The sequence below is a fragment of the Leuciscus leuciscus genome (assembly GCF_965113295.1).
Source record: "Leuciscus leuciscus genome assembly, chromosome: 24".
In the NCBI taxonomy this organism is placed as follows: domain Eukaryota; kingdom Metazoa; phylum Chordata; class Actinopteri; order Cypriniformes; family Leuciscidae; genus Leuciscus; species Leuciscus leuciscus.
In genome coordinates, this window is record NC_138723.1 from 26055904 (window position 1) to 26106413 (window position 50510).

Consider the following 50510-nt stretch of genomic DNA (forward strand, 5'->3'; position numbering starts at 1 on the left):
GACATGCACTGAAAATTTAAAAAACTTTTAGCCTTTTATGTTCAAACCGGAGTCAGATAATGATGGAGACTCAAGAAGTGACATGTAAAAGCAACAGGACATTTCTGAATGGTTAGTTGATGAATTTATGAAGCTTATGAGTAGTTATCTTCTTGTCATTGATTAGCATATTCTGTCTTGATAATCATTAAATCGTGTTCCGGGGGCGGGGTTTATGTAAATTCTGGGGTTGGTGATGTCACTAACCCGGGAGGAATGTCCTGTAGTCCCTACCAGCCGTTTGTTGTAGTCCTTAAAAAGCAATTTCTTAAAAGCAAATATCTCCCTTTGCTTTGAACTTCAAGTGTTGTAACTTTGCAGATCAAACAGCAACGTTACACACAGCCCATTCTCATACCCAAATCGTCACTTTTTCGTCACTTTCAACCATACTTCAATATCCGACGCACAAAGCACCCTTTAGCGTCCATATGAGACGCATAACCCTACCACATACCTAAACCTACCCATAACCGAGGCGTCACATATGGACGCTAAAGGGTGCTTTGTGCGTCGGATATTGAAGCACGAAAAAGTGACGATTTGTGGGTGAGAATGTGTTGTTACACACTAACTAAAGTTAGAAAAGTGAAATCATAATCAACCACCCCTTTAAAAGTTTTTCTGTATAGATCTGCGTTACAGCCAGTTCACACAGAATGTATTTTGCTGATAAAAACATGAGACAAAGGTCAGTGGAATGAAAAAAGTACGAGGTCTAGAAACCCTTTGACCCGCCATTCTAACTTAAATGATTTTCCTTTTCATTACACTGCCCTACACATTATGGATATATCCCAACAAAGATAGTTAGTGTTCTGTTTTGAAAATTCTTAAGAGATTGTTGACGAAAATCAGGCCCTATATGGTCTTGATTTAAATTAGAAACTTGACCTGCTTGAAACAAAAACAAAACATTGTCCTTTCAGAATGGTTAGACATTAACCTTTCAATAGCGTTTGAATGAATACTGTTTGACTGTATAAATTAAAAAGTAAACGAAGACAATGTAAAAAAAAAAAAACTACTGTATTAAAAAAAGAACAAACAGCACACTAGAGAGGCTGCCATAAGGAGATGATCTGAGCAGCTAAACACTTAACAGACATTGTTCTTCATGGTTCTACCAACATTACAGTTCTACGCACATCATCCCTTCACTTTTTTTACACAATCTTAAATAAATCACTTCAAACTCTTCCACTCTTTCTTCTCCTGGGACATCATGCATTACATTAACAGAGCACAAAAATTCAAAACTGAAACAGACTGTGAAGGAAAAAATAAATAAATATAAAAAAAATAATTCACTCAAGTATGCCATGTGTAACTCTCACTCCAAACGGAAATCATTATCAGCCCAGGAATTGAAAGCAACAGAGACAATCGTGCAACAATGCAAAAGCTCCTGAGGCGCAGCAGTGAGCCGAGGGTCTGGCGACACAGCTTTCCCACCGGCTCACGAATGACTTCATCGGCTCAGTTCTACAGTTGTGTCCGAGCAGGTTCAGGAGGGGGCCAGTCTAGGGCCGAGCAGCACGTGTGAAGTCAAGCAGAGCTGCATCTCTTCAAGAGCGACTGCGGTCTTCGCTGCTGCCCACTAAAACCTTGCTGTAAAGTTTCTGCTGCTCCTCTTTGAAAACTTCTTTGACTTTCCCTCGTTTCAGTCCACCATCCCTGTGAACATGCAGAGCACAAAAGGTTTAAGCTTTATTCCATTTTAAAATGTCCATGTGTGTTCTTCAAGTCCCAACTCATATTACATTTGTGTTTGACACTTTTTAAAGAGGAACCAACCATAACAAGTCTGCCAGTCCTCCCTTTCTAGCGATGGCTGCTTTAACCCTGTTGGCAAACTGCACAGCGTCCTCTCCTTCCTGGAAAAATAAAACTCACCTAAATATAATGAAGGGGTGGCAAAAAGGTTTGGGGAAAATAAAAATACAATACCATTCAAAAGTTTGGGGTCTGAAAGACTTCTTAATGTTTTTGAGTATTATTCTCCTCAAGGCTGCATTTATTTGATCATAAATAAAGTACAAATATTAATATTGTGAAATATTATTACAATCCAAAACAACTATTTTCTATTTTAGTCTATAATAATATATTATTTATTAATATAAATGTCTTTACTGTCACTTTTGATCAATTTAATTCATCCTTGCTAAATAAAAGTATTAAAAACAAACTTTTGAATGGTAGTTTTTCCATCTCTTTTGAAGCTTCACCCCTCACCATTCGGCTCATTGGTGGAAGGTACCAGACGCTACACACAATGGCCCAACTGCTCATCATGTGCAGCAGATAGTTCACCATCCCAAATTTGCTGCTATTCCAGAACGCATCACCAAAGCGAGGATCATACTGCCAAAACAACAGCCAGAGCAATTTAAAGCCGCTTTATAACGATGAAGTCAACGTATAACATAAAAGAGGAGGTTGTTCTTACCTTTATGGCCACAGGATAAACTGTGCAGCCGATCTCAAAGCTTCCCTTCTTGAACATCATGACTGAAGTGTTGTTTATACAAGTTCCTTCAAAAAAAAAAAAAAAAAGTTGATTTATTCCACATACTTCAGTCTATGAAATGGTTATTTATAAACAGAAGTTTTAACACTCACCCTCTGGGAATATAAGGATTGGTAGTTTGCTTTTATCTGCAACGTGGTCACTTAAACTATATATATATAAAAAAAATATTTGTTTGAATTTGTGTCAAACAGAAATGCTCAAATTGTAAATGTAAGAAAATGGATGCATGTCAGTAAATGCACTGTTACCGTTTGGCCACTAGGTGTCGGTCCTTCACTTCAGACCTCTCAAACCAGATGTGAGGACAGGCCTTCACCATCGCCCTCTGAATGACCCCCATCAGACCACCATGGACCTGACCCACCTGATGCACACACAATTATTAACTGCTAGTGTAATGGAGGCCAGCTCAGAGCGGTGCGAGTAGAACCGGAGGACTCATATTACATTAAACATCAATACTGAACCAAAGTCATAAACACAAACATCACACTACCATAGCATAGCATCCGTCACTGGCCAGAATGATGACGTCGATAGGCGAGGTGTGATTGGCCACACAGATTCCTCCGTTTTTGGGTTTATTCTCACTTGAAGGAAAAAAAAAAGTAAGTGGATAGTAAGAAATATGGAAAATAAAACAATGCAACAGGCATACAGATGTGTAGCTGTAGTCACCAAGCAACATGACAACTTTAATAATAATGTTTAATACTGGAATATGGAAGTGTTTGTGTGTCAATACCTGTCATGATAGGTAATGATGGCCGTGAGGGCTCTTACACAGATCCGGTAACACATTAAATGAACCTTGTCGCTGAGATAATTCTTCATTCTGCACATTAGAGCACAGAAAACATTGTAAACAAACCACTTTTACATTGGAACAAGAGATTTAATGGGTTTTTGAGAATGTTTAGATCAACTAGCCAATATATGCATGTGTTTATATCTTATTACTTAAGACAAACACTTTCTAATATGTTAAATTATTATTATACAGCTCTTGATTGAATTTTGATTGATTTTACACTACCATTCAAATGTTTGGGGTCGGAAAGATTTTCATATGTTTTAGAAAAAAGATTTGATTCAAAATACAGTAAATGATATACATTTCATAATATATTACAATAGAAAATGCTCATTTATTCCAATGATGGAAAAAATACAGTAAAACCAGTAATACTTTGAAATATTTTTACAACCCAAAATAACTGTTTGCTGTTTGAATATATTTTAAAATTAAATTTATTCCTGTGATCAAAGCTGAATTTTCAGCATCATTAGGCCTACTCCAGTCTTCAGTGTCACATGATCCTTCAGAAATCATTCTAATATGCTGATTTGCTGCTCAAGAAACATTTGTTTTTATTATGACAGTTGAAAACACTTGTGCTGCTAACACTGGTAGAAACAGAGATAAAGTTTTCAGGATTCTTTCAATAGAAAAGCATTTATTATTATTTGCATCACAATGAATGTCACTTAAGGACGTAAGGACTTTTGCGGTCTTTTCCCAAATCACGGAAGTGACCTCGACGTCCGGGTTAGCGGTAGCATAAGCCACCAGTACAGAACCTATTTGTACTACTGTAGAAGTTTGGTACCATTCTGGGGATTATTAGTGTGGTAATTTATGAGATACAATCTTAGATCCATTAGCGCCTGCACTAAGCCTTTCGGCTGATATCTCTAAATAAGCTCTAACTTTAATAATGTTCAACCAAGGGAAAAAAGGCAAAGGTTGTTTGGCTCGAGGTCATGGTGCAAAGGACCCTATGTTGATTTTCCCCCGAACCATCCCTTTAAACCCAACTCAACAGCCCTCAGACCTTCAGAAGTGTACCGGACATACCTTCCATTCGGAAACAGGCCAACGATTGACGACTGAACCACAAGAAGACCGACACCAGTAAAAGCAAGCGTGACCCTGTAAGAGCAACACGGCAAATGTTAAAAGCAAGATCTAAGAAGGACACAGCTTAACAATCACTACACAAACATTATGTCTGCATTAGAGTAATCGGGCTAGTGGAGATTAGAACAGCATTTTTCTGCATAGTTCTTTTGAATAAAAATACAAGGTGTCCGTTTCTCCTTGAGCACTTAGCATTGGGCACCGTAAGGCCTTAAAACTGCTGATGCCTTAAAAGTGCTGACAGTTTAAAACCGGTGAATCCTTAAAGTCCAATCTGTTTTTAAGGTTTGGAATCGGGCCACACAGAACTTCGACTATTTCTCACTTAGGCTCCATCAGTTTGCTAATATTTCTGCAAGCTGGAACCGAAACAAAATCTTTTCAGAGCCAGTTCATCACGTCTAATTGATTTAATAGTCCCATTTGAAAACCACTACTCTGGCGATTACCAACCATATCCGTCCACAAAGCATTCATGCAGTATCCATCGATCTCCCTCTCACCTGAGTGGCAGAAGAAACCCATATCGGATGAGCACGCCCACCCCCCAGAGCGCCGTGAGCCTGGTGCTGATGTGGTGGAAGTTGTAGTTGCTGCGGGTCAGCAGGTTCCAGGACTCCAGCTCCTCCGCTGTGAAGCGCTTGGTCACCTCGTCATCGACGATGCTCTCCACGCCTCGCCGGCAGAAATTGAAGATGTCAGACATGTCAAACTCAGGCTCTGCACCGCCACGCCTCATTTCCTGGATCTCCTGTTCGAGGGACGCTGGTTCTTTAGCAATGATCCCTGTGGGGGGAAAAAAGAGCAGGGTTACGACAATGTCGAAAATATGACGTTGGTGGGAACTCATGTGAATGATCTTTTTAGTGTTTCACCATTGCTGTAGGGTTTGTAGAGATGCTGATTCTTCTCTCTGGCTCCTCGCTCCATTCTTAAGGTCGCCCACTGAAAGAACAAATGAAATAAACTGCACACTGTAATGGTTCAGAACAGTATCCTGCAGTGTCCATTGTAGTATCGCAGTAACAAAGCCGCAAAATAGTGATTTTTTCAAACTGTGGTATTTGTCCAAATTAAAGGTGAAAATTTTATTTTATTTGACCATTTCATCTCGTTATGGACGTGTTTCATTATGGAATTACATGACATGAGACTTAATTGGATCACTTAATCTTCCTTTTGTTACATTTGTTTTGTATCCCCAATGGCGGGCTGGTCTGCGACCCCAAAAGAACTCACCCAGCTGTCATGAGGATGGGGAAACAAACAACATTCAAGCGATAAACAGCCTTTGGGGCGCCAATTCCACAGAGATACAGCCACCGGGGAGGAGAACACAACGGCTGATCCATGTGTCCTTGTGGAGACCTGGAGTTCAGCCAAAGCCCCTGAAAACCTCATATGAGCCCATGAACACCATCCACTGACAGTTCAACTTTAAAAATGAATGAATCGTTTTGTGGAACCAGTTCTTTATGATGATTCAGTAAAAATAGCTGCGTTTACATGGACACTTATAATCGGATTGACGGCTCAATCGGACTAAAAAACCTTCATGTAAACACCTTAATCGATCCGATTGAGCTCGATCTGAATGAAATTTCGATCGGATTGAAAGGGGTGGTTTATCCCTTTTGTAATCCGATCGAGAGAACATGTAAACACTTGATCGGATTGAAAACCGAAACTGAAAGGACTGCGCCTGTGCAATGACGTATGACGCGCGGAACGAGCTGTTCTTCCTGTTTAATAAAGTGTCATATTAATACGTTTCCCGTCATTCTAAAATTCTCATTTCACTCGCGCGTCTGTGAAGTAAAGCAGGACAACATCCCACCAGTGCTTGTTTTGGATTCTCATCCACAGACGACTGGTTTTGGCCGCGGGGAGGGGCATTTTTACTGCGTGATCAATAAGCAGCACGGCAAAACGGTTAATATGCTCTAAATTATGACCAGAGACGAATTAATATCACGTCTGCTTTTTAAAACAAATAAAGAACCAATAGAGGAGAATATTTATGCGCGAAAAGCGGGAAACTCTGTATATTCGTGCAGTGTGCACATGTCAAAACATCAGATCCGATTTGAAACTTGTGACATATAATAGCGCACATCAACCCGATTACTTTATTTATCATTCATGTAAACACCTTGTTCGGATTCATCAATCGGATTGATTTCATACCAACCTCACATTGGAATCTATAAAACCTATTTGAAACCAGAGCACTTGATTTAAAAGAATCAGTTCAGATTGAGATGAACAGGCTAAAAGAACCGCTTTGTCTTAAACCTGCCACATCACACTGAACTAAATACAGAGTATCTGTGTAGTGCATAGTTTTTAAAATCAAATTTCACATATTTTATAAGACCTACACAAATAAAAATTAATATTGTATGTCCATGCAAAAACTCATACAATCTCAAAAATAAATCATGTCTCTTAGATTATTTTACTTAGTTAAACAAACTTGTATTGAAATTGGTTTATGTACTTGTATCGAAATATGTACGAATTTGAAGTTGATCGATATTGGATTTTGCTGATACAAAAATAATCTGTAAAATACAGATAACTCTGCCAATACTAATACAATCTATATACTGAATGTGTAAAATGAAGTTCTTTGCAGCCGTTCACACAGAACGTGTTTTTCCATTGTTTTATTCATTCCACTGACCTGGGTCTCACATTTTTAACAGCAAAAACATGTTCTGTGTGAATCGGCCCTTAGACTTTACTTCCTGTAACCAATTTAAGACACTTGCGTAATCCCTGTACAAATCTGCCATATTTTGCCTTGTTTATGTATACCTGCACATGCATGTACATGTGTGCGGTGTGCACTCAACATTTGATGTCGCTGCATCTGAATTTTCCCTAAGGGATCATTAAAAGTGGATTAGTCAAGCAAGGACGGCAGCTGAGCACCGAGTGTGGAAAGATGTCCTTTCTCTGTGTGAAAGTAAACAGTGACTCTCTCGTGGTTGCTGATGATGCTGTGACTCAGGGAGTTGTGGATGTCACGGTCGGGATGGGGAAAGAGTGAACAGTCAAGCTGCTTGTCAGACTAAATTTTGCTCCCCTGTTCAGGGTCACCGGACAAAAGAGTAAGTGGAAGTTAGTCACTGAAAAACAGCCATCTGGAGGTTCTTAGGGAGTCTGGAGACGGTCTGAACGAGTGACTACATCACATCAGTCATTTAGGCACATCATGATTTGAATTTAATTGATAGAATCAAGAAAGTGATTATAATGCATCTCAATTTTTCAAATTACATTGTAGGCGAGCAAAATCTTTTTGCATTAAATTGTGCATTAGACCTAATGATTTGCTTCATGTTATCCAAAGTGTGTGATATCTTTGATACCATCGTTTCTCCATTTCTGAATGGAAACACGCAATAGGAATAGGTTATTTCTATAACAGTATACTAACACACTAACTGTTTCTACAGGATACGGTATGCATACTATGAACAGTATGTCAATTCAATCTGTGTGCACATAACACACAGGTGACCTACTAAATTGCCAAAATGTGCACTGCAGTATTACAATTAAGAATTACAGTTACACTTTATTTTAAGGTGACATAGTAACATTGTAATAACTTAAATAAGTACTGAGTAATATTAATTAACTACATGTACTTACGGTTAGGTTTAGGGTTACATGTAATTATGCATAATTTACTAGAGTAAGTAAGTACATGTAGTATCGTGTAACTACGTCACCTTAAAATAAAGTGTTACCAGAATTATTTAAATTAATTCATAAATGAATTCACCTACCTGTGAATCAAATGTTTTTTCAACAAGCTACTATTTTCAAGTTGTTTTAATATTTGTGAAAATCTCTTATACTCACCAAGGCTTCATTTATTTGATAAAAAAACAGTGTAATATTGTGAAATATTATTACAATAACCCTTCTATTTTAATATTTTATTCCTATGATGAAGAAGCTGAAATTTCAGAAGCCATTAGTCCAGTATTCAGGGTCACATGATCCTTCAGAAATTATTCTAATAATCCTAATTATTTAACATTTCTTATTATGCTCAATTGATGAATAAATATAAATGTCTTTATTGTCACCTAAATGGCCAATTTAATGCATTCTTGCTTCAAAAAAGTATTTATTTCTTTCAAAAGATAAAAAAAATCATCCTGACCCCAAACTTTTGAATGGTAATGTACCTGACCCATCAATGTGGGATTCACAATTACTGATTTTTTTTTTTTAGGCTTATATTTTCATATAAATTCAAGCAAAGAGCTACATGCTGATGATCTGAAGCAAAACTAATTATTTCTCTCATGTGGTTAAAAAAAAAAAAACACTTTCTAAAACGAGTAGTCGAATACTTTCGTTTCCGGAGTAAAGTTCACACATTTAAACCAACATTTAAACCAACGCAAACTGCCAGATTCCTGCATCAACAATGCATGTAAGAATATGTGACAGCACAGGTTAAAGTCTGAGGCAAAGTCAAATGACAGCCAGACCCTCCAGACTTACTAATTCAGTCAAACGTGAATGTGTTTTTCTATTTTTAGCCTCTGGCATCTTTAGTGAAGGGAGAGAGTGCTGACTACTGAACTAAGTAGTAAAACACAGAGCAAAAGACTCCCCGGATGACCTTCCAACTTATATTATGAGACGTTTACACCACAAACAGACCATCTCACCTGGTTTAACTTTCCACAGCTCCACTGATATTCTTGTTCAGTCATTTAATCATGAGATAATCACTGTAAATGGTCTCACTCACCTCAAAAAGCTTGATCAGGGAATTCATATACAGTCTGCGGATCCCGAAAGACACGCCGAGGATTGCGGGTACGATGATGAACACCAGCAGAAGGGTGAACCACACCGTGAAGGAAATGCCCAGAAGCATACAGATCAGGCTGTCGAAGGGGAAGAGGTAGGACTCCATCTTGACCAAGACGCAGGGAAGGAACGATTTAAAAGTGACGAGATTACCTAAACTCAGACTGATGGATTCCTCTATAGTGCCTCAATTTCTGAAGCCTCCGCTGAAACACAGCCTTCATGGGCATTTAGGGGAAAATTATCATTTTATATCCATATCCATCAAATGAACACCCTACGATGCTACAGACATGTCTGCGGGACACATCAGGGTTAAGAAAACCCTGAATGAGAGTGTTGGAAATATAAATAAATGTGCATAAATGCTCAATCTTTGCTCCTTTCACAGTCTCTTGGAATGAATATTTCTTCATCAATGACCTACTTGAAATTGTCTCACATCATCGTCCACTCCCATTTCTGATATATCTAGGAAAAAAGGAGGGGAAAATGTTTTTGAAGAGTTCTACATCATGGATGCATATGGGTAGCAATATTCAATTTGAAATGTAATATGCAAAATGACAATGCAATATGTAAAATAGCAATGCATTTCTGTATTAAAATTTACATTTTCCATTACATTTGTGCAACGTTTGGTGCAAAATGAAAATGATAATTCAATTATATAATTTACATTTGCCATTTCATACACTAGTTTTAATATGTAAATTGAATACATTTTAACGCTTTAAAAGTTGCTAAATTAAAATGTATTACAGAAATGATTAGGATGTTTAACATGTTCAAGCAAAAACTGTAGCAAAATGATCAATTAAATCATTAAAAAAAAATCTTAATTGTATTTACACTCACAGTTAAGACACTTGCGATTGCATTTTCATTATATGTCCCGCAATGAATGTAGCAAAATTCACTGTGCAAATTGAAAATACATTCCGAGACGAGTTGAGCCCCACCCCGTCAATCACTGCGTGGTGTTGGCCCCGCCTCCACCCCGTCAATCACTGCGTGAAGTTGGTCCCGGCCCCGCCCCCACCTACCCTGTCAATCACTGCGTGAAATTGGCCCTGCCCCCAAACTGTCAATCACTGCATGAAGTTGGCCACGCCCCCACCCAATGCAAAAGTCGGCAAAATAGGCTCAATCGTTTTTACTTCGTTTGTGCTGTAAAAAAATTTGTTTGTAATATTTATAGGTCATTCTGAGGTCACCCAACCCCCCACATGCTCCAAATTCACGCAAAATAGTCTTGTTTGTCTGTGCTGTTTTGTGCTGGTAAAAAATTTGTTTGTGCTGCTTGTTTTTTTTTATTTTTATATTAAACACTGAATTATAGACTATGACGTCACCAGCCAACCAGGCAAACTTCACGCAGTGATTGACAGGGTGGGGTGGGGGCGGGGCCAACTTAACGCAGTGATTGACGGTGGGGGCGGGGCCAATTTCACGCAATGCTTGACGGTGGGGGCGGGGCCAACTTCACGCAATGATTGATCGGCTCAGAATGTATTTTCAATTTGCACACTGAATTTTGCTACATTCATTGCGGTACATTTAATGAAAATGCAATCGCAAGTGTCTCAATTGTGAGTGTAAATGCAATAAATAAATAAAAACATTTAAATGATAATTGTGCTGCAGTTTTTGCTTGTTTGACATGTTAAACATCTAATAATTTCTGTAATACATTTTAATTTTAATTTAGCAACTTATAAAGCATTAAAATATGTATTCAATGTACATATTAAAACTAGTGTATGAAGTGGCAAATGTAAATTTAAATACAGAAATGCATTGCCATTTTACATATTGCATTGTCATTTTGCATATTACATTTCAAATGTAATATTGCTACCCACATGCTTCCATTCACAACTGTCCACATCAAATATTTTGGCATTATTCAATAAATAAAATGGCTTTTCCCCCTTTATGATTAATCATCTAAAGCAGAAATAGATTCAGAGTAATGAAATGTATTGATGAACACTATTAAACGACTACAATGAGTATTTAACGGATTGTAACGGACAATTCAACAGCACTCTAAAAGCTAAATATCACTATTATAACACCTCAAGCATAATCTTCATCTTAACGTCTGAAATAAATGTTTATTAGATCTTAAATGAACCATAAATGGGTTAAAACTGCAGTTGTATTAAACATTGTTTGTATAAAGAGGTGTAAATGACTGGATGCTAAAGCGCTTATCAACAGCTTTAATCACGTAATTAAACTCCCAAACGTCTAAATGTATGAAACCCGCTGTTTATACTGACCTGTTCCCTGAAGATGGCGTTTAAATGCTGATTTGTCCTCTCAATTAAATACTAATTTGACATTTTAGCAACGCGACACGCTGCTGTTGTTGTTGTTATGCAACAAGTTTAAGCATCAGTAGCGGCGCGTTGCTCGATCAGCAGCATCCACAACTTCCGCTTCCGGTGGACTGAGGATGTTTGCCCCTCCTACCACTGATCTCAGAGCAGTTGTTCTTTTACAGTCTATGGTGCGCTCGTGTTTCGGGAATAAATAGTTGCGGGGATAGCCGATTCTAGACCTGTGGCGTCTGCATTATTAATAATATTTTGTTACAAATATTTAGGCCCTATATTTTTAAACTAATAGTCCACTTTCCATGTTGTTAGGCTATACAAAAATCACACTAAAATTGTCTTGTAAACTTACCATACTTTTAATTTGAAACTTTTAAAATGCATTTTATGTAGATTTGATTAATTGACTCTTGCCCAGACCGTTCAAGACCGTTCAAACTCGTCAATCCATCAAAAACTCTTGAAAAACGATCATATTTATTTATTTATTTAGATTTGTATGTATGTATTTAGATTTTTTAAAATGAAATAAAACGGTTCTATTAGTGGTGTAATTTCCACCAAATCTAACAATTCTGTCCCAATAAACATTAGCGTACTTGGTCACTGCCTAGGAGACAACAGTGTCTGTAAAGAGCATTCCTGAGATGAAATGAGACATCTGTGATAAAGACAAGAAAGAAAAACCAAAAAGGTAAATATATCTTTGTGTCACTAGCTTTAATTTGTCAAATGGAGCAATGTGTGAAAATCTTATTTAATCGGATGTATTTAGAATGCATAAAAAAGGCAAATTTGAATAGCCTTAAACAAATAAGTTGGCCATTTTGTTATAGAAATGTTTAAAATGTAAGTTTCACCAGAGAATGTTATCAGAGTGCATGTGATGTTATGGAAATAATGCGGTGGAAATGTTCATGAATTCCCCACTGTTGGTAGATAAATTAATCTAGTAAAAGTGTGAAAATTTTGTTCAAGAGTTTCTTTTTTTTGGAAAGTTAACCAGTTCCGATTCATTTCAAATGTTTATACGGTAAAATTTGAGTGCTTCTTATGTTCCAGTCTGACCTTCTAAAAATGGTTTGTGTCATTCCTATTACAGAGAGCATTGTGATTGTGAAATTGACATTCATAAATTAAATGTTGGATACCATCATGCAGAACCATCTCTGGCCAGATGCTGGAGCTGGAACTCTATGCGTCATGCAGGTAACAGTAGGTGATTGCATTTGAAATGAAATATATTATAACAACAAAAATGTATTGCACTGAGTACATATGACTTATCCTTTGATATAAAATGTGTCTGTTTGCGACATTAAATGTGGGTCAGTAATTCAATTGCTTTATTATTTTCATTGTTTGGTCTTGGTGTTTGAAGAATACAAGGTAAAACAGACTCTTTGATTGCACAACTCTTTAATGAAATCTACACTCTACAAAAAGTTGTTTTGGCATGCATAGAATAACTCAATTAAGACAAACTTGAAATCACACAAATAAGATACAAGAAATCCAATCCACTCTCTCTCTCTCTCTCTCTCTCACACACACACACACACACACACACACACACACACACACACACACACACACACACACACACACACACACACACATTCTCAAAGAGTGAATTAAGATCAAAGACGCTCATCTGACTGTTAACTAAACTCACAACATTTAAATACAGGACAAAACTACACAAAGTATGCTTACAGTAGGCTACTCTGCTGTGTTGACTCATAATTGCATCAGCACTAGCATTCATGCAAGGACAATGTGCAAAAAAGGGCAGTTTAATGTTTTCTTTATGGCAAATCTTTCTCAACTTTTTCAAAAATATGTCCACGCATACAGTAGTGCATAGGTCCGATGTATTGTACAATAAATAGCAAATGATTGATAGCAAAGATTTCCAGCATTTCCCAGTACATTGATATATAAAATAAAATCTTTGTGATAATCTAATATATCATAGGCTACTGTAAAACAGCCAGAGTCTTTTAAAGGGAAACTATACACACTCATCTCTATATACTTTACAAATATTAATAAATAGCTTAAATATGAAACAGCAATGTTATTGCACCCTACTGTCACAAAGTAGGTGTGAGATGCCAGTAAAAGTATACTGGATATTTTGATGCTTATTAACTCAGCAATTTGATCACTCGCTTTTTTTTGTAAGGTTGCTCTCGGGGCGTTTTTTGCATCAGACACATTGCAGGCTTTTTATGGGGTTAAAAACCCGTTTCACAAATATATATATATATCAGAGATCACAGTATTAGTGAGGCATCCTCTCATTGCCACTGTTATTCTAACCTTTATTTTTACCAGGAAAAGAAGCACATTGAGATTAAGAATCTCTTTTACAAGAGCGTCCTGTTGGCTTCTGGGCTTCATAAAAGCTTTCATGGAGGGTTACAGTGCAGTTCTTTCATTTGTGCTTTGAGGTCAGAGGTCATATTCCGGAAGTTCCTCTTGTGAGGCTGCTCCCTTTTCCTCCTAATCTTTCCTCTCCTCCATCCTCATCTTCCTATGTCAGAGCACAGGAGATCCCTTTTTTGATGTGGTTTGTCCACCTTTCCTCTAGCGAGACATCATTCGCACAAATTCTGGAAGAAGAAAGACCAGAAAGTGGTTTAATTTAGCACACACACACACACACACACACACACACACACACACACACACACACACACACACACACACACACACACACACACACACACACACACACACACACACACACACACACACACACAATCATTTTGTGTTTTCATGTTTTATGGGGACTAAAAATGTCCCCACAAGGCCAAGGATTTCGAATATTGCCATCTTTGTGGGACATTTTATCCTCATAACATAGGGTTTACCAGGCCACACACACAAATATCCATAAATTTATATTAAAATGAAAAAACAGTTTTATAGTTCATTCTTCTTCATGTTATAGTTCAAGTTTAATTTGTAACCCTCACAAAGGTTTTGTTGTTAACAATAATATTTCTCCCCCTTTGAACTTGACATGTCTATTTATTTTGTACAAACTGTGGATTATTATTATTATTATGTTGCCTTGTGTTATTTTTACATTTGGCATTGTTTCCCCTTGCTGTCTGTGACCCAGTTTTGAGTCGTAACCCATCATTTGGGAACCACTGCTCTATAAATTCTTGCTTTACAAATTTCCTCTGCAAAAATCTAATAAAATGTACCACTGACCCCGGATGAGTCAAATTTAGCCCGAGCTCAAAATACAGCAAGAGGACGTTGAACTGTCACACCTCCAGTCATCAACAGGAGTAACAGCGCTAGCTATTTTTGTCCTTCCCGTTTTCATGCTCTTTTTGCGCGTGGTTAATCTGAGAGGTGAAATAATCCCGTGGTTAAGAGATAATCTGGTTGACAGCTCTACTACTGTCACTTTACCGCCTTCACCATGATGAGATTCACTAGCAGCTAAACTGTGTGACACAGCGGCTCACAGCAACAGGCGCCAAAAGAAATAATAATAGATCCAAAAATAGGGATCATTTGTCTCAGTCCTATCTTTTGCATTGCATTTTTCCCTGAAGTCCACTTAAGTTAGTAAAGGTTTCTTCAATCTTCCCTCTGAATGATCCATGGTCTGGTTAGTTTGGGCTGTGAACGTAAGAGTATCGATGTATTTTTTATTCTTAAAGCACAAGGACAATCTGTTGATTGCTACTTTAATAACTTTGAAAACAAAAAGAGAACAAACATATCATTAAATTTGGGATTTACCCTGGAATTATGATTTATTATAATTACATTTCACTGCAGAAACACTGAGGGAAAGTGAATCTAATATTTTTTGGGTTATAGCGGACGGATCATTTTTCTCCCCGGCCGCATCAAGCTGTTGCGCAGTATAGACACTGCAGCAGTGAAATTAGCATTACTGATTAGCAGCGCAAAATCAACACAAGGTGGCTCACCTTCAAAGTCGACGTGCCCGTCTCCGTTTAAATCGATGTCCCGCAGAATGTCCTCCAGATCTCTGTGACCCACCTGAAGGAAAGAGGATCAATAAAGCGATGAAAAGAGAATTGGAGGAGAGTTAAAAGCTTTCAGATGGTTCAGCATAGTAAATAACAGCACCTGCTGGCCCAGCAGTTTCTTCATGGCCTCTCTGAGTTCTGCTGTACTGATCTGACCGTCTCCGTTAGTGTCAAACTGAGAGAAGGAGAACAAAACAAGAGTGTTCTCTAACATGTCTGGATCCAAATCATCCTGCTTTGAATGGCAATTTTAAGCAGTTTTATAGTGTTTTACAAAGAAAGCAGGAAGTCTACACAGAAACGGTACATGTTATTTGCTCATGTTATTTCTTCATTTTCCACTTGTTTTTAATTTTCTGTCATTTCACTTGTGAGCTATTCATCACAAAGGCTGAGATTTAATGAAATACAGTACTGTGCAAAAGTCTTTGGCATGCTAATGTCTCAGTTTTTTCTGTTTCTTCATGTAATCACAGACGGACTCGATGATGGTGAGATCAGATCATACCGGCTATTGTCAGACTCCTTGTGCATACACAAATCTCACTGGATTATTACAATGAATGGCAAAAAGAATGTTTGGAAATGTAAACTGATATTTCCTACTGACACACTACAGCAAAATATATAAAATAACTGACTTAAAACCTTTGTTTTAGGGGAGGGGGGGGATGTTTTTGGTGTTTTTTTAAAAACCTGGGATGTTTTTAAAATTGCATTTTAAATCACAATAGCAATTTTTATCAGAAAAAACGCAATTAGATTTTTACAGTTGTAATGTAAAATAAATAATTATATTATCATATTATTTATCATATTATCAAATATAGTAATAGTATATAATAATAATATAATAATAATCATAATTTATTATTATTGTTTCATAATTGCTATAAAATAATAACAACAACTACAACAACAATAATAATACTTATTATTTTATAGACATACTGATATAAAATCACAAAATGTTGGTTAGTTGTGCAGCCCTACAAACAAGCACAGCAAAACTGGAATTTTATCAGAAAAAAAGCAATTAGATTTTTAAAATAAAAGAGTAAAATAAAATATTTATTATCATATTTTTCTTAAATACTCCATTTTATGTGCAGTGAAATATTATATTAGTTATATTTCTTATTTAATTTTTATTTAGTATGTTTTATATTTCTATATAATTAATAATAAGAAGAATTATTATTTTAAAGCCATACCGATATATAATTTCAAAATTCTGGCCAAATTGTGCAGCCCTAAAAACAAGCACAGCAAAGCTGTAATGTTTTTTTAAATCACCGTCACGATTTTTATAAGAAAAATTACAATTTGATTATTTCTGCAAATCCTGTAGCTCTACCTCACTCACCTCTTTGAAAGCGTCTCTCAATTCCTTTACTCCGATCATATCCGCCGTCTCAGCCAGAAGTTTGGGGCCCATCAACTCCACAAAGTCCTCAAAATCCACATGCCCCCCCACTATAAGACAGAGGACACAGAACTTAGTGAGCTTCCTAGGCAGCATCAAACAGAGCCATGTATGTTAAAGAAAACCTACGGTTCATGTTGATCTGCTGGCTCAGTTCGATGAGCTCCATCTCAGTGGGCATGTATCCCATGGTTCTCATGCAGTTCCCCAGGTCTTTGCAGCCAATGAAGCCATCTTTGTCTTTATCAAACTCTTTGAAGGCTTCTCGTAGCTCTGTGAAGATGGAAAGCAGGTCAGGAAAAAAAAAGAAGACAGTTGAGAGGGAGTCGGAGATGATGAAAAGAGAATATTTTATTGTACATTCTTCCCTCATGCAAATCAATTTTGAAGACAATTGCAAAGCACTTACAAAGCACAACAATGTATCTATGAATGACCAAAACACTTGTAACTAAATACTTCTCTGCAAACCCTCTCTACTCGAAAAGAAATAAAAGCTCTTCAAATTTAAATCGAACGATTGACACATTGTATCCAGTGAAATTTCATTGTGAGAATTTTCATGTGAGAATGCCAGAAATTCATGATCAAAACACTCTAGTTCAGTTTAGTTTAATATCAAACAATCAATCTAATAACTGCATGTTTACTATGAATGGCTTATTTATAATGCATTTGCAGGGAACGGAGGGTGAGATAATCTCTGTCTTATTAAAATGCTTTATGAAAGATGCTTATGGAATTAAAGGTTGGAATGTTGAATACTCAAAAACTAGATTTGCATGTCCAGAGTTTTCAAGGCAGCAAAATAACAGTGTTTTAAGTAATCTCAGGTTTTATAGATGCAAGAAAGACAACTGTCCTTTTTACTAGTGTAAAAAGAAAGTACACACACACAATTTATTCCTGTGATGTCAAAGCTGGATTTTCAGCATCATTACTCCAGTCTTCAGTGTCACATGATCCTGCAGAAATCATTCTAATATGCTGTGTTCAAGAAACATTTCTGATTATTAGCAATGAGCTAGAACTTACCATCCATTTCCTCTGGTCTCAGCTCTCTGTTCTGCAACAAAATAAACAAAGTAATCAACAACAATCCACACAAATGTGCGCAGTTTTGTTCCATTGATGACATCAGCTGCATCCTTCTCCCACTGTGAAGAATCCAGTCATTTAATTCAATGCACCATTCCCTGCTAGTGAGAAGCAGAAACTCATTACAGCATTAGGATCACAATGGCACATGTAAACTAATACACCCAACCTTTTCATGGTTTCCCTTATAGTCTCTAAGGGAATTTATGTCTGAATTTTTAATTCGATCTTCCCATTTGGATTAAGTAATCTGGAACAGCACATATAAACTCAGGATTGATCTCTCATAATCAGCTTAAGCAGTTAGTTTTTATTTGATCCCAGCATTCCCTGTTCCACACATCTCCTCGAACACAAGCACACACACAGGGCTCACCTCCAAACACTCTCTGACACCCTCCTGCAGAGGAACTCAATCACGTGACCAATAAACGCAGATCCCTGCGATTCATACATAAACACGCACGCAGCACTGCTTCTTTATGGCGGTCTGCAAAATGTCTTCATTTGAAAAAAGAAACAGCCTTGTGTACCTCAAAATTGTATCAGTGCTTACCATATTTTGCACATGTATATATTCAAAAACTATATGAATATTGTTCATAACTCTCTCTGTGTGTGTGTGTGTGTGTGTGTGTGTGTGTGTGTGTGTGTGTGTGTGTGTGTGTGTGTGTGTGTGTGTGTGTGTGTGTGTGTGTGTGTGTGTGTGTGTGTGTGTGAATTTAAATGGGTTTAGTTCAGTGAAGGAATTGTCCGATTGATTCAAACCAGTAACTCATTGAACTAGGCTATTCATTAAAAGAACCGGCTCATAAGAATCATTTGTTCAGAAATCAGACACTGTTTTAGTCAATTCAGAACCAGCTCCTATTCACTCTTTCAGGAATCAGACTAATTTGGTTGTGCTATATGTTTTTGATTCACTGAAAAGAACCGGCTCATGAGAGTCACTAGTTTGAGAATCAGATTGGTCGCTCTATATATGTTTGATTCATTAAAAGAACCGTCTCATCAGAGTCATTCATTCGGCAATTACACTACATTGGTCACGCTGTATGTTTCTGACTCAAAGAACTGAGTCATAAGAGTCATTCATTTGTGAATCAGACTGCAATGTTCATAGAGTCAGTAGATACAATTCTTGCCATTATTCGGTGGTACACAGTCATAACATTCAATACAGTCTATGTGATATTGTATCATATTCAATACATACTTTGAACTCACATTCACAACTCGGGTAAAATAGGATTTATTTTGCTGTATCGCTTAAGATTCAACAGAGCGGAAGCACTGCTGCATTTATAATGTGCTTTCCCCCCATCCTTTTGCCTTCATTAGTCCACTTTAACTACAAATAATCTCTCAGTGAGCTCATAAAAGCTGTTTACATAAATAATAACACATTAACTGGCAAAATGCTGTTTAAACTAGATAATATAGCATGTCACATCACAGAAAAAGGGATGTCAAATACCCATTTACAGATGATCTCTGTATTTTTTGACCATTTTTATGGATACTATTTCCGAGTACAGATTAAATTTCTGAAATATTTTTTACATTTATTGCATGATCTCTGGAATAGTTGATTCTGGTAGTTCCTACTAAACTGTATATACAAACTTTGTCAATTTGTATATTTAAACTATTAACGTGTATTATTTGTATTTATTTTATAGCGTAAAGTCAGCCAGTCGATATTGCAAATTAAACTCTTTCAGGATAATACAACTTTATTTAGTGATGATGACTGCACTTACTCCCTAATATTCAATGCATATAGTGTGTTTTCTGAATTCTGAAATGTAAGAAGATAAGTGAGAACATGTTTTGCATTATCATGTGTGTAGATGTGCATGTCCAGACTTACGTACAGCCTTCCGGCTCTCAGCGAAGCCCTTGCGGAGGAAGATGCAGGCAGGCCCGAGCACATTGTGCATGTATGTTGAGTTCTGAGCCAAGGCCGCGAGGGCCTCTCCAGATGTCACCCCTTCCTCACATGACTTCACTGCTTTGTAGCTGCGCTTCCGGTCCTGAGGGCAGACATCATGTCCCAACGGCCCCGGACAAGTAAGTAAAGAGGGAACGTGGTGTAAAGACACAATTAGAAACTACAAGGTTGTCTGTCTGACACAATGGATGGACGGGTCAGTCACTCAATTCAGTCAGCCGTCAGGTCAAGAGACTGATTGAAAATTAATTGAAACTTTTTTAGTATCTTTCCATGAGCAGAGCTCTATCTTCAGACTGTGCGCTTAATGTGATTTACCCAACTGGATCAGCATATTGCTTTCAGGGTCTCCTGGGAAGTTCCTATTTATGAGATCATGGTCCTTGTTTACGAGATTAGAGTTGGAATAAAATTGATTCTCTTGACAGTTTCATAATTCACTTTCTCTCTAATCGGTGTATTACTCCTGTGCTGCAACAGAGCATGATGGAAAATGTATTTTAAGAAAAAAAGAAAAAATAATATACGCACTCTGAAGTTACAGCACCATACTATATTTATTTTATGAACAGTGTAACGTTTAGATCGACCAGGTCTTCATCAGGCACGTGCACCTGGTGCCTCATCTCGGTGTGGGCCGAACATGCAGTCCAAAGAAAACTTGTCGACTCTTAACATTATGTTTTTTTTTAACAACACAAGCAGCAGAACTCTGACGCAATGTTAGCGCACATAAACATTTAACCCTCCCGCTGGTGTTTTGACGAAAACAGAGGGACCCGCCTATAGACCCTCCCCTCGAAGTAATCAGGACAGAAGCAGTCGACAGTGGACAAAAGAGACGAGTTAAAACACCGGGTGTAAACAGGAATGTGTCTCCCTTGTCTACCTGTGATCCGCTCGACCAAAATGCATCGTCTCTGGCCCTGTTTACCCCTGGTATTAAAGGCAGGGTAGGTGATTTTACCAAAATTTTTTTTTGTTATGCTGGTTGAAAGTCTCTTCGCATCCTGAAAGCAATCACTAAGTTAAGTGGTCTAAATGTATTTATGTGTATATATATATACAGTATATATCATCTGCGGAAGGTGTAGGGCAATAAAATGTTCGTCCAATCATTGCATTAGGTCCGAATGCAATGATTTGATGTCCTACCTGCCTGTCAACGCATGTATTTTCTTCCTTCTGCGCACCTGCTCGCGCAGACATCACACGTCATCAAAGCGTTTCATGCTATGCAGCGTTAGACAGACGTCAGTCACCGAGCGCCACAACCGAAACAGCAGTATATATCAGTTCCTACATATACAGTTCCTTTTACAGTTCCTCCTCAACCAAAACAATGAGCTTATGCTGCGCTCACGCCATAACTACTGTAATATGGAAGAGATGAAAATCTGTGATGTTATACTCGGAGTGGTTTGTGACTCGAATTTATACATTTCAATGTCAACACTATCAACGGCTAAATGAATCTGCGGCAGTCAGGTGGAACAGGTCAGTGCTCTTTAAGTTATGTTCATTATTATTGTAATGTTATGTGCTTTGAGACATGAGTTAGTTTAACGCCGTCTCTAATGACGCTTTTATTTGCTCCCTGCTGTATGTGTTCATGTGTTTTGAAGGAGGCGTAACTTTGAAAATGCTCTGAAGAGAGGGTGGGATCTTATGCTTTAAAGCTAGCTCGCTATTGCTAGCCTCTATAAAAATTGCCCACCCTACCTTTAAGATATGGTTAAGATACGATTGGATCACAAGTAGACGTTTTCACGGCTTGATATAAGCAGCACAGCACAAAGCTTTATGTGCTTGTCGTCTCCTAGTTAGGACCCGAAATAGATAAATATTAAATCTGCTTTTTAAAATAAAGAAAAGAAGCGATGGAAGGATGATGCTTAGTATGTGCCAACAGCAGGAAACTCTATATTTGTGCAGTGTGCGCATGTCAAACATGTATAAACACGCACATCAACACGATCATTTGATTTAGCATTCATGTAAACACTATGTTAAGATTTCATTAAAAAACAAATACGGTAAACCAACTTTTTTATTCTAATCGCAAGCATCAAACAGAACAGACAACTGAATCTATATATTCAGAGGCCAGAGATATCGGGTAGCAACATCCCACATCCGAGTTTGCATGAAATGTGCCATTAGGGATATGGTTGTTTGACGGGAACATTGTTCCATGCAAGACCGAGAAAGGCTGTTTATCCAGGAACATGTCCTATTTGGGTAAATCACATTGTGCCAGACTTTGCCCTCTATTCTCTCTTCCCTTTCAGCAACTGACAGAACCTTTAAGATCAGATATCAGTCAAACTGAATAATTCATCAACTTTCATACTCGCGGCACACAGCTGGAATGCCATGCCATTTGATTGCTGCCATAAAAACAAATGATCACACTAAGCTTAAGGTATTTTAAAAACAAATCCAAGTGGTTCTCGCCAAATGAAACTCACTGATCACGAGTGTTTCGATCATTGATGGGTGAAGATGTGGACTAACCGACATCATTATATGAGAGTAGATTCTCAAAAAACCAAGTATGTTTTGAGAACGTATAATTGCTCATGTTTAGTGGAGGGCTAATCAGGATAAGAATGAAACCAGTCAGCCAGCACATTATAATGACCAATTAGCCGACAGGCAAGAGAGGTGAAGAGCACACGGAATATAACTCACAAACACACAAAGAGCATCTCCCCAATTACTGACAGACCCACGGGTTAATTAAAGAGAAGACCGACGTCATCTAAGAGCTAATCATTAGCTAATCAACAGCTCTAAAATTGCCCACAACCCATTGTGCTTTTTTTTTTAAGAGGATTTGGTTCAGAATTACAAACGTGGTGGATGTTGGAGGCTGAGTAGAGAGGTTTAGGTACAGGGGTTTGAGTGATCAATAATAAATACTACCTGACGAAAAATATTTAATTAATCCACAACAACATTGTGAACTTTTATAAAGATACGTTTGGTCATTAACTATTAAATGCATCATTATGCAAAAAACATGAGGAGAGTATTCAGAGTATTCAGACCCACGACTGGCAGATCAACGTGCTACTACTTTTCTGTCCAGTACGGTAAGAAGAAAGAAGTGTTCAGTAGTGTAAATCAAATTAACTGAAATGTGTTAACTTAAGTGTTAACTTAAGTGAAAGTGTTAACTTAAAACTATTAAAAACATTTTTGTTATTTGAAATAAAATAAACTATAAGCTAAAGCTAAAATAAAATATAAATATTAGATGAAAAACTTAAACTAAAAAAACTTTTAAGTATTACCTTGACAACTAACTGAAATAAGTTTATAAAGCATTAAAATGTAAATGAAAAACTAAAACTGAAATAAAAACATTAAATTAACCTAAATAGTAATATTTAAATTTAAAAAACAATAAAATTACTCAAATGTACAATATACAAATAAAAGCTAATTCAAAATATTAATAAAAACTATAGTATATAAATAATACTAAAATAACACTGGTTTATGGTGACAAGATGCAAAGTATGACGTGGCACAGTAGCATGTCCCAAACTTGCCTACTCTTCTGGTACACACTCAAAAGTATGTACTTTTTCTTCACAAGGTAAGAGTACATACTTTTAGGACATAGTATAGGTATAGGCGAATTGGGGCGCAGCAATTATAGGGCCCTATTTGAACGATCTGAAGCGCAAGTATCAAACGCGAAACGCAAGTAACTTTGTGGGCGGATCTCGGGATAAATGACTCTTGCGCCCGACGCAAATCTAAAATGGGTTGGTCTGAAGTAGCTACATTACTCATAGGTGTGGTTTGGGCATAACGTGAAATAAACCAATCAGAGCGTCATCTTTCCCTTTAAAAGCAGGCGCGCTTGTTCCATGGCGGCTTGCTATTATAACAGCGGAGAGAGGTGATATTGGGGATGGAGAAACCCTCCCAAATTAGCTTTGGTTAAACAGGCGTATAATAATTTGGGTAAATGTGTAAGCTAGATTTATGCCTATTTTTTCACATCTTCATGGACACCACAATGATTTCCCTTGTGTGGTAATATTTTTCCTTGTAATTATGTATGGTCTGCAAAAATGTGAACTGCTGCCTGCGTCTGTGCAGATGAGAGAAGCAAAGTGTATGCACGTTGTGCACACGCTACATTATGGCCAAGCATGCGCCCTTAAATTAGTATCTGAATAATGCGCCACTGACTTTAGATTAGGTTTTTCCTGGTCTGTGGCGGAATTGTTTTCTGGAATTGCAAAATAGCACCAGGGAACGTTTGCGCCGGAACACGCCTCCTCTTTTCGCTGAACCTTTTTCTCACTTAATATCCTGTTTTACTTGCAAATACAGATTACAGTAAAGTGGGTTTTTACGTTGACATCAAACAGATTTTTTAACAAAGTTTTTTTCTCCTTTAGATCTAATTTCTATTCATTAGATCTCTTCCTGCTATCCTGTCCTACCACATGCGGCTAAAGTAATCTGCATGCGACTGCTGGGCAAGATTGAGGTATACACGCACATTTGGCTTCATATACTAAAGATCTTGCCATGAAGCTTCTCAAGCTTTTTTAAATGTTCCCACTCTAATGTGGTTGCATGTTGCATGCACATATATATAGTTGCATCTCCCCTCTATTTGCACATGACCTTCACACTCCATCTGTTGCCAAGGCTGTAAGGTGCCAGCTTGTATATTCTTCCGAAGAAACCTGTGCCATTGGGCTCTTAGCAGGTGCCAGCACCTGATATCTCATGCTAATCCTTGATTGCGCACATTCCAAGTTATCTAGAGATGATTGAGAAGAACTTCTGAAACCTTTCAGAACAGAAACTTCAGACATCATTATCAAGAACTTTAGGGTATAATATCATTAAACGCAGTTATACTGCTGGTACATTAAAGGGATAGTTTCCCCCAAAATTTGTATTCTGTCATTAATTATTCACCCTCATGTTATTCCAAACCCTTAAGTCTTTCTTTCATCTTCCGAACACAAATGAAAATCTTTTTGATGAAATCTGAGAGCTTTCTGTCCCTCCATTGACAGCTTCACAACTGACACTTTGACGCTTCAAAAAGTTCAGAAACGAATCCATGTGAATCGAGCGGTTTAGTCCAAATATTTCTGAAGAGACTCGATCGCTTTATATGATGAACGGATTGAATTTAAGCTTTTATTCACATATAAACTTTCATCAACTTACAACTCGCAATCTTACGCAGCACATTTGAGCTTATGCAAGAACCAATGAGGTTCATTCTCGTGTTACGCAGCACGTTTGAGTTTCAGCAAGAACCAATGAGGTTCATTCCCCTGTTACGCAGCACGTTTGAGTTTCAGCAAGAGCCAATGAGGTTCACTCTCGTGTTATGCAGCACGTTTGAGCTTCTGCAAGAACCAATGAGGTTCACTCTCGTGTTACGCAGCACGTTTGAGCTTCTGCAAGAACCAATGAGGTTCATTCTCGTGTAACGCAGCACGTTTGAGCTTCAGCAAGAACCAATGAGGTTCATTCTCGTGTAACGCAGCACGTTTGAGCTTCAGCAAGAACCAATGAGGTTCATTCTCGTGTAACGCATCACGTTTGAGCTTCAGCAAGAACCAATGAGGTTCATTCTCATGTTACGCAGCACGTTTGAGCTTCTGCAAGAACCAATGAGGTTAATTCTCGTGTTACGCAGCATGTTTGAGCTTCAGCAAGAACCAATGAGGTTAATTCTCGTGTTACGCAGCACGTTTGAGCTTCAGCAAGAACCAATGACGGGTTTGGAACATGAGGGTGAGTAATTAATGACAGAATTTTCATTTTGGGTGAACTATCCCTTTAAGGCAGCGTGATCTAGCATATCATTAAACATATTAGTTCATGAACATGTCCAGCAACTTCCAAGGTCAAAAGCGGCAACCAAACATCCAACATCCTGATGCAGGACAAGTTTCTTTCATAGTAATGTTTTTGCTACTCCAGATTGGTTTCTTAGGTTTTCTAGTTCTCTTTAGCATGCATAAACTCAATAAATTCATCAATTTCAAGTTCAGTCAGTCCAGATTCTGTTTCATTGAGAATTACCATAATATTACTGTATACAGATACACTCAGTGGAATTCAGAGTATGACTATTAAACTCATCTTTGACAGTCCATGCAACACAGTCCAGGTCTGGGTCGAGTCCGTAGCCCACACACACACACACACACACACTCTCAGCTATCAGAAAGAGCATCTTACCTTCTTTGAGAAATTCTTAAGCGGCGATTTAACACAGTTTCCCATAGTAAAGTCCCTTCTGCTAATTTTGCGCGCTTGAGAGTCAAAGCGGCAACATGCGCGCGTGTGCATGCATCCACATGTCTCCATGCATGGATTACAGATGGTGAGATGAGGTCTGTAGGCTTATCTTCTAGGAAAGATGGATTTTAGGGGAAGGATGTAGATGATCCAGGGGTGGCGATGCTGGACGTCAAGGTGACAGGAATGAAGGAGAGAAGAAGTGGATGGAGGGATCAGGAAAAGGAGACATGTGTCTCAGTGTGAAGGGATGCTCAGAAGAGAAAAGCCAAGATTGCTTGTTCACTTGCTTGCACTCTCTCTCTCTCTCTCTCTCTCCCTTTCACCCTCCCTTCTTTTTCCCCACTCTCTCTTCCCCTCATTTCCCTCCCTCTTTCTCTCTCTCCCTCTCCCTCTCCTCTCAGCTGCTCAGTTTTAAAACCGTCCATCCAACCAAGGCGAAAAGAGACAAAGAGGCTCGCATGGACGAGCGTATCACCTTCCCCCAAGCAAGATGCTGAAGACACTAATACAAAAACACACACGCGAGCGAGCGAACACAGTCGATTACACACATACGGATGTTGGGCTACAGAGCTAAAAATACACACACTTGTAGTCGTGCCGCCCAGCTAAGAGTGGCAGTGTTCAGATCAAAGACCGGACGTCAAAACACAAAAGCCGCATGTGAAAAGTTGAGGTTGGCAGCAGATACGGATGCGCTAAGGCTGCCAAAATGCAGAGCACCGGCCGAAGGCCACTGCAGGTTATTAGGGGACAACAGGAAGCCCTTCCCAGAATTCACCTGCTGAGCTGGCACTCGCGTACTTAACCCAATGGTTTCCTGTTTAGGCCACTCTCGCCTCACAATCTCTCTGTGTTAATAGGAAACAGGAAAAATTTACCAAAAAAATTATTTAACCTTAAATGATGCTCTTAGACAGCAGTGAGATTAATATTAATCTCCATTATCCATCTAATATTATTCAATATTTTAGGTGGATTATTTATGCATTTACAAAATTATATATTTGTGTTATTCAACCACTAAGTAAATTGATATCTAATATTGGCCAATATATTGATTATTGGCTTCAAATGGTGAGTATTTATCAGTTATCTGTATCACACAAAATGTGCATAGCCAATCAAAAAAGATACCGATGCTTATCTTGCATGCATTGTTTTAGCATTTGCATTGTTTTATGCAAATTAAGTGACAGCATAAACAAGCCCACCATTGCAACACAAACATCTAATTTGTTTTTTTTAAATCTGTATAAATGCCTTCTAATAATTCTCTTCTCAGCAGTGTCTTTTGGTCAGGCATGTGATTGGCTTTAAATTCAATTAATCTGGTATCTGAGTTTATTATAAATGACACTCATAATAGTTGAGGATGTACACATTCAGTTTTTATAGAATCATATTTTTATTTAAGGGAAATTTATAAATGCAAGAGCGTTAAAACAAAGCCGTTTATTTCAGTTTTTCAAAAAGAATTTGAGTTAATTTTGGAATTGACTTTTTTTTTTAAAGACCCCGATAAATAATATAATGTTTTCCTTAATTTTTTTGTTAATTTTCATTTTATTTTTGTGTAGTGCCTTGTACAGTAGCCAAAAAGTACCCGGATGACCTACTGTTTCCGGCGAGATTCTGAAGTGTGCATACGATGGACACTTTACAATCCCATGAGGCCACGGGAGAGGATTTATGAATGGCGGAGAAGCATCTGATGCTGGTAGGTCACATAATGACAACATGGCAGATGTAGTACGTCCAAATTAAATTCATACTACACACATTCATACTATATAGAACATACTTTTTAGCAGTCGTGAAGAAATTACTTATTCAAAATAAGTACCTACTCAAGAGAGTATGCGATTTTGGATGCAACCATCATGTTTTCAGCAATAAAAACGGTAGTCTTCATCATGTGATGATTATTTGATTAACCACTGCTGTTGTGATCACTACTGCCCCCTTTCTGTAGGCTGTAATAGCGCAACATTAATTGTGTCATGTGACACTGATTTTTGTAATAAGGTGCAATCTATAATGAGCCTAATGTTTGATCTCGAAATAATGATATTATTTTACTATGCAGTGATATTTTTTAAATGGTTAAACTGTATGGAAGCTTAGTGAATAAAGACGCAAGTGAAATTAGTAAATGTGTAAAAATACATTTACAGAGAAACCTCCGTTCAATAAGAACTCCTGAGCTATGAACAAGACATACATTTTCCCCTGGATCTATCAATATCTTTGTTGTAAGCCCATTTAACCTTCCTGATTAATTCTCAGCTGATCTATTTGGTTTACTCATGTATGGCTTATCTCTCGCTCTCTTTCTCTCTCTGTCGGTGAGGATGATTCATCTAGTTGAAGCCAGCCTCTTCACCGGAGGCTCATTGTGAACTTCAGAACACATCAGAAATCAGAGCCAGGCGCCGTCCACTCTCATAACGTCAACTCCGCAAGAGAGAACGCACCAGCAGCGCAGAAACACACTCGCACACATGCACACACACTCACACATATCCATACATGCTCAGACCGGCTCTTGAACTGTCGTAATCGCATAACTGTGCATGAATGTATGCATAAATCATCCGCACATGGTCATTTAAGTCGTCTTTCCACTACTGTAATGCTTACAGGAGTATGTCGAGGTTCAATAAACAGATATGATTTAGTGCACTGGGTTCGTCACAACCTGTTTAGCCGGTGTTACTGTACGCTATGTGTACAATATTTCAGTGACATCAATCACACTTTTTTTTTTATGGAGAGCTTGCATTCATTAAACAACAATCACAGTTACAGTGTGGCAATCTTACTGATAAAATCAGCTTGGGCTTTTCAGAAAATGTTCAGTCTTCTATAACCCCTAAATTTTGTGATAAAACAACACTCTTGTGGTGTTTAATATGATTTGGTTCATTTAAAATATGTCTTGACTCACAATGCCTTGGCTGTCATAATTACATTTTAATGGTGGTTTAAACTGAATAAAAACACCTCAAGGAGTATTAAGGTGGGAATGATGTTCCAGTGCAGTGTTTTTAGTTTTTAGTATATATACTGTATATAACAACAACAAAACCACTGCACTGGAACATCATTCCCACCTTAATACTCCTTGAGATGTTTTTATGTTAGATTTATGATAATTGGCTAATGAACTTCAGTTTTGTTTCAGAAACGGGTGTGGTGTCTCAGATGCACACATTTCAGTGATATACACTGCTAGTGCTAATAAATTATGTTTTAAAACATCCTGTTTTCCAGTACAAATTTAATAAAGCAAAAAAAAAATTTATAAAAAATGCCCCATTGGCAGATATTTTTTCTTGTTTTAATTCTTTTTCTTGTTTCTTGTATGTATCTTGATTTGATAATGTTTAGATATTTGTATTGGAAAACAAGACAAAATACCAAGTTAATTAATCATTGTTTTGCAGTGTTAGGAAAATGTTCTGCATGGTTTAGAATATATTGCAATGCTGTCAACTTCTTATGATTAATAACTTGCATTTGTGTTGTTCCTCATTTGTTGCTTTGGATAAAAGTGTCTGCTCAATGAATAAATGTTAAATGTACTATGCTGTCGAATGACATACAAAAAAATCATTTTTCCATGACCTTAGTGTTGCTGGCTCTTGCATTTGAGCTCCAGGAACTCGAGCGTTTTAGCCACACATGCACAAAACGGATCATTCTGACAGCAATGTTCATAAGCACTTCTTCATTTTAACGAAGACGTGAGGTCATGGATAATCCTGTTGGACACGGCGACGGGCTGCCAGAGAGACAGGAAGATGAGCAGAGAGATTCGTGTTCATCTTTACACACATAGATCAAAGAAACATCTCTGACCTTGGGAATATTTGCAAGAATAATAAATATCATGAAAATCATGAATATACTCATAACTAGATTTTTATATTGTCTGAAGAAATCTGCTGGAAAGTCTTGAATTATTCGCTTTAATACACATTTTATGTCGGTTTCTCAATAGGGAGCTGGATTTACGCGCAGAATTAGATATTTCTCTTGAAATATTCATTCACCTTATTTTAAGAGCATCAAAAATGTAGCAGCTCTTCAGAAGTGTTGTTCTTTTCACCCATCCGAACGCTTCGTTAGCTCTGGTTTCACTCTTTCTTTCTCTCCGCTCGACCCTTCACACTCACCTGCCGTACCAGTGTCAATGCTCGCCTCGGGTAACCTGCAACGTGTCAGGTGACGCAATGTTTTGGTGCTATGAAGACTTGTGCTAAACCAAATAGATGTTCTAAATAAATGTTTTATAAAAGCACCTGAATGCACATTCCCTTACCACAGGAAAGAAAAATCCCAAATGGGATCTTTTTAATATTGCAAGAATTTCACATAGTGAGCAATGAGACTAAATGGAGAGCAAATTGAGACTTTTGGATCTGTCATCATTTGCTCAATGTAATGTCTTTCCAAACTCATAGAACACAAAAGGAGAAATTTTGCTCTTTCCCATACAATGACAGAGAATGGGGACAAAAAGTATGACAAAAGCACCATAAAATGACCTTTTTTTATGTTCCAAGTCTTTTGCGCATTAGGTTTGGTGTAAAATGACAATTCACTTGGGAATCAATGTGATGTCAAACCTACCATGATTTGAGTGTAATAGCACACAAGTCATACAAACTACTTTTAAATGGTGTCATTTTTGGCCCTCATGCAGATTGTGGGGTTTCAGATGAGATCTGAGAATATTTTTCCAAATTCAAATGATATGAGCTGCTATCCAAATCCAAAATATAATCTAAATCCAAATATTTGTGTATGCTCCATATACCCATAGTGTATTTTGACAATTACACAATTTGTCTATTTTCGGGTGAATATCACAAAATGTGTCAAGAACATCAAAATCGAGTTAAAAATAAATGAATCAAGCTGTACCTATAGACCGTTTGGGTGTTTGCAAACAGCAATGATGTGTTTTGTGAGTGGAAAAACATGACGACAGAAAGTGACATTTCTACAGCAGTCTATGGAAGCCACAGAATAAAAGAATAAACAAGGTCATTTACATCTCACAATTATGAAATTGTCAGACTTGAGAGACTTGAGTTTTTAAACAAAACTATAAACATGTACTTGCAATTGCGCATTAAAAAAATACAAATTACTTATAAACTTGCGTACATGCAATTGTGAGAGCAATAGGTTCAAATATTAATACAAACTGACTGTTGGGCTGATACATTATGCTCTTTATTAACTGCATATGTGAATATTATATTGATCTATTGTTTACATCAAATGTATGCTTACTGTATCATTGCAGGTTTCATCAGTCCAGTCTCTCCATTTAATGACTTACAACCAAGTATTTGACGATGGTATTCTAGAAAAATGAAGAGCATCTTTTTTTGCATTCGGATTCTGACATCCAAAGGCAAAACAAGACGTTTCCCTTATTCTGTGGATCTTGCATGTTTTCTTCCACTTGTTATTTGCTGTTTTTTGCACCACAATGCGCGTGCAGATAGAGGGACGTAACTGTGAAATCTACTCCCAAATTGGCTATAGGACCATTAAGATTTTGTGCATTTCATTTCATTTTGTTATATTTAATTTTTAATTTTTTTAAATATTTTTTTTTATTTTTTTTTTTTTATGTTTTTCTATCATAATTTTATTCAAAATATATTTTAAATAATTTTATGACTTTCTTTTTCTTCTTCTGATTTTCTGGTGAAATGTGACCTGAACATCGTGACGATCACCTTTTTTATTTTTCCTGAGGTGAGAACTCAACGAAATCTCCTGAGAGATCAAGCTGTGAGCAATAACGTGTTCCTTTGGTGTGTGCCGAGGAAGGTATTTCAAGGTCTATTCTCTCTCACTCTCGACTACACAGACTGAGAATGGCTTAGAAATTTAGCATTTCCTCCCCTGCAATCCATGGGCTAATAAAAAACACACACACTGGCTTCTATAAATAGCACAGACTATGAGATTGTATGGGAGACAGAAATGACGTGGAATTTACGACACAGCTTGAATCGCTTTCACATTTCTTTCTAAGCCTGGTTCTTTCAACTATCCCTCCGTTTGCCTTCCGCCCTCCCTCTTGTTCTGTATCTCTCTCCCCCCCTCAGACCCTTGCAAGGTCGGTGTGACCCAAGTGGGATGGAGAGGGAGGGCGGGAGCGACTGAATGCTCCGGAAAAAGCCAAAAAAAAGAGTGCAAATGGAGCCAAGAGAGTGAGAGGCAGAGCTAAAGTGGTTCTGCATCACCTGCCTCCGAACACTGAGTGTTGTGTGCTTCTTACATAATACATAAAGGTCTCTCACACTTGCACCTTCATATCCTCATCTACTGTATCCCTCCATCCCAGTTTGGATCCAGCAGGGAGGAAGATTGCAAGCGACTTGACAAAGAGTGACAGAATGTCATTTAGTCAGACTCCATTGAGACGGGCAGCCCCTGCTGGCAGAGCGAGGGCACTGATCTGAAATCTCACTGTGAAAACAACGATGCAAAATGTTTGCTTTTGATGTACGCAGCACATCTCCAAAAGCGGGTTAGTGGCATAATTCGTTATTAGTGAACGCAAGTCAGGTCAAGTTATACCAGCATTAGGATATTAATCTCTTCTGCCGAGAGAGAGAGAGAGAGAGAGAGAGAGAGAGAGAGAGAGAGAGAGAGAGAGAGAGAGAGAGAGAGAGAGAGAGAGGAAGATTATGAGCAGAAGAGGCATAAGACTTCTGCGACACACAGCGGCTGAAAATAATCTGACAAGGAAGCTCAGATTAATAAATGCTGTAAAAATATTTTGCTCATAGTTCATGTTAACTTGTGCATTAACTAATGTTAACAAATGAGACCTTATTGTGAAGTGTTACCCATTAAAATATTACATGGAAATCAGTGAGGGCACACATTTGTTACACTGAAAAACTAATTTGCAATCTTTTTTTTTTTTTTAAGAAAGAAGAAAAAAAAGAAAAGAAGTGAATATTGTACATTATAGAGCCCATAGTAAAATATGTTTTGGTAAAGTAACAAAAGCCATATGTATGCCATATCAATCAGCAACAATAAACCTGCTTGTAGAAATGTTTTATCTACAAGAGTATAGTAGTGCAATTCATTAGATTATATTATGAAAATCTGTGAATGTTTGGAATATGTAGGTCCATATTATGGATTATCCCATACCATTTCAAGAATATAAATCTACGATTCATTGTTATATCAAGGTAATCTGACAAAAATGTAATCATTATAAGAATTCAACAATATTAAACGTAAAGCTTTCAATTATATTCAAGTTACACACTAAAAAAAAATGGTTCTTCAGCGGTTCTTCAGGGGTTCTTTGCGGTGGTTAAGGTGCTATATAGCACCACTACCATTTAAAGAACCTGTTAAGCCCAGTTTGGTTCTTCAGCGGTTCTTTAGCGGTTCTTTGGGGTGGTTAAGGTGCTATATGGCACCTCTTATGGTTCTACATAGCACCATTTGACAAAGGTAGGTGCTATATGGCACTTAAAGTGGTTCCCCTATGATTACAAGCCAATGAACCACTTTTAGTGCTATTTAGCACCATTTTTGTTTAGAGTGTATGTTGAAGTTTAGTCATGCTTAAATAATGCTAAAGTTTTTTGTTTTTGTTTTACATTTTCTGATTTATTTTATATTAATCAATATTTCTTCACATTTCTTCCATCTTTTGAGTTGCAGTAACTTTTCTATAGTTAGCATACTTATTCTTTAACATTGTAGCATCGTAGTGAAAAGGCCCAGTCAAACTGACCGTTTCTCATTGAAATTTCGTGAAATCCAGTCATTCCAATAGGAATCTGCGCAATCTGGAATTTCACTTGAGGCCAAAAAAGTTCCCTGAGCAAATGCCCCTCATGTTTAAGTTGGCCATGTGAATTCGCTGGATTGAACAACAGAAAGCTGCTCAGTTTGCAAGTGATTCTTTATGAGCTGTGCTTCATATATCTCTATGCTATCAACCTTTTTTCATATATCGCAGAATTTTTGCTAATATGACCTGCACCTTTACTGTGTAAATAATTCTGAGTGACTGCTCATGTTTCAAAGCATTATGGGTATTGCTTTTGTAAAGTTGGCATGAAACGGAAGTTGCAATAGTATTTTCTTCCCTTATTGTGATGTGTGAAAGTGAATAAGTGAAAAGGCTTCTCGAAACAAGAAAAATGTAGGACGGGGCTTGATTTTGTCCATTGGGAACTGATTGGATGGTTGTGGTTTGCTATTGCTGTGATGTCATGTGAGTGACAGGTTGTCCCGCCCTCGCACCAATACATTCTTTCTATAGATATGGATATAAACTGAACATTAAACCTTTAAGAGAGTACATATAACACACTGCTTGCATATTTAAAATACTGGTTGATTTTAGATTTAAAATCACACTTATCAATCAGTTAAACACTGATGATCATTTTAAAACTGATGCGCAAACAGATTGACTACATATTCTTTCATTTACATTTGATCAGTCTCGGCAGGGTGATGATACGCTCGAATCTTCTCTTCGTTTTCACGGTTTCAAACCCCACGTGTCAGGTAGCTAATGGATTTGAATTTTTTCACTCCAGCACAAAAGACAGCTTTCCCCTCTCCTCTCTAATCAGGTCTTGAGCTGCTATATTTAGCGCCTACTGGCGGAGAATGATTTCTGTAGGGATTGTATGCAGGGCTTGATGTTACATAAGGAAATATGAAACACGGCATTTGAGGAATATCAATCCACTATGAGGAAAAAAATAGACACGACGGCACTATAAATACAGCAGCGTTTCCGTTCACAGATGCAAGGCTTTTCTGGATACGAGCTGAGCTCAAGCAAACATAGTGTACGGCATCGCAATCGTGTGTCTCACGTCAGTCTTGGCTGAATGTTCTCACGAAATGTGCGTGCTTTTTAACTTTTGAGCAGGTCTTACACTGAAGGGTTGTGACAAAAAGCCAAAGACTAATGATGCCTGGGAGGCTCTTGAAAACAAGCAAAATGTCAAAACTAGGACCCACTCAGCCTGGTTGCTGGCAATACGGAATCTTGAGTTTCTGACTGAAAAGACAGATGCTTGGTGTCTGAATAGGCTTCTTATCAGAGATGTGGTTCACAAAAAAGGCTTTGTGGTAACAATGTGATTTCTGTTGTACCTGTATTACAGGTATAATGATTGATCAAACACATATTCAAATTCAAAATTGCTGATTATAATGAAACACTACTGAATGTGATCTTTATTGAGCCCCTTCTCTTCACATAAAAAAATTAAACAAATTCACTTTCATTTAAAATGTATTTCAGTGTTTTTGTTTCATTCCAGCACATGCACAGATTGATAAAGGGTTTCTGTTTTTAGCTTGGGCAATAATTATTGAAAGTATGCTCACAAACATGTCAAAAATCGACATTTGAAGTGCTCCAACTGTTTGAAATCATGTTTTGCTTTGAATCTAATAATGCCAACCGGTTTGTTAGAGGGTTACTGTATGTTTAAGTTAAGGCTGTAGCAAATATCATTATCTTAATATGAAAACCATTGCATCCTCACAAATATATAAGGTTTATAAGTGTGTGAGTGTTTAATATTTATTGTAAATTGGAGGCAGAAATGTCTCAAAATGTCATCTCAATCTGACAAAACCACTATGTGGGAATGTCCTTAAAGCTAAAAATGAGTTATACTTGAAGTAAAAATTGTGTTGCAGCCAGAACAAGGTCTTTAAAACATTGCTATTTTATAAAAATTTGCAAGCTACAACTTTTGCTTTTCTTTCTATTATTTTGTCCTTTGGAGCCCCTATAAGGGGACAAAAATATGAAATGGGGGGATAAGTATCTTTCAATTCTATTGTGTTCTCTCGCAAAATTATTCGGTTCCCGGAGAGACTTTGCATTCTCTCGCAAAACATTTCCGTTCCCCTGAGAAATTTGCAAAAGCACTGAAATACAAAGTTCATGAAACTCTAGATGCCACATGCTGATAGGTCCTTAACTCAATCTGCTTGCAATCACATCATTCTCTATAGGGACAGCTGATTGGTTCCTGCTGCATCAGTAGCCAATAAGCTCGCTGTTCAACCTTCAAATACTTGATCAGCATTTGCTATAGCAGTTGGAGTGCGCTTTCAGAAACCCTCCACCTTCCCCAGCTCCACCTGTATAGATTTGCTAGATTTCGGGTAATTCATGTATGCTATATTGTACAGCAGTGTGTCGTGTGTGTATTGGCAGTAGCAAGTCCTGTACTTTCTCTGCAGCAGCAACAGCAATAACCAACAGCAGCATGTCTTATTTGCTCTGCAGCAGCAATAACCAACAGCATCATTTATTCCGCCAAGACCAAACATGTCATATCCATTACCATGCCAAACACTCTGAGAGTTGTCATGACAGAAATACATTTTTTCCTCTCATCCCATATTATTTTTGTCACCATGTCCCTTTAGGGGCTCCATACCTTCACACTTGTCTTGTGACACCCCAGGTATGCGAGAGGTGTTCATTTCAGTTGTTTGTTTCATTTCTACAAACGCTAAAATAAATATTTTTGTGTGTAGGATTATGGCTTTTTAGTTATAGTTTAGTTTCATAAACAAAGAATTTAAGTCTCTGGTATGTCCTCATTTAGATATAGGCAAATGTGTGCCATTCTGTGTCTGTGACCTATTGAAGCTCTAACCTGAATTAGGGTGTTATTTATGTGGCACATTAGAGGGATGGTTAGTTATTGTCCTTCAGAGATAGAAAGCAGCAGGAGAAAGCGGCATGAACTTACAGAGAGGATGAGTCATTGATACAGGTCCCACTGTAACACACGCTCTAAAAAAAAGTTCTTAAATATAGGGCCAATGCACTGTGTATGTGTACATTAATATGAAGGAAATTATTGTATTGCTTTTTCACAGGGTTTTTACTCATATTTTGAATCACGCATTTAAATGTGTTGTGTTTTAGGGTTAATAAAATGTCCCTAAACTTAACGGATCATGTCCTGGCAGAAAATTACCAGCACATTTTCTTTCTTTTTTTTTCTTACAGTGTATTGCATGAGAGTGTGTATATTGAAAAAGTCATAAGTAATTTACTCTTAAAAGTCATAAAGTATATTACTGGAAGTTTCTGTAGAGCCTCAAAAGATCTCAAATAATATCAATAGATTAAAAAATAATCCTCAGGTTACACCATGTATGCACAGCTCCACCCGTTTACTATATAATATGCATATTATTTATCCATCAGTCGTTTAAGATTGACCACCATTTGAACTGAATTCAAACTGACATCTCTGAGACTTCTGTTTCACTTTAATCTGCAAATCCTCATGCATAATTCAGTTTTATCATTATCTGATCATAGAGAGATCATATCCCCAAAGACGCATGCACTCCAGTTACACATTCAGAACATCTTCTATGAGGCACTGTGATGCACAATGAAGTCATAATCCATCATTCAGATGGGCAGCATTAGGTTATAAGGAAGAACATTCATTAATGATAGTTATTTAGCTGACACGTTCATCTAAAGTGACTTAAAACATTTTTGTTTTGTCTTTACACTAAATGTCTGAGACAAAAACTTTAAAGCTGGAATGCAGAAAAGTGGTTACTCTTAAACTGTGTGTATTTCCATTTAATCCACTGACCACCTGTTGAGTTTTATTATAATTTCAATTTTAATAATAGTATTTTCTTTTTACTAAATTTGGGTTAACTTAATATAAACATGTTTGGAATAAAATCTACACCTTTTCTATGAATGCTATAATCATTCTGTTTGAACAATTCCTGATGAAGAGATTGAGTGAATCCAGCATTCAATGATTTTATGGTTCAGTCTAATTCACTGCCTTCCCAGCATGCACCAAGGCATACACAATAATTATGGTTTGACAGTTTGATTTACACTGTTGTAGTTGATTTTGTTGTAATGTTTAGTAATTTATTGTGATGTTGATTCACAGTTGATGAATTGATTGTTACCATTCTGCAGTGACATACTAAAAATATTAAAAAATATTATTAATAGTTTTTTTTACATACAGCCTACATACAGTTTTAATGACCTCATATTAATAGAAGGATTTTTAAAATATATGAATAGCTTATACAGGGCAATGTATCATGCACAGGTAAAAAGGCAAAAGGTGATTAAAGATGCATCAACTTTTCCATACACATTTAAACCTAAAAAGCTTGATGTGCAGAGCACTATTCGTAAATATATGAAGGTTATGGACCACATGAGATAAAACACATAATATAGAACAATTTAAAACCTTGTTACTCATTTTGAATCATTCACTTTTTGATTGAAACTTGCTCAGTTGTAAACAGTTGCATATAATTAGTCAAGTTGCCATGTTACGGAGTAGATCATAATTGTAGCTACTGTAAGTCACCTTAAATATAGGAATCAGCTACATAACCTATTTATATTTAGTGGGATCTTACAGTCACGTAGTCACCCTACCTGTCCAAAGACTGATTTGACTATGGGATGGAGGTCTGCATCAAGCGCGCCGCTGTACGCGCCAGCTCTCCCGGGGACGCGCGTGCTGCTGTGCTGAAGCGCTGGAGGTGGACTAGAGGTGAGGCTTTGATTCGAGCCCGTCCGATGCTTGCCCTTCGTTTCAAAGAACAGCGCGGCTTCCTCCGAGCGCTTGGATTGAGAAAGAGTCGGCGAAGGAGTCCGGCTGGTGCGGGAATTCCCGTGGAGTTGGATCGGAGGGTCAATGGTGTGCTGGTGGTGCCGTGACGGTTTGCCGTGTTCCAGTCCATCCTCCTGATGATATCCATCCTGGCCGCGGTGATTCTGGATCTTCTCCCCTTTCCGTCCGAGTTTCGGTTGACACAGGGGTCTGCGGGCGGTGGCATCGCACTCTTCGGTCCAACACGATTCCCCGCCGCCGCCTCCCGTGTGCCGGTGACCGTTGCGGTGACTCGCGGGGTCCGTGCGGACTCTCCGGTTCGTTTTGATGAGGGACGTGGTGGATTCGCTTTTTGGAAGCGAGGAGCTCATATTGACACCCACAAACTCGTGAAGTTCTACAGTTCAGTCAGATGTAGCAGCAAAAGCCTGAATATCTTAACGTGTCGTTGGGCGGGTGGGAGTCTCACCGGTGAAAGCACAGTCAATGACTTTATAGAGCACGAGAGCATCACACAGGTCGCTCGCGCAGAGTTTTGTTCGGTCCCCTCGTGACCCCATTGAGCGCGCGCTACCACAAAAATTCAGCAAGTGCATCTCTCTCTCTCTCTCTCTCTCTCTCTCTCAGGATGAAAGTTACGTCAAACTGCCTCAAGAAGCCATTGAAGAATAAAAGACCGTCAAAATATTAATAACTGTGTGACGTGACTTCTGCGCAGGTGAAATGAAAACCATGACATTGGCTAATAAAAAATAATGAGAGTATTCCATTTGTATTCAAGCCGTTTTCTTTTCATTAGGGGACACTGGGGATTTTACATCAGTAAATATTTCATAACTTGAAGGCATGTCTACAAAAATAGTAACATTTTCACCGTTATTGCCTACAAGAAAAAATATGTAGTTCATTAAATATCTGAAATTAAAACAAGCAAGGTTCTGATAAAACCATTTAGCAACAATAAGGCAACTGGGGCAGGAAAAAATCTATTCACAGCTTAAATTGCAAAGTGCAATTTAAGCTGTGTGTCAGTCGTATTCTGGATGCTGACTTTGAGCCATATTCATGTGTCAAAACATGTCGCTCCTTTGAAATCTTTGCAACTGATGTAACAGAACTGCTTATAATGCCTCTTTCTGAAGGACAGCGAGTTACTTTTGATGGACATCACAGTCAAACTGAGGTGTACTCATCTTTAAAGAAGACAAGTGACATCTTTCAAACTTCTATCACATTTAATGACTTTTTTCAGTGCAGATGTAAGACATGCGAGCTATAATGGATGCAGATTGGCTAGAAGCAGAGGAGATGTTTCCTGTTCAAACAGGACCGTTGTAAGGGTCCCATCTGGTTGCTTCATGGGTTGCTTGCGTTCCTTCAGTCTCGGAGCAGCTGCACAGGGTGTTTAAGCACTTATATGCATTATGTCACTATATATGGACCCAATTAAAGGAGTAAAAAACTTCTTTCCACTGCGTGTGTGTAAACAGTGTGTGAGATGTTGGAAAGTGCCGCTTCTGCCCCACACAGTCTCCTGGGACTTTGTGTTCACTGACATCTGTGTCTCCCTCTCACTCGCTCCAGGGAAAGATGGCATCTTTCGCTTCATCTCACCATCTCTTGCCCCGCATCACTTCCTCCTTCCTTTTTGATTGACAGGACTCCCCTGGTCGAACTGTAACTCTAGGAATACATACTGACTTTTTTCGCTTGAGTGGTGTTCAACTTTTTACTCAGCAAAAATGATGAATTTTTAGTTTCTTTAAAGAGATGCTCCCCTCCCACATCTCTCTCTCTGCAGCAGGGGACACTAAAGCCCCAGGGTTCAATCTGGCCCATTTGCATTCAAGGGAGCAAAAGAGGAAAACAACAAGATGTGTTTTCATCTCACACTCCAGTAAACTAAAAAAATTAAAACAGACTTAGTTTAATGTGCTATATTAGCAAATATGATAATCAGTGGTGTTTGCAAGAGGATTTGAAAAAAATCGTTAACCTTATATTGAACTTTGGGTTTAAACAGTGCAAAATTCTTGCAACATTTGTGCTGTAGATTGACAATACCTAAAATTTCACTTTGCAACTCTTTGCAACAGTTACTGTTCGAAATTTTCCGGGTCTGTAAATTTTTTTTTTTAAGTTTTGGAAATAAGTCTCTTAAGGCTGCATTTATTTGATAAAAAATACAGGAAAAGCAGTAATATAGTGAATTATTATTACAATTTAAAATAACTGTTTTCTATTTTAATAGGCTACATTTTAAAATGTAATTTATTCCTTATTCCTCCAATCAGCAGTCACATGATCCTTCGGAAATCATCCTAATATGCTGATTTGCTGCTTAAGAAACATTTCTTATTATGATCAATGTTCAAAACTTAATATTCATGTCAAAATCAAATAAAAGTGCTACATTTTAGAATTCTTTGATTAATAGAAAGTTCAAAAGAACAACATTTATTTAAAATAGAAATCTTTTGTAACATTATACATGCCTTTATTATCACTTTTGATCAATTTAATGCATCCTTGCTGAATAAAAGAAAAGAAAAAGTCTTACTGACCCACACATTTTTTAATGGAAATGTTTTTGAAAATATTTTTGAAAATACCCCATGCATATAGTGCAATATGCAAAATGTCACACCACAAATCAAATTTATGTCCTTTTTTTCTTCTTCATTTTTTGGAATATCTCTTTAAAACCACTAAAACTGAAGACACTTAAGTCTTTGTTTTGGCTGAATAATGGTTAAAAGCCAACAAAAGTCTATCACAAGACTGAAAGAATGTGAGACATGTGAACCAAACAGGAAGGAGGACATCATGTATGCAGGAGTATATAATACTAAACAGTTTTTTCCCCAAGTAAATGAGCCTGTTGTCAAAATGCTAGTTGAGACAAGCACTTGGTGTTCCACTTGATAACATTTAGTTTAAAATTTCAAGTGCTCATCTTACAGTATCTAATGGTTCAATTCCCTCAGCTTGTATCATTTTTCAGACTTTCTGGTTTGAAATATGCTCAGTATGTTTACCTTTCCAACTGTTAAGGAAATCTTAACAAAACAGGGTGTTAAACTGAGACACTACAACCAAACTACTTACCAGAAAGCAACATGTGTGTGTTCTCTACAGGACTGATGTTGCCGGTCAACTATCTGGCCAGGGTTCACCCTCTCAATTAACCCCAGTCTACTGGCACTGTCTGCTGGTTCTGAAACATTCATCAGAAGGGTTAATAATTGAACAGTCAGCAGCTTGAGACCCATGAGTTTTTGATGGGCTGAACGCTGTACACTTGTGCTTCTGCATAAACACATCAGCGCCGCAGAGTTCAGCCAAATCTGGAGGCATCATTAGCCAAATAGCTTCACAAAAGCACAATGTGTGGCTTGGGCAATGAGCTTTAAAAACAAATTAGAGAATATGAAAGTTCTGAAACATTTATGAAGTTGACCCAGTTGCATAAATTAAACATTATAAAACATAAGTGTGTGTAATCCAATCTTCCCAGAATGCCAGTGGAGTTTCTAATATAGTCAGGAAACAATCCGAAAGGATTTGAAAAAATTCAAAGAATCAAATAAGATTTGGAAAAATAAAATGTGATTCTTTGACCCAGTGCTATTTTAGTATCATTGAGATACTATTATAGTTTTTGTTAATATTTTAAATGTTTTAAATTTTCCGTTTATATTTCCTGTTAATTTTAGTTAGTTTTATATAAATTAAAAACTAATTTTATAGTTTATTAATTTTCATTTCTGATTTAGCTTTAGTTGTTTTAGTACATCAAGTTAAACTAAATTAAAATGACAAATGTTGCCTTGACAAATACCTGATATAAGTTTAAGTTTGACATATTTTATTACAGTTAATGAAAATGTTTTTTTATGGTTTTAGTTTTAGTTAAATATAATAACCCTGCTTTGACCAATTGGTAAATCAATGAACTTTGACCAATCATAAAATTATGATTCATTTTAAATTATGATTCCATTTAAATACAAATTGTATTATTGACAATGGGTTAATTGCTCAGATTTGGACTCAAATACTTCGCTTGTGAGGTCAAAATATTCTTCTTGTTGCGTATACTTGCCATTTAGACATCTATTTTATAATACTTTTTCACTCATTTTATTTATTTATTTATTTCCCCACCCCCTGCATGTATTCAGGGCTGAGTCAGTGGAATGAAGATACTTTTGGAAAGCATTTACGCTTGAATGGAGGAGATGTGCATTTAGCTTATGTGTTTTATTAATTCAACTGTCTGCCCCCTAGTGCATTTAAAGATTGTCTTATGTAATTCCCCTCCTTAAAAACAAAGCAAGGCTGAAAAGTTTGAATGCACATGTCTCCTAATAAGGAAGAAGTAAATTAATGCAGTAGCCAAAACAAATCTGGTACTGTGTTTCCTTTTAGAGGTAATGAAAAATGCATAATAAATGCAAATGCAAAAAATGCATAACGTGTTCTGAAGGGTTGTTGCTGGGAAAGCAGGGTAGGGTTTTTGCATGACGCAAAGGGGACAGAATAATTATGGAAGCACAAAATGGAAACCACTCATACAGTCCTTCTGAAACCTCCCTGGGTTCTCGTTTTCAATTTATCAATTTGGGTTTAATGTGATAACTGTAACAGGCAGAAAATTTTAATGAGCTTCAGCTTGTAGCTCAAAGGCGACATCACAACTGCAATAAACCACTCCGTTTTTTGGCCTCAAAAATAGGTAGCTTTCTGCAATTAAGAATTAAAGGAATAGTTCTCCGCCTAAAAAAGAAACTGTCATCATTTAAACCATACGAATTTGATTTGTAGAGCAAAAAGGTGCATGCTGGAAACGCCTGCAGTGTAAAGTTAAGCAGATTCAATTTCATTTTACTGTTAAAAAGAACTCAAATCAGTTGCATAAGGTTTTATACTTTGGCATCAATACCTGAGACCTATAAATCAATATAAATAGAACTAATAATCCTAAGTTATATAATTTAGTGCTTTCATTCCTACATGCTTTATACTTCATATTTTCTAATTTCATGCTTGAACTAACTGATTGAATGGAGAAAATGCTAAATCTATTACATTTACTTCACCACAAAATTATTGTTACAGTGAACACGAGGGAGAGCACATAATGACAAAATTATAATTTTGGGTGAAGCATTCCTTAACCCTATATCATATTTGATATTCAAATTTATAATGTATAAAAAAAATGCATAGAAATAAGCATGACGGAAATATAAACATGATCAAAACTGAAAAACCTGATTGAAAGTTTATACTTTTGGGGGGGGGGGGGGAGGGGGGGGGGATATAGAGTGATGAGAGTAAATTGTATATTTATATATATGTATGCAAGTAGTCTGCTATACAGTTATATTACATTACAAGCTATCAGAATTTCATCCTACTTTTTGGCATCTGCACCCAAATGCATATTTTTGGTCAGTTTTAATAAAACTGAGGTGTTTTTTTCCTCCTTGAGTAACACTGTAAACCCGAATAAGTTGGCAAAACTCAAAAAATGTAAGGCAATCAGTTGCCTCAAGTTTTTTACGTTAAGAAATTCAAAGTTTAAGCAAGCAGAACTAGGATTTTATACTTATACATTTTAATTGTTCTTAACCTGAAATGTTTGAGTACACTAATTCATACATTTAACTTAAAACTTACATGTAATCTCAGTGTGAACACTTTTATTAGTATAAACTTAGCTAGCTTTAACAAGCTAGTTTGCTAACATACTAATTTGTTAACATGTTAACAATAGTATATTATGCACTTGCTGTATGAGTGCAGCAATATAAAGGTTTTATTTGCTCTCAAATCAAGCAGCATGCACATCTTCATGCACCAGCAACTATCCTAAAACCAACATTAACAGAAATTCTTCTAAATTAGCATTTCAAAACATTAATCACTACTAAATCTCCAACTTAACAATAATCTTGCACACACAAAAATAACATTATATTACACTTAATTTTAGCATTTACTCTCCCTTTCGAGTGCCATCGGCAAAGCATGCTGGGAAATAGACATCCCAGCCATTTCAGTTAAACTTAAGTTCGTCTAAATTAAAATAAATGATTTCATACAACTCAAAAAAACGAAACAGTTCAGTTTACTTAAAATATATCAGTTCTGTGAACTTGAAAGAAAAAGAAAGAGCTAAATACTCATAAAAGTTCATTTGACTAAACTAATTAGTTTAATTTAAGTTTGTCCTACTCAGACCAATTAATTGTTTTGAGCGTTAGGTTTACAGTGTTCCATATTCTCCTATGTCATACATGAGCCATATATGATACTCAACACATATGAAAAAAAAAAAAAAAATGGACTAAGTTTCAATAAACTGTTTTATAAAAAAAAAACAAAAAAAAAAACTTTCAGACTATTGTTTTATATGTCAGGCTTTACAGGGTTAAAGCAGTTTTCTCAGTAGAGCATTAAAATGCACATCATGAATGGATGCGAGTTTAGAGCAGATGGATTCATTCTCATGTTGTGTTTTACCTGAGGGTGTATGCTGTGCTGAAGGTGAGGTCAGTTTATTTGCAGCAAGGATGAACTAGGCCATGTTGCTTTTTAAAGAGTACATGTGGTACATATGAGATGACCTGTGTGTGTGTGTGTACTTGTGTGTGAGTCTGAAGGAGAAGGAGAGAGATATCCTATTTTCATCAATGACCCATATCAGTGTGTTGTGCAGGCATCGGTTTGCACTCAAGCAATTAGGGAGCAAATCCCCTCATGGTTTAACCATTAGAGCAAATGATGTGAACGTGATACCCGACACCACTGAACTGCCATTGCACCCTAGTTTCATCAGGTTCTATACATATGTAACTACACAGCATGAATTATGTCAAACTAATGAACATAAGAGCTGGATTTCGAGAGTCAGACAGATCATAAAACAGGCAAAACATCTCCAAAGACTTGGGCCAGCAAACAACCACCTAAAAACACCCAGGACACCATAACTAGAAATGAGAAAAACATTGTAACTGCCACTCATAATTTCTAAAGAAATATACAAATATATAAAGAAATAGGCAATGGTTGTTCAACCACTTTAAAGGGATAATTCACCCAAAAATTCTCTCATCATTTACTCACCTTCATGCCATCCCCTATGTATACGTTTTTTCTTCAGATGAACACAATTGAAGATTTTCAGGAACATAAACCATTTCTGTGACTCCACATAGTGCAAGTGAATGGGTGCTGCTCGGCTGACTCTTGAAAATCCACACACAGCGATAGTGACGATAATTCATACGACCCTAGTGGAAGAATAAATGTCTTCTGAAGCGGAACGATAGGTGTGCGTAAGAAAAAAATAGTAATGTACTTCACGTGAGAAAGTAACACAGAAGCTTCACAATGTGACTTCACGCGTCACAAAGTTCCTCTCATAAACGCTTGTATGACAGTAGACCGGAAGCAAAGATTTATAGTTCAAAAGTTCAAAACATAAAACATTTTCTTACACACACCTATCGTTTGTATCGGTTTTTCAAGCGGCACAAATTCACATGCATTACTATATAAGGACTCATAGAGATTATTTTTCAAAAAAATCTTTGATCGTGTTTATCTGAAGAAAGTAAGTCACACTGTATGCATCGGGGATGGCATGAGGAAGCGTAAAAGAGAGAATGTTTTTTTTTTTTTGGGGGGGGGGGGGGGGGGGGGGGGGAGACTATCCCTTCAATCCTCTTGAAAACATACTGTATCTTAGAACTAAAGTGTCTTTTAATACAAATTAGGACAGAAACCTTACCGATTTCAGGTATTTTCAGTTAAAGGGATAGTCCCAAAATAAAATCTCGGTCATCAATTACTGACCCTCATGTCGTTCAAAACCGGTATGTATTTTTTTTCTTCCGCTGAGGATATTTTCCTAGAATGGTGATAACATTCTTTTTTATGGGAACCGAAACTGTTTAGCTAGTATTCAACATATCTTCAACAATTCCACAGAAGAAATTCATACAGGTTTGGACCAACCTGAGGGTGAATAAATGATGATGGAATTGTCATTTTTGAGTGAACTATCCCTTTAAGTATTTTTCTCTATGAGGAACTACTAGACACTACTGCCCTCTTCTGTCCTCAAGAGAGACTGTATCATTGTGCTCATGTAAGACTCAGCATTTCAACAAAAAGTGGAGTTTCTTTATCATCCTTAAGTTAGCTTTCATAAGCTCCCTGGATTTGGGCTTCTTTGTCTGTGCTAAGGAGGTTGTTTGCTGTCAGCTGAACGCAACAATTCCAGGATTAGCTGTATTTTCTGTGAATAGATAAGATGTAGAATGTTGAAGTCCTGCACCTGCAGTTCTCTTTCAGTCTCTGCTTTGCTTTGAAAACTCATTTATCAGGGCTTGTGTTGAAGATGTGAGTTTATCATTAACAGAACGAAAGGGGGTTTGGATCAGGCGCTGTTGATCTTTGGTAAACTAAGCTGTTCACTCTCTGATTGACAAGCTTATGTAATGAAAGTCAAGAAAGTACTGAGCAATATCTTTTGAGCTACAAAAGCACTCTTTGCTCGTGTGATATGGCTTAAAGTGATAGTTCACAAAAACAAAAAATCTGTCATCATTTACTCACCCTCATCTATGACTTTCTTTCTTCCTTTCTCTAAATGATCTCAATCATTGTTAGTCATTCAGATTTAGAAAGACATGAGGGTGAGTAAATGATGACAGACTTTTTGGGTGTACTTTTCCTTTCAATATAGGCTACACTAAATCTGAAAGTTATGCGTTTATGTTAGATTTTGGCATTTGTTTGGTGTTCAAATGAAGTTTAGCTCAGTTATGAATTAGCAGGAACTTGCAAAACATTTGGACTCTTTAAAGAAACTCACTAGCCAACTTTGGTTTGGCAGCAGATGCAAGTTTCAATTAGTGTCTGTTTGTATAATTCATCACATCTATCTCATATCTTCATCTTTAAACTGTCAATACAGAAGATCACTCATCACCAGATCAGATCAACCCTCATGTTTAACATTCTAACCATTACTTTTATCTTTGTAAGATTTACAAAACACAAACTGGGGCTTTCCAAGAGCTGAAATAGCTGTTGAAACTACTAGCTAGGTAATATATAAAATGCTAGGCAAAATAGCAAGATAATATATATAAAATGACCTGATGAATATTTTTCCAAACCCACATATTCGTCACATATCCTGATCTTTCTAGTATCCTCCACTTGTTTCTCTCAGATGTCTGCGTCTTTTCATGGGAACATGCACAAATGTGACAGACACAGAGTGGTCTAAATCAAAACAACTGCCTTCAGTCCAAGGACACAACAAATACTTTCAGTCTTCATATAACAACACACTTATGACTAACAATTGCACAGTATGATTTGTCCAACAAATAAACAAAAAAGAAGTCAAATATTAAAGGGTTAGTTCACCCAAAAAAGAAAATTCTGTCAGTAATTACTCACCCTCATGTCGTTCCAAACCCGTAAAGCCTTCGTTCATCTTCGGAACACAAATGAAGATATTTTTGATGAAATCCGAGCTCTTTCTGACCCCACAAAGACTGCAATGTTATGACAACTTTCAATGCCCAGAAAGATAATGAAGACATTGTTAAAATAGTCCATGTGACTACAGTGGTTCAACCATTTTTCTTAGCGTGAAGAACAAAATCTAAAGAAACTTTTTTGACTTTCTTCATGAAACCATCATTGCCAATAAAAACTTTTGTATCTCAAAAGAACTAACTCCAGGGGCCTCATTTATAAAACTTTGCGTAGGATTTGCGTCAGAAGTGGCGTACGGATGAAACATAGGACGTGCGTACGCACAGAAATATTCGGATTTACAAAACCGTGCGGACGCACATCCTACGCAGTTTTCCCTTAATAAATCACAATCAATTCTAAATGTAGCGCAGCTTTTGCGGCTTCATGTCACGCCAATAGTTGCCCATAAATAGTCCGTGAAACGCCCACAAGTTAATATTCATCGATTGCGAAATCATGGCAAACACAGAGAGAAAAAACAAGAAACGTAACTTCACTCAATGTGAAGTAGAAATTATCGTTGGCGAGGTGGAAAAGAGGAGTAAAGAGGAGTAAAGAGGAGTAAAATGTTGTTTGGAGGGCACAGTGTGGGCATTACTAATGTGCGTCATGACGGCCATTGTGAGTCATTACGCATTGTGATGGCATCATGGCATTTTATTACCATCTATTTGATTGCATCTGACAAGCTACAGATGTGTTATGATGATGAATTGCATAACATGCTAATATTATTGCAGAACATATTTCATGATCTTTTCTTTTTGCAAATATGTGTTAATTTGCATTTCTGTTTAATCTTCATTTGATTTAGTTTGTTTTACACTGCAGATCGATCAAACGGGTGTTCGTGTAGGCTGTTAATTGTAAGACTTGCTTTGTGAAGTCTTCATGTTATTTATGAGAGGCAGTATTGCCATTTCTTTTACACAACGGTCTACATTTTCACACACTTTCACATGTTTTTTCCCTCTGCCGACGGTGTCGCCATTTCTCATTTTACCCGTTTTTGTGCGTACGCCTGGGTCAGAGTTTGCGTGAAGGACCGCACATTTTCCCGTCAAGTTTGCTTTTTATAAATACCAATTATTGCGTAGAGAGCGGCGTACGCCTTCTTTTGTGCGTACGCAACGTTTATAAATGAGGCCCCAGAACCCTTTATCTACAGTGAAAAATGATTCCTCACTGTTAAAAATAAAGGTCGTTCCAATCTAGAATCACTTGACTATGGTTTCTTGTGTTGCTATATGTTTTTTGGGGCTTAGAAATATTCTTGATGTTACATTATACGTTATAAAGAACTAGAAGAATAACTTTCAAAACATGTTAAAAAAAGTTTTTTTATCAGGATATAAAACCCTTTCTGGTTCTGCTGAAGATCTTTATGTGTTATGCTGGTTGAAAGTCTCTTGACATCCTGATAGAAATCACTAAGTTACGTGGTCTAAAAAAATGTATATGTATATATCGTCTGTGGAAGACGTAGGACCATAAAATGTTCGTCCAATCACTAAATTAGGTCCGGATGCAGTGAGATGATGTCCAACCTGTCAGCGTAAGCCTATGTATTTCCAGACCTCCACCACCTGCTCACGATGACATCACACATCATCACCTCTGTATGAGATAAAACAATAGGTCACACAATTCAAAAGCCGTTAATAATCTTTTCTTGAGAAAAGGGAGTACAGAGTACAGACACTTTATTTGATTTGTTTGTGATGATTCTGACCTAACCGACCTTCCAAGGAATTGACAC

At 37.2% G+C, this 50510-nt stretch overlaps 2 protein-coding genes across 5 annotated transcripts; both read right to left on the reverse strand.

Annotated features, from left to right (window-relative positions):
* Positions 1-1052: 1052 nt before the first annotated feature.
* Positions 1053-11788, reverse strand: gpat4 (glycerol-3-phosphate acyltransferase 4). Of its 2 annotated transcripts, none has more exons than XM_082157858.1 (13): positions 11630-11788; positions 9280-9812; positions 5372-5441; positions 5000-5282; positions 4434-4508; positions 3321-3410; positions 3072-3165; positions 2824-2939; positions 2665-2720; positions 2492-2577; positions 2232-2406; positions 1837-1935; positions 1053-1716 (listed from the first exon to the last, which is right to left on the reverse strand). In XM_082157858.1, exons 2-13 carry the CDS (start codon positions 9445-9447, stop codon positions 1703-1705), a joined length of 1326 nt encoding a protein of 441 aa, XP_082013984.1. In that variant the 5' UTR covers positions 9448-9812; positions 11630-11788; the 3' UTR covers positions 1053-1702. The 2 variants fall into 2 exon arrangements, with proteins under 2 accessions (XP_082013984.1, XP_082013983.1); XM_082157857.1 differs by having other exon boundaries at positions 1837-1916; positions 2278-2406; positions 11630-11786.
* A 1306-nt stretch (positions 11789-13094) lies between these two features.
* cabp1b (calcium binding protein 1b) lies at positions 13095-42869 on the reverse strand. 3 transcript variants are annotated; one of them, XM_082157874.1, is made up of 9 exons: positions 42287-42367; positions 39001-40570; positions 20116-20274; positions 18176-18206; positions 17270-17413; positions 17081-17190; positions 15815-15889; positions 15652-15724; positions 13095-14304 (listed from the first exon to the last, which is right to left on the reverse strand). In XM_082157874.1, exons 2-9 carry the CDS (start codon positions 39547-39549, stop codon positions 14279-14281), a joined length of 1167 nt encoding a protein of 388 aa, XP_082014000.1. In that variant the 5' UTR covers positions 39550-40570; positions 42287-42367; the 3' UTR covers positions 13095-14278. The 3 variants fall into 3 exon arrangements, with proteins under 3 accessions (XP_082014000.1, XP_082013999.1, XP_082014001.1); XM_082157873.1 differs by having other exon boundaries at positions 39001-42869; XM_082157875.1 differs by lacking the exon at positions 20116-20274 and having other exon boundaries at positions 39001-42866.
* Between the last annotated feature and the right edge of the window lie 7641 nt (positions 42870-50510).

Excerpts from the sequence above, each read along its gene's own strand:
- cabp1b (XM_082157873.1), bottom strand. The coding sequence starts at position 39,549 with ATGAGCTCCTCGCTTCCAAAAAGCGAATCCACCACGTCCCTCATCAAA. Across the intron at positions 20,275-39,000 it reads TCAAATCAGTCTTTGGACAG|GACCGGAAGCGCAGCTACAA; the intron begins GTAGGGTGACTA and ends GTCTGCCCTCAG. Across the intron at positions 17,414-18,175 it reads GAGACCAGAGGAAATGGATG|AGCTACGAGAAGCCTTCAAA; the intron begins GTAAGTTCTAGC and ends CCATCTTCACAG.
- gpat4 (XM_082157857.1), bottom strand. The coding sequence starts at position 9,447 with ATGGAGTCCTACCTCTTCCCCTTCGACAGCCTGATCTGTATGCTTCTG. Across the intron at positions 1,917-2,277 it reads TTCCACCAATGAGCCGAATG|GAAGGAGAGGACGCTGTGCA; the intron begins GTGAGGGGTGAA and ends TTATTTTTCCAG. Across the intron at positions 1,717-1,836 it reads GGACTGGCAGACTTGTTATG|GGATGGTGGACTGAAACGAG; the intron begins GTTGGTTCCTCT and ends GCATGTTCACAG.